The sequence below is a fragment of the Macaca nemestrina genome, chromosome 7 (genome assembly GCF_043159975.1).
Source record: "Macaca nemestrina isolate mMacNem1 chromosome 7, mMacNem.hap1, whole genome shotgun sequence".
Taxonomy (NCBI): domain Eukaryota; kingdom Metazoa; phylum Chordata; class Mammalia; order Primates; family Cercopithecidae; genus Macaca; species Macaca nemestrina.
This window is the reverse complement of record NC_092131.1, coordinates 32330790-32397526: the sequence shown is the minus strand read 5'-3', so window position 1 is coordinate 32397526 and position 66737 is coordinate 32330790. Positions and strand designations below refer to the sequence as shown.

At 43.5% G+C, this 66737-nt stretch overlaps 1 protein-coding gene across 1 annotated transcript; it reads left to right on the top strand.

Annotated features, from left to right (window-relative positions):
* The first annotated feature begins 29312 nt into the window (after positions 1–29312).
* Positions 29313–53508, top strand: LOC105495771 (basic leucine zipper ATF-like transcription factor). The gene is made up of 3 exons (XM_011765507.2): positions 29313–29616; positions 31961–32065; positions 52978–53508. Exons 1-3 carry the CDS (start codon positions 29554–29556, stop codon positions 53185–53187), a joined length of 378 nt encoding a protein of 125 aa, XP_011763809.1. The 5' UTR covers positions 29313–29553; the 3' UTR covers positions 53188–53508.
* Positions 53509–66737: the final 13229 nt, after the last annotated feature.

The window sequence follows — 66737 nt, the reverse complement described above, 5'->3', positions numbered from 1 at the left end:
ATGGTGTGATATCGGGCGAGTTTCAGTTTCCTCATCTGTAAGATGGGACCCTCATAATACCTACCTCACAGAGTGGAGTGAGCCTCAAATGAGATTCTGATTGTAAAGCACTTGGCATGGGGCCTGGCACATAGTAGGTGCTCAATGAATGGTGGCTGCGATTATTGTTTCTGGAAATATCTCTCTGATTCTCATAAGTTCTGCACTATTCGAATTTTTCAACTCTTTACATTATTGTGATAAAGAAAGTTGGAACTATTGTACTTGCTTTAAAAGAAACCTGGTTATAGTGAAATATCTTATATGATTATCCATTAAAGGTTTACATCAGCAGATGTATAGGTGCCCTGTTATTCCACAACTAGGGGAGGCAGTCCCTGTCCATGTGGTCATTTTGGGGGTGGGGATGGGGCAAGGTGGTCTCATTACAGCTGAGACCTTTTCTTTCTTTTTTTTTTTTTTGAGACACAGTCTCGCTCTGTCCCCCAGGCTGGAGTGCAGTGGCAAGATCTCGGCTCACTGCAAGCTCCACCTCCCCGGTTCATGCCATTCTCCGGCTTCAGCCTCCAGAGTAGCTGGGATTACAGGCTCCCACCACAACGCCCGGCTAATTTTTTGTATTTTTAGTAGAGACGGGGTTTCACTGTGTTAGCCAGGATGGTCAGCTGAGACCTTTCCTGGCCTGAGTGGATGGTAGCAGGCCATGCTGATGTCACCTTTCTTCAAAGATGGGGAGATTCCACCACCCCATCTTCCCATCCCCATGATGCCCAAAGGGTCACTGGGAATCTCGGCTCAGTTGTCCTTTCATTGTGTGTCATGGGAGAAGCGACCTTTAGATGTTCGCACAGGTAAATCAACTGTTTTTTTGTGGTGCTGAAGGAAGGTGCTGGACCCTTCCTCTACCGTGCTGCAGAGAAGAGGTGGTGTTGGGGAATATTAAGTGGTGCATCTCTGCAGAGCTAAAAGGCTGAGCTGGAGCATGGGCCACCGGGGCATGTGTGGTTTTGCTGAGCTTCCATTCTCTGGCCAGTGAAATGAAGCCTGTGAACATGGCGGTCATGGAGCTAAGTGATTCTTGGCTTTGGGAAGGAAATTGGCGATGTCACTGGACATTTGCCCCAAAGACTTGTCACATGATGTGAGACCTCTTTGCCTCTGAGTCACATTCTGAGTCACAGGATACAGCCATATTAATGATGGCAGAGGCTGCCATTCACCAAGTACGCCCAAGCCGTAAAGTCATGGAGTCCTCCAAACAGCTGGATGATGTATATACTGGTAATATCTTCATTTTTCAGGTGAGAAAATTAAGGCGCTGAAAGATCAAATAATTTGCCTAAAGGCACATGGTTCGCAAGGGGTGGAGCTGTGAGTCAATTCAGCCGGTCTGATGCTAGCTCCCCCCATCATTTTCGGAGGAGGGAAGTATCATAAAACTGTTGATTTCATTTAACAGAATTTTAAATGAAGTCTATGCGTAGATGAACATAAGAGATAGCTAAAATCTCAATGTGAAAGGATATCCTTTCATAGAGTTTCTGAGTTTCAAGGTCCTTCCAACTGCTGACACTTGACATTTGACACCTTGAGATTTTGTCCACAGAAAGTAGCAACATCATCCTTACACAAAGACCCAACTGCATGAGGTTGTAGTAGAACTGTGTTACAGTCACTGCGCAGTTCCGCGAGTTTCAAAATTAGTTTATTTTCTTTGTGTCAAATTTCAGTGCCATTTTCTTCCTCATCACCTCCTCCCCTCACTTTTTTCCCCTTCTCCTTTTTCTTTTTCCCCTCCCTCTTCCTCTTCTTCCTCTACCTCTTCTTTCCCTTTTCTTCTTCTTTTATAAATTATCAAACTATTTGAAAACACTTAGGACCTCTGCTCATTTATCTTCATACATGAAGGTAACAGAAATTGGCCGACTTCCAGTCCCACAACAACCCTAAGGGTCACCTGATATTATTGATGGGATTTAGTCAACATCATAATTTCAAGTTTGGCAACCATATGGGTACCAGCAATAGAAGCTGCAGGCTTAAATTTTCCAGAGTGGTAGAACTTGTTCCAGAATGCCAGTCAAGATCCCAAATGTAGGTAGAAAAACATAGATGTCACTTGGGTTGTCCAGAGCTGGCAAGTTTCCAAGTGTGCAAAATCACAGGAGGTGGGACATCCTCTGCTTTTGCAAAGCTTATAATACCACAGGAAGCAGCCAGAGAGTCCACTCTAGAACATTCTGCCAATGAGAAGATACTGCAGAGCATGGATAAGTCACCCTTTGAGAGCCCATGCTCCTAACCAATCTGCCATGTTGCATTTTCACCTTAAGCCATGATAAGACCATTGGAAATTAGGAAAGGAATCGTGTTGCCCCAACTTTTCATTCTGAAGAAGTTCTCAGGAGTTGGAGATAACATTTTCATAGACTCTTAAAGTTTTAAGGCTCTGTAAAGGCTTCCCTAGAGTAGATCAAGCATCCTCAGCCTACAGATGAGGCCACTGAGGCTGCACCAAAGGCATCTTCAGGGTCACACAGCTAGTTAGTGGCAAAGCCAGAGCCAGGTCCCTGGTGACTGATTCTCAGTTCCTGGTTCTCTCTGCCACACCACATCATGTCCCTCTCAACACCAAAGCTGGAGTGGTGAGAAAAGGCTTCACGGAGGAGGAGGAGGAGGAATGTGATCTAGGCCTTGAGGGATGGGGTGTGGGTGGGCTCGAAGGAAGGGCCAGGCTCTCTAATGCTGCTTTAGTTTCCTTTGTGACATTCCCAAGGGATTGTTAGCTCCTTCAAGGTAAGTACGTCTCCAACCTTCTGCCCTATTGCAGAGTTCCCGGCATGAGGTGGACACAAAACCCTAACTCTCTTCTCCAGGGAGTGAAACTCCTTGTTTTTAAGACATTTGCCAGAGCATCGGGCCCTGAATAGAAATTCAGCTTCTATTTTTCTGCTTCCTTCTTTACTTCCTACAGATGACACTTTTGAGAGAATGCTCTCAACTACAATCCCTCTGGTCCCTGTCTGTGAGAGCTGTCCAGTGCCCTCTGTAAGAATGGGCGCTGGCAGCCATGTTTGTAAGACCAACTCCTCACCCCCAGTGAGTGACCGAGCACAGGACTAGACTCTTGACTCAAAGTAGACTCATGAGAGCCCCTCTCCCAGTTTGGAATTTTGACTTTGAGGGGCTTCTCAGACTCCTCTGATGGCTTGGACTGAGGCAACGTGGGCTCGAGTTGCTGGGGGGTGTCCATCCTCAGACATGTGGGGAAGGCCCGCGCGCAGAGATGGAGGGAGATGAACAGAAGCAGGGAAGCTGCAGTGATGAGAAACCCTGAGAAGCCAGCCACCCTGGGCCTCTGGAGGGCCCTGCCCAGAGGAGGCCTTCAGCTCTTTTGAAGGCCTCTTTTCCAGTCACAGCAGAAGGACGGTCTGCTGCCTGGAACCTCACCATATTCTGATGTTATCGAGTTTCTGCAGAAGGAGCTCACTCAGCCTGTGCTGTGACAGAGCCACCAGGGGAAGTCCTTGGTTAGGCTTCGTGCTGGAGGAACCACAGTCCTGAGGGGGTGTAGGGGGAGTGTTGTTGAAGGGGAACTTTCTTCTCTTTCTTGAAGAGAGACTCTTGGCCTGGCAGTCACTATTTGGCCTATGCTCCAGAAGGAATGGGAGTCTGAAGAAGATGATCCTTCTTTTCTGAAGCAGGTTTTAATCAGTGGTCTTCATGTCACCACGAATGGAAGAGAAGAGGCCTCCGTGGTAACTTCACCGGCAGGCGTCGTGCTGGGTACCGAGGAGCAGAGGGACTAAGACGATGTTGTCTCCAGTTAGCGAGTGAGATGGACCTGTGAATAGAGTGGCAATGAGATGAAAACGCCATGCTAAGGGAATGCACAGGCAGTGAAGGGCTCCCAAGAACCTCCAACCTGGTGCATCAGAGAACGTTTCCCAGTGGGGATGGCAACTGAGTGCAGGCCTAAGGAACAACTAGGAGTTGGCTAGGCCAGAGGGGCAGGGGACAACCCAGAGGAAGCAGCAAGAATAGAAGAGCACTTTGGGAGGCCGAGGCAGGCGGATCACGAGGTCAGGAGATCAAGACCATCCTGGCTAACACAGTGAAACCCCGTCTCTATTAAAAATACAAAAAATTAGCCGGGTGTGGTAGCGGATGCCTGTGGTCCCAGCTACTCGGGAGGCTGAGGCAGGAGAATGGTGTGAACCAGGGAGGTGGAGTTTGCAGTGAGCCGAGATCGCACCACTGCACTCCAACCTGGGCAACAGAGTGAGACTCCACCTCAAAAAAAAAAAAAAAAAAGAATAGAAGAGCAGAGCTGAGAAAGACAATGGTGGGCGGGAGGTCCTGGACCAGTGACCGGAGCAGCTAAGAGTGAAGAGCAGCGAAGAGTGAAATGTCTCCAGCTTCTGGCTGCAAAGCTTACCAGAAAGAAGAGGGACCATATGAGGGAGTGGGGGCTTTGTCCTGCAGAGCTGCCATCTCCAATCCTCCTGGATTTTCCATTCCATCTGTTAAATTAAAATAATTTTTTAAATTTATAAATGTCATTAGAAATTATTTTGCACAGGGACCCATGGCCTGGGACACACTGCCTTAGCCCACCCCACCCCCTGTGAAATTTTTTAGCATGCCAAAATATTTGTACATATCTGTATATAATATAAATACAGGGCTGGCTGCGGTGGCTCACACTTGTAATCCCAGCACTTTGGGAGCCTGAAGCAGGCAGATCACTTGAGGTCAGGAGTTCGAGACCAGCCTGGCCAAAATAGTGAAACCCCATCTCTACTAAAAATACAGAAATTAGCTGGGCATGATGGTGCACACCCATAATCCCAGCTACTTGGGAGGTTGAGGCATGAGAATCGCTTGAACCCAGGAGGCAGAGATTGCAGTGAGCCGAGATGGCACCACTGCACTCCAGCCTGGACAACAGAGTGAGACTCCATGTCAAAAAAAACAAAGCATATGTATAATTGTTTACAAGGCAATATACATATATTTATTTACAAAATAGATGTTTGTTCTTATACTAACTATTAAATATGATCATAGCTTAATTTCTTTAGTATTACTTTTGGATAAAAATAAGTAGACATAGAAATTCTGAAACAGGCTTTACAGCCCACTGTACATATAAGAGAACTGCTCTATAGATGAGGTTGGGAGCCCCCCAGAGAGCCTGAGGACCATCCCTTTCCTCAGAATCAACGAGATGTGTAACTGTGGCTTGGTTTTTCAAAGCCACTGCTGGTTGCCTCTGTGCTGCGTGATTCAGAGCAAGAAACCTCAGTGGCAGGCCCAGGCTCTGTGTTGCCTTAGACTAAACATCTAGAAGCCCCTGGGCCTGGTGACCCGCAGTCTGAATTTCTGGATGTGCACAACACCATGACCGTGTGCTTTTCTCTTTTTTGTTTAAGTCAACTGGAACCTGGACTTTATGGTTTCAGGGCTGTCAACAGAAAATGTAGAATTCACGTAGCTGTGGTCTTGCTGTGAAACTTTTTGTGAGCTGAGCTTTCTGTCTGGACAATCTGTCCTGAACGCCATACACAGCAGAAAATGGTCGACCTTTGCCTGGGTCCAGAACATCCAGGCCAGCAAATGGTGGAGACGTCATGCTGAGTGGGGGATGTGGAGTTTTTCAACCACATCACAGGAACTTTCCAGGGGCTTGGGGCTCAGCTCTCGGTGTCATTAAGGTAGTTAGAGAATTGACTCTGATGTTGCTCTCTTTGTCTCCAGCTTGAGAGTAGGGACTGCTGGCAGCACTGGGACCTTATTTTGCCCTTGGGGCTGAGCTCTTCACAAAGGAGATGCCTAATGAGGCTTGAGGATGGCATCTCCCTGAGCTTTTTCGGAGGAATCCAGGAGCAGCAGTGACAACTAAATGGTAGCAGCAGTGACACCAACACAGCAGACATTTATGGAGTGGTGACCACGTGCTCAGGGCTAAGCGCTTTCTAGTCATCATCTCATTGAACTCTCTCAACAAAGTGTGTGGCTACTTTTATTACTTCCACTCCACAGATGACGCCCGAGCCTGGGAGAGGCTTACTTAGAATACCACAGTCATTGTAGAGCTGGGGTTGCCAGGAGTCCCGGGCCCCAGGCTCCAGTCGCTCTTCCCACCATAGGAGCTGGCAGGACTGGGCTTTGGAACCTCATCTCCTACCACCGTGTTTTTGGAAGTGTCTATTCTTTTAGGTTCTGCTAACCAAGCCAGGACTAAACCAAAAGGAGAACTCACAAAAGGGTAGCCTTAGGATGTTCACTCAAAACTGCAGGGCATACAATGGTGAATAAGTAAATAGGTTTAAATGGTTTTTAAATTTTAAATTTAAAAAATAAATAAGGCTGGGCATGGTGGCTCACACCTGTAATCCCAGCACTTTGGGAGCCAGAGGCGGGCAGATCACTTGAGGTCAGGAGTTTGAGACCAGCCTGGCCGACATGGTGAAACCCTATCTCTACTAAAAATACAAAAATTGGCCAAGCGTGGTGACATGCGTCTGTAATCCCAGCTACTCAGGAGGCTGAGGCAGGAGAATTGCTTGAACCTGGGAGTTGGAGGCTGCAGAGAACTGAGCTCGTGCCACTGCACTCCAGCCTAAGTGACAGAGCAAGACTCTGTCTCAAAAAAATAAATAAATAAATAAATAAAATTAAAAACAAAAAACTGTAGAGTATTATCTAAGCCTGGTCATTTTATGCTTTCCTGGCAGCACTTTCTGATCAGGAATAAGATGGGAGAGGCCAGATTGAATCAGTTTATCTGTTGGAAGGAGATAAAAGGAGAAAGTTTTTCCAAGCAGTCCCTAAGGGGCAGATTTTTTGTTGTTGCTATTGTTCTTAACTACTATAAAAATGGTTCATGTGTGTGGTAATAAAATTTCAAACAGTTACAAAGGGTACAGAAAACATAAGTTTTCCACATCTATTGGCCTACCCCTAGATTCACTCATTAGAGGTAAACATGTAAAATCAGATCTAGGTTTTGTCCTCCTGTAGTTGTAGACAGAATTCTAAAATATGTTTATACTCCTCTCTCTTAGCTTATCTGCTTTAAACATTATTTGAAGACTCCTCTATACTTTGAATAGTGAGGAATTTAACTCAGTTATATTTCACTCATGCTCCCCCTCCCAATTTTTATTTTTATATTTAGTCTATCGGAATCTTTGTAACTTTAAATAATATACTTACATCTCGATTTCTTGGCCCCTCACCTTTTACAGTACATCTAGCTTACACAGTGTAAGTTCAGGAAAATATATAAGGCAGACTTCCTTCCACCTTGTAATGGACATGGTGGTGTGGTGCGCTGCCCAGAGCCCTTTCAGGACCAAGGCCTCGATTCCCCAACTTTGGGGAGTGCTGGCAGCTAACGGGTCTCAGGTGAGTCCCTCTCCAAGAATTGCTCTTGGCAGAAGGGAGATACCTGGAGATTATGTGAGAGATTATGCCACCTCCCAGAGGGCAGCCCATATCCAGTGACTGGTCAGTATGGGTTATGTGTTATAATGGCCTAGCCAGCCTATTGGCCTTAATGGAGCAACTTCGAAGGGCCATCTACCTCCTCCCAAACTTCTTGCAGCATCGACTGGGGTCTTGTATCTACTCACTCCTCCCCTGCCTGGTCTTGGTTCCTTCAACCTTCACAGGTGATGTTTCTGAGAATACTCTCTAATAACCCCCCTGTACCCAAGTCTTAGAGTTTCAGAGTCTGTTTTCTGGGGAACTTATAAATACCTTCTCTGTATCTCCTATTTCTATTTCTGATTTTGGTCAGCTAAACAATTAATTTAAATTTTTTTACTGTGAAATATTTCAAACATACAAACAAGAAAAGACAATAATAAAATTAAACCAGAAGGAACACCACCATAAATAACATTATGTCATTTTTTATTCTACCATGACTTTATTATATTACTTTACCATAATTTCATCTTCCATGCTTTATTCAAAGATTGTTCCTAAGAATTGAAAACAGAAGACAGCAATTATAATATCTTCATTGTGTATTCTTTAGTGATAATCTAAATAGTGAGGTTCGACCTGCAGACAAGCAAATGTAATCCTATGCTATTCCAACTGAGCCGCCTAAAGGGAACTGTTGCAGGATCAAATGTCAAATGGATTTTTTTTTGCTGTTACAATCTACCATTTGCTTAAAATTGTATTACATTTTGGTTTGCTCCCTTTTCAAATTACAACTTTCTATGTAGATTTTTACTGGAGTCGCCTTTGTTTCATCTTGGTGACAAAATAACATAAACTTTTCCTACTATGATCATGTAGTGTTTTATCAACCATTTTTAAAATGTTTTTGGGAAAAAGCAACTCAAACAAAAAGTTGCCGTAATAGAACAGTGAGTTCTATTCTACAATGAGTTCACCAGTTCTAAATACACACACACATCGCTTCTCAGCCTTTTGGCTGAGATCAAGTGTAAATACACACACACACACACACACCCCACACACTTATATATTTATTTGTAAGCCATTAGAAAATAACTTGTAGAGAACATGACCTATCAGTCTTAAGTACTTCAGCGTACATCTCCTAAAGACAAGGACACAACCAGGATGTCATTATCACACCTGAGGAATTTCACGATGATTTAATAATATCATCTAATATACTATCTATATATAACTTGTAGGTAACATGACACATCACTCTTAAATACTTCAGGGCACATCTAAAACTAATTCGTTCTGGTGAGGCGCGGTGGCTTACACCCGTAATCCTAGCACTTTGGGAGGCTGAGGCTGGCGGGTCACTTGAGGTCAGGAGTTCAAGACCAGCCTGGCCAACGTGGTGAAACCCTGTCTCTACTAAATATATGAAAATTGGCCAGGCGTGGTGGCAGGCACCTATAATCCCAGCTATTTTGGAGGCGGAGGCAGGAGAATTGCTTGAACCCAGGAGGTGGAGGTTGCAGTGAATTGAGATCTCACCACTGTACTCCAGTCCGGGTGACAGAGCGAGACTCTGGCTCAATAAATAAATAAAAATTAAATTAATTAGTTCTGTTTCTAATAGAACTAATTGGCCACATTCAAGGGCTCAATACCCACATGTGGCTAGTGGTTATCATGTTGGATGATGCAACTTGAGGCAGTACCCTGATGCCCACCTTCATTTCCGCTCCACTTTCTATTCCAGTCTTGGCACTTGCACATTATTAATTTTAGCCAAGGCTCTTTCCACCATGGTTTCTCTCTCACAATGGTTCTTTCATTTTCTCTTCCCCAGAAATTATTCAGGCTGTCTCCTGGTCTGCTCACATTTCTCCCTCCCATTATTAAGTGTTGCTATGAATCTGCTCTTCTCTGCATATCTACTCTGTCATCTCAATGGCACGTGAAGCACATGGGCTTAGTCTGTCTCGGATCAGAGATGTGGGGGGATTTTAAGAGTAACCTTTAGATAATAATATAATAGAATTAGAATTAGAAAACCCACTGGTGAGTCTATTTTCTCAGCCCTTAACTGTTTTTTTTTTTTTTTTTTTTTTTTTTTTTGATAGAGTCTCTCTCTATTGTGCAGTGGCAGGATCTCAGCACACTGCAGCCTCTGCCTCCCAGGCTCAAGTGATCCTCCCATTTCAGCCTCCAGAGTAGCTGGGACTACAGGTGCACACCACCACTCCCAGCTAGCTTTTGTTTTTCTTTTCTTTTTTCTTTCTTTTTGGAGACAGAGGGATTTGCCATGTTGCCCAGGCTGGTCTCAAACTCTTGAGATCAACCAATCCACCCGCGTTGGCCTCCCAAAGTGCTGGGATTACAGGCATGAGCCACCATGCCCAGCCAGTTCTTAACTTTTTAGTCCTACCATGTATCTAAATGGATCCAAAAAAGCTATCCCAACCAGTAGAATGAGAGAGGAATAATAACCTTTGTATCCTTCCAGATATATCCTTGAGGATAATAGTGTGCATAGAGAGGCTGTTGTATGCTTTATCCTGCCTACCTCCAGGGTGGCAATAAAAACAAAATGCCCCCTAAATCAATCGACAGCTATTTCAATACCACCAGATTCTGTTTAGAAATACATTGCTCAGATATATTTCATTTACATGAATTCTATGTTCAAAAGGATGGCGGCTCACAGGGAAATCTCATCCTTCCTTTCCTGAGTGGCAGTCAGTAAGGCTACATGGGACTAGCCCCTTATGTTGTCATTAAGATTCCCAAGGTAGTTTATGTCTACCATGGGGGAGACTAGATTGAAGGAATGTTGGAAAGGCTACAGAGGGGAGAATGGACGATGTAGGAACATGTGTGCCCAAACATGGAAACCATATGGAGTTAAGACAAATCACGTTCTATTTGCTGAGGAACCAGATTGATTAAAGACTTTCTTATGACATGAATTGGAAAATTGGACATATGTACACATGAGGCTGATGGAGAAAAAGATGGTTAATCTTGCAAAAGTCTATCAATTTTACTGAGCTATATAAACCCCAACCTGTCCATACTATTGCCATTCCCCTCTAACAGCCACATTCTTAAAATTGCTTGGAGATATTCTAAAATCTGGCCTCCTGTAGGTGTATAACAATTTATGGTCATTTCTATTATTACATTATATGTGTCTTAGTCCATTTTGTGCTGTTATAACAGAATACCTGACACTGGCTAGTTAATAATGAACAGAAATTTACTAGTATATAGTTCTGGAGGCTGGGAAGTCCAAGATCAAGGTGCTGGCATCTTGCCAGAACTTTCTTCCTGTGTCATCATGTAGCAGAAGGTGAAAGGGCAAGAGTACAAGAGAGCAAACTTACTCTCTCAAACCCTTTTTATGAAAGCATTAATCTATTCGTGAGGGCAGAGCCCTCATGACCTAAACCCTTCCCATTAGGCCCCACTTACTCATGCCAATAATGTTGGATTGGGAATTAAGTTTCCAGTACGTGAATTCTGGGGGACACATTCAAACCACAGAAATTGTTTACTAGAGAAAACATGTATACTGTTTGTGTCATTGTTACCATTACGATGTATAATCTGCCAATTAAATACATATGTGTTTTCTTAAGAAAAATGTGAACATGCTAAATACATTGTGTTCTAACTTGCTTTTAAATGTAATACATTTATATTATTTAGTTATTATATAGTATATTAATATATTAAATTATAATAATTTAATATATTATTAAATTCCGTTCATGTGCTAAACTGGATTTTTACTGATTGGCTAAAGAAGGCACATTTCAGCCAGGCATGGTGGTGCATGCCTGTAATCCCAGCACTTTGGGAGGCCAAGATGGGTGGATCTCTTGAGTCCATGAGTTCAAGACCAGCCTGGGCAACATGGTGAAACCCCATCTCTACAAAAAGTTTTTTAAAAAAATTAGCCATGTGTGGTGACATGCTCCTGCAGTTCCAGCTACTCAGGAGGCTGAGGTGGGAAGAACACTTGAGCAGAACTGAGTTGTGATCACGTCACTGCACTCCAGCCTGGGCAATAGAGCAAGACCTTGTCTCAAAAGATAAAAATAAAATAATACACATTTCTAACATTTTTTTAGTCTTCTAGAAATACATCAGAATCTCTAGTCTGCTGATGCCCCTTACTTCCATGATCAGTTTTATCCTGAGTCAATTCCTTACTGCACTTTTTTGCTGTCCTTTCAATGAGAATTGGGAAAGAGTGGGATATTTGGTGGTTCTCTCAGCCAGTCAATGTCAGGAAGCTTGCCTCTTTATATAGCAGCCTTTTTTTGTAATTATCTAATATTTTATTGCATATTGCTTTTTTCTTAGAATAGTAAAAACTAGAAAAGTGAAAGTGCTAATACTAATGATGTGAAATGCAGATCTTTCAACCTTATAACAACTGAGACAAAAAACGGGATTGATTGCATATGCTGAGAGCAGTAAATCTTTACTCATTGGATGTAAGTCAGTTTTCTGGGTATTCCATTGTGAAAGGAAAAATATAAAAATACATAAAGAATAAGATTGAAGTGCTAGGAACATATCAAAGATGTGCCTAAAAACCCAAAATTTATTCAACAATTGAATAAACAAATAAATTACGGTACATTCATTCACTGGAATGTCAACAGTAATCAGATATAATAAACTATGACTATACTCAGTAGAAAAAGGTACAGAGACAACCAATGGAGCAAAGATAATCAATGAAATCAAAAGATGGTTCTTTTACACAATCAAATCCATAAGTAGAAAAATCTATAGAGACAGAGAGTAGATTAGTGGTTGCCTAGGGCTTGAGAGAATGGATAGATGAGATATTTTGGGAGGTGATTGCTAAGGGGTGTAGGGTTTATTTTTGGAGCAATGAAAACATTTTAAAATTGATTGTTGTGATGAATGCATAACTCTACGAATATGCTCAAGGCCATTATATTGTACACTTTAAATGGGTGAATTATATAGTATATGAATTATGCTTTTATTTTTTAAATAAAGTTATTTAAAAATGAAGGCAAGATTAAGACATCCCCAGATAAACAAAAGCTGAGAGAAATCATTACTAGATCTGCCTTGTGAGAGACACTGAAGAGAATCCTTCAGGCTGAAATGAAAGGACACTAGATGGTAACTTGAATCCACAAGAAGAAAAGAGGAGCACCAGTAAAGTTAACTACATGGGTAAATATACAAGACAATGTAAATGTATATTTTGTTTGTAACAATTTTTATTTCCAATCTGACTTAAGAGATAACTGCAAAAAGTAATAACTATAAATACGTGTTGATGGACATATAGTAAATAAAGTAGTAATTTTGTGACAATATTAGCACAAATGAAGAGAAGGAAAATGGAGTTATAAAGAAGCAAAGTTTTGTAATTATTGAAATTAATAATCTACAAATTTAAATTAAAGTTTGTATTCACCAGAACTATGTTATTCTAAACTGTTAATTGTAATCCCCAAGGCAACCAGTAGAAAAAACCTCAAAAAATGTGATAAAAGAAACGGCAAGTTAGCTAAAATAGTACACTAGAAAATATCTATGAGACACAAAAGCAGGCAGTAATGGAGGAATAGAGGCACAAAAAAGACATGACATGTAGAAAACAAGTAGCAAAATGGCTGATATAAATCTTACCCTGTCAGTAATTATATTAAATATAAATAGATTAAATACTCCAATCAAAAGACAGAGAGACTGGCAGAATGGATTGAAAGAAAAAACAACCAAAAGCTGTTTATAAGAAACATTTTAGATTCAAAGACATAAATTGGTTGTATGTAAGAGGATGGAAAAAACATATATGATGCAAACAGTATTTAAAAGAAAGCTGAAGTAGCTATGTTAACATCAGACAAAAATCAACAAATGTTACTACTGCAAAGAAGGACGTTTCACAATAATAAAAGGGTCAATCCATTAAGAAAACTTAACAATTATAAATACATATATGCAACTAACAATAGAGTCCTTAAAATAAATGAAGCAAAACCTCATAGAATTAAAGAGAGAAATAGACAATACACGAATAACAGTTGAGGCCGGGTGCAGTGGTTCATGCCTGTAATCCTAGCACTTAGGGAGGCCGAGTTGGGTGGATCACCTGAGGTCAGGAGCTTGAGACCAGCCTGGCCAACTTGGCAAAACCCCATCTCTACTAAAAATGCAAAAAACTAGCTGGGCCTGGTGGCAGGAGACTGTAATCCCAGCTACTCAGGAGGCTGAGGCAGGAGAATCCCTTGAACCTGGGGGGCGGGGGTTGCAGTGAACCGAGATCGCACCACTTCACTCCAGCCTGGGCGAAAGAGTAAAACTCCATCTCAAAATAATAATAATAATAATAGTTGAAGACTCTAATACCCCACTTTCATTAATAGATGGAATGACAGAAGATCAACAAGGAAATAGAAAACTTGAACCTAAATCAGACATTAATAGAATATTCCACTCAACAACAGCAAAACACACATTCTTCTCAAGTGCGTCATGAAACATTCCCCAGAAGAGACCATATGATAGTCTCAATAAAGTTGTAAGGGTTGAAATCATACAAAGTATGTTCTCCAATCACAGTGGAATAAAATTAGAAATCAATAGAAGAAAATATGTGGGAAATTCAAAAGGATAGGGATATTTTTAAACCACTCCTAAAAAACCAATAGGTCAAAGAAGAAATCACAATGGAAATTAGAAAATACTTTGAAATTAATGAAAACAAAACACAATATACCAAAACTTATGGGGTGAAGCTAAAGAATGGCTCAGAGGGAAATTAATCACTGCATACAACTATGTTAGAAAAGAAGAAAAATCTCAAATCAATAACCTGATCTTCCACCTTAAGAAACTAGAAAAAGATCAAACTAACCCAAGGGAAGCAGAAAGAATGGAATAATAAAGGTAAGACCAGAAGTAAGTGAAATAGAGAAGATAAAAGTAATAGAAAAAAATGAAATAAAAACTTGGTCTTTGAAAAAATTAACAAGTGTGAAAAACCCTTAGCTAGTCTGATAAGAGAAAGAAGATTTGAATTACTAAAATAAAAAATAAAAGAAGGAAAATTACTGTTGACCTTACAGAAATAAAAAGAATTGTAAGTGAATACTATGAAAAGTTGTATGCAAATAAAGTGGATAATCTAGATGAGATAGACAAATTCCTAGAAAGACACAGCTACCAAAACTTAATCAAGAAGAAATAGAAAAGTCTGAATAGACTGAAAATAAATAAAGAGACTGAGTTAGTAATCAAAAAATTGTCACAAGGGAAAGCCTGGAACCAAATAGCTTTGCTAGTGAATGTTATCAAATGTTTAAGGAAGAATTAACATCGCTCCTTCTCAAACTCTTTCACAAAGTAGAAGTGGAGGGAACACTTTTCAATGTGTTCTATGCAGCCAGTATTACTCTGATACCAAAGCTAGAAAATAACACAAGAATACTACAGGCCAATGTCTCTTATGCATATAGATGCAAAATTCTGGACAAATTACTAGTAAATTGAATCCAACAACATATAAAAAGGAACATACATCATGATCAAGTGGGACCTATCTCAGAAAATAAGATTGATTCAACACATAAAAATCAATGTAAATATACCATATTAATACAATAAAGGATAATAATTACAGAATTATTTCAATATACACAGAAAAGGCATTTGACAAAATCTAACTGCTTTTTATTAAAAACCACTTGAAAAACTATGAGTAGAGGGGAAGTTTCCTAACAAAGAACATCTATGAAAAATCCACAACTAGTATCGTGCTTATTAGTGAAAGACTGATCAAAATCTTTCCCAGTAAGACCAAGAACAAGACAAGGATATCCACTCATACACCACTTGTATTTAACATTGTACTAGAAGTCCCAGCCAGGAAAATCAGGCAAGAAAAAGAGATAAAAGGCATCCATGTTGGAAAGAGAAAAGTAAAACTACCTCTATTTACAGATGAGATAATCTTGTATATAGGAAACCCTAAGGAATCCATCCCTCCCAAAAAAATATGTTTTTACTTATTATTATATTCAATATGTATCTATTAGAGCTAAGAAACAAGTTCAACTAGGTTGCAAGATATAAGAGCAATATACAAAAACTACTTATATTGCTGTACACTGGCAATGAATAATACAAAAATGAAATTGAGGAAACAATTCTATTTATAATCAAAACAATTTATATCAAAAAGAATAAAATACTTAGGATGAAATTTAACCGAAGAAGTGCAACCCTTATACATCAAAAGTTGCAAACAAAGAAGACTAAAAAAAAGTGGGAGATATCTCTTGTGCATGGATTGGAAGACTTAATATTGTTAAGAACGCAATGTTTCCCGAATTGCTCTACATAGTTGATGCAACTTGTATCATTTTCCAGCTGTCTTTTTGGCAGAAATTGGCAAGCTGATCTTATACAATTTATAGAGAAATTCAAAGGTTCTGAGTAGCCTAAGCAATCTTGAAAAAGAAGAATAGGCCGGGCGCGGTGGCTCAAGCCTGTAATCCCAGCACTTTGGGAGGCCAAGATGGGCGGATCACAAGGTCAGGAGATCGAGACCATCCTGGCTAACATGGTGAAACCCCGTCTCTACTAAAAATACAAAAAACTAGCCGGGCGAGGTGGTGGGTGCCTGTAGTCCCAGCTACTCCGGAGGCTGAGGCAGGAGAATGGCGTGAACCCGGGAGGCGGAGCTTGCAGTGAGCTGAGACCTGGCCACTGCACTCCAGCCTGGGCGACAGAGCGAGACTCCGTCTCAAAAAAAAAAAAAAAAAAAAAGAAAAAGAAGAATAGCGGCCAGGCGTAGTGGCTCAAGCCTGTAATCCCAGCCCTTTGGGAGGCCGAGTCGGGTGGATCACGAGGTCAGGAGATCGAGACCATCCTGGCTAACACAGTGAAACCCCGTCTCTACTAAAAAATACAAAAAACTAGCTGGGCAAGGTGGCAGGTGCCTGTAGTCCCAGCTACTCGGGAGGCTGAGGCAGGAGAATGGCGTAAACCCGGGAGGCAGAGCTTGTAGTGAGCTGAGATCCGGCCACTGCACTCCAGCCTGGGCGACAGAGTGAGACTCCATCTCAAAAAAAAAAAAAAAAAAAAAAAAAAAAAAGAATAAAGTCAAAAGACTCACACTTCCCAATTTTAAAAATTACTACGAGACAGTGTGGAACCAGCAGAGGTAGAGACATATATATCAATGAGAGAGATTTCAGAGCCCAAAAATAAATCTTCATATTTATAATCCATTGATTTTTGACAAGGGTGACAAAATTACTAATGAGGAAAAAATAGTCCTTTCAATAAGTGGTGCTGGGACAACTGGATATCTACATGCAAAGGAATGAATTTGGACCCCTACCTCACACCATACAAAAATTAACTCAAAATAGATCAAAGACTTAAATGTATAGCATAAAACTATAAAACTCTTAGAAGAAAATGTCGATGTAAATCTTTGTAACCTTGGGTTAAGCAATAGTTCCTTAGATATGACCCCAAAAGAATAAGCAACTAAAGAATAAAAATAGATAACTTGGGCTTCATCAAAATTTAAAATGTTTTACAAATGATATTATCAAGAAAGAAAGTGAAAGATAACCACAGAAAATATTTGCAAATCATATACCTAACAAAGATCTAGTATCAAGAATATATAAACAACTCTTAAAACTCAACATTTAAAAAAATCCATTTTTAAAATGTGCAAAGGATTTGAATAGACCTTTCTCTACATATACCTGAATATATATTATGGGCAATAAGGATATGGAAAGAGTTTCAATATCATTAGTCATTAGGCAAATGCAAATCAAAACCACACTGAGATACAACTTCACAACCACTAGGTGATTATAATAAAAAAGATGAATAACAAGCATTAGTGAGAATGTGGAGAAATTGAAACCCTCAGATATTGCTAGTGGAAATGTAAAACAGGGCAACTGCTGTGGAAAACAGTCTGGTAGTTCCTCAACAGTTAAACATAGAGTGACATATGACCTAAAAGAGTTGAAAACATATGTCCACATAAAAACTTGTACACAAACTTTGTAGTAGCTTCATTTGTAAAAGTCAAAATATGGAAATAAACCAGATGTTCATCAACTGGTGACTGGACACAGTGTAGTATATCTATACAATGGAATGTTATTGGCCCATAGAAAGGAAGGGAGTACTGATACATGCTACAACATGATGAGCCTTAAAAGCATCATGCTAAATAAAAGAAGCCAGTCACAAAAGGACACATATTTTATATATATATATATATATTTTTTGAGACAGAGTCTCGCTCTGTCACCCAGGCTGGAGTGCAATGGCATGATCTCAGCTCACTGCAAGCTCCACCTCCCAGGTTCATGCCATTCTCTGGCCTTAGCCTCCTGAGTAACTGGGACAGGCACCTGCCACCACGCCTGGCTAATTTTTTGTATTTTTAGTAAATACAGGGTTTCAGCATGTTAGCCAGGGAGGTTTTGATCTCCTGACCTCATGATCCGCCTGCCTCGGCCTCCCAAAGTACTGGGATTACAGGCGTGAGCCACCGTGCCTGACCATATTATTCTATTTATATAAAATAGCCAGAATGGGCAAATTCAGAGACAGAAAGTTTATTACTGCTTTTCAAGAGCTGAGGAGGAGAGGAATGGGGAATGATTGCTAACAGGAACAGAGGGGTTTTTTTTAGGGTGATAAAAATATTCTGAAATTAGATAGTGGTACAGGTTTTACAACTCTGTGAAACTCTGTACACTGAATTGTGTACTTTAAAAAGTTAAATTTCATGGTTTGTGAATTATATCTCAATTTTAAAATACACTGAAGAAGTATGAGCAAGTAGAGTGTATCCCAGGAATGCAAGGTTGGTTTAACAATCAAAAATCAGTTACTGTAATTCATCATAATAATGGAATAAAGAAGAAAAACTATAAAATTATATCAGTACACTCAGAAAAGTCCTTTGTTATTTTGTTAAATGACAAAATTCAGTACATATTCAGGATTAAGGCTCCCAACACATTAGAAATAAAATGGAATTTCCTTAACCTGACAAAAGAGCACCTACAAAAAAAACCTACAGCTTACATTATATTTAGTGATAAGAGACTGAATGCTTATCTCTTAAGATCAGGAACAAGGCAAGGATGTGTATTCTCAAAAACCTTCATTCAACATTAAACTCTGCAAAAGGGCAAGTATGTCTGGGTGCAGTAGCTTATACCTGTAATCTCAGCACTTTGGGAGGCCAAGGTGGAGGGTCACTTGAAGCCAGGAGTTCAAGACCAGCCTGGGCAACACAGAGAGACTACATCTTTACAAAACGTTATTTAAAAAATTAGCTAGGCATAGTGGCAGGCACCTGTAGTCCTAGCTACTCTGGAGGCTGAGGTAAGAGGATCACTTGAGCCTGGGAGCTTGAGGCTGCAGTGAGCTATAATTCCACCACTGTGCTCCAGTGCCCGGGGAACACAGTGAGAACTTGTCATACACACCAAAAAAAGAGGCAGATAGGTCAGAAAGGAAAAAGAAAAACTGTCTTTACTCACAAACAACATAATCATCTAAGAAAATCCTAAGGAATCTACATAAAAGCAACTCAAACTAACATAAATATTGCAAGGTTGCAAGAAGTCCCCCCAAAAGTGAAAGCATATGTCCCCCAAGAGACTCGACATGAATATTCACAGTCATTTTATTCAGAACAATCAAAACCCGGAAACAATGCCGTTGTCCAGCAACAGGTGAACAGATAACAAATTGCCCTTGGAGGAGGCATCTTTGGGCCTTGTAGCTGTAGAATCTTTACCCTGTGGAGCAAGAGAGGGTGGAGATGCAGGTGTGGGAAAGGTAGGAGATACTAACTCTGGCCTGGAGATGTCCAGCTGAAGAACAGAGAACACTTGATTGGGAGGTAGAGACTTGAGTTGCACAGCAAAGGAGGAATAAAGGTAACAGGGCTGTGAGATTTGGGAGCAGTAACAGAGAAAGCCTCAGAAGGGAAGGGGTAGAGAGGCACAGAAGCCATGAGAAGGGTGACTTTTGAGGGAAAACTGTAGAAAGAGGATTTTTTTTTTTTTTTTTTTTTTTTTTTTTGAGACAGAGTTTCACTCTTGTTGTCCGGGCTGGAGTACAATGGCGCCATCTCAGCTCACTGAAACCTCTGCCTCCCAGGTTCAAGTGATTCCCCTGCCTCAGTCTCCCTAGCAGCTGGGATTACAGGTGCCAGCTGCCATGCCCGGCTAAATTTTGTATTTTTAATAGAGATGGGGTTTCACCATGTTGGCCAGGTTGGGCTTGAACTCCTGACCTCAGGTGATCCACCCACCTCAGCTTCCTGAAGTGCTGGGATTACAGGCATGAGCCAAGGCACCTGTCCAGAAAAAGAATTTTTATAGAAAGTTGGTATGTGATGTTATTCTCTTTTTTCCTTTTCTTTTCTTTTTTTTTTTTTTTTTTTTTGAGACAGGGTCTCTCTTGTTACCCAGATAAGAGAGAGTGCAGCAGCATGATAACGACTCACTGCAGCCTTCATCTCCCAGGCTCAAGCAATCCTTCCACCTCAGCCTCCAGAGTAACTGGAGTGGTGGTGGTGCACCACCACACCCAGCTATTTTTAAAAAAATTTTCTAGAGGTGGTCTTGAACGCCTAAGCTCAAGTGATCCTCCTGACTCAGCCTCACAAAGTGCTGGGATCATAGGTGTGCACCACCCCAACCGGCCTTATTCTCGTTTTTCAATGTTTCTATTGGATGAGACTCTATACTTGGATAAGTCCAGTTTTATATGGGTTACATAAAATAAATATAACGGCAGTAATAGCTAATAGCTAATATGCTTACTAGGCACTAATCATTGCACTAAGCAATTTAAATATAGTCAATGGTATGAGGTGGCACCATTATATAGATGAGGAAACTGAGGCACAGAGTTTTAAGCGATTGTCCAAGATCACATGGTTATGAAGCGACAGAGCCAGAACATTTGATTTCATATTGAAACCCAAAGCTAAGAAGCTGTTTTCCTGTTCCTGTTTCTTCCTTGACCATGCCTCTCTCTGTATGCTGTCAGGGTTGGGTAAGAAAGGGAAGGATGCTGAAAAGTCATTTGGTTCAGGCCTCACATTTTCAAAGCACTTAACTCCAGTGAGGCCATATATCCAGACTGAGATATTTAGCCGGGCCTGAGAGATGAGGCGATTCACCCAGCTTTTGAGTTACTTCCCATTTCTGGATGCTACCACCTCCAGAGACCCAGGAATTAAATACTCATATAAATTCCATCATTTTCTGGTTGTAGTATCAGTACATTACTTTTAAAACATACCATATTTTTTGTTAATCTTATTTTGATATATCTTCATCTTTAACCTGATGGGAAACTGAAAACTGGAGTGGCCTCTCTTTCAACCTTTGAGACGCCTCACTCCCTTTCCTACTGTCTGAAAGGTGCAGGAGGAGGAGGCCCTGCAGGAAGCAGCTCTGATGCCCACTCTGGCTGCTGCCAGTGGCTGGCTGGATGTGCTTTCAGCATGGCCATACCCACAGGTTGAAGTAGGTCAACAATCGGGGGACTCAGAAGCTGCATGGAGCAAAGTGCATCTATCCGGAAATTTCTGAGCTTCAAGGGAGTTTATAAGGAAGCCACCAGGCCCAGACTGACCAAGAGAACAGGAGCTTTGGATGCAGCATGTTTTTTAACCCAGTGGTTCTCACCTGGGGTGATTGAGCGTCTCCTCCCGTAGGACATCTGGTAATTCTAGAGACTTTTTTAAAATTTTCACAACTGGGGGTTCTACCAGCATCTAGTGGGTGGAGACCAGAGAAGCTGCTAATCTTAAAATGCACAGGATGGCCCGCCGCAACAAAGAATTATCCGCCCAAAATATCAAGAGTGCCACAGTTGAGGAAACGGGTTCTAACCCTCTGGGGCTGGCCTTATGAAGGGCAGCCACACCCCTCCTAAGACGCTTCCTCCAAGGCTGTAAAGCCGGAGAGTGATGGACTGTAGGCCACTCCACCACGGGATTTCCCCTTCATCACCTGGCCACCCACTCTGGCCCCCTTACTGGAGGGCTCCGCCCTCAGGTAAATGTTTTCCCTACTTGTTTGGGAAACTTTGAGAAAAATCCCCTTTAGCCATCTTCTGAGCAGTGAAGATGTACCATATGTGCTTTTTCCACCAAAAAAACATTAAAGCGGCTAGGGGATTTTTATTATTTTAGCTCAAATAACAAAATAGTGGCGGCCAACTCCTTTAAAGGCGACTGTCAGCGGGGCGCTCAGATGGAACTCAGAAAAAAAAGAGAGTGAGTTTAGTATCAGTGGATCAGGGGAGTGGGGATAACCTGGGAATCCTGGTCTGGTGGGGCAGGCGACACAGACACAAGGCCTCCCCCCACCCCCAGCCTCGAGCCCCCTCTGCGCGGGGCCCCTGGGGGCCTGAGGACATTTGCATGTACTCTCAGGAGATTCTCCTTTCTTCTCCCTGGGTTTCATCTTTAATAACTAGATGATGGGCTGTTGGGGAATGCAGGGCCAGCGCTCTAGGAAAGTGAAACTGCCTTGCAGAGGGAAAGCAACGCACTGTGGCCCCGAAAGACCCAGACCGCCAGCGGCCCGGGCAGCCGCCGAGGGCACCGGCTCACACTTCCTGCCTCTCACAAGCTCTTGCTTGGCATGCATTGGTGACTTGAACTGGGGGTTAACCCAAAAAGATCAAGTGCGAGCTCAAGGCGGATGATGAGAACAGATTCCGGGCTGGTTAACCTCAGAAAGCGGGAGTCCGTTGGTGCTAATGAGGCCAAGGGAGCCCGGCTCCTTTCTGCCCCCAGGCAGGTGAGAAAGAAAGAACGGAGACGAAAGAGGGCCCGCTGTGTCTGCCCCTCTTGGCCCGGAAGCCCAGCTCGACCCTGAGGCCACAAACTGCCCCCTACTGGAGAAATGGCTGCAGGATTTCTCCTCCATCAAATCGCTGTGTCAGAGCCAGTTGGGGGCTTTTAAAAGACACCCATGCTCAGGCCCCCACCAGGCCACCTACATTGAAATATCTGAGGCTAAGTCCCAAACTAGAATTTCCTTCCTTCTTTCTGGCCTTGGGAGATTTTGCACCTCCTTCCAGGGAAGGAAGCCTGACTTCTGAAATGATTCTCACGAAAGAGAAGTGCTCCGTTCTGCAGTGAGCCAGACCAGGGGGGCCACACCACGGACTCCCAGGAGGCTTCTGCCTGCGTGGCTCTTCTGCTCTCGTTTCCTTAACGATTGGGCCAGAGCATCTCTGCTCTTGTGAAATATCAGGCAATTAGATTTCGAAGTCTTTGAAGTGGGCAGATTCACCAGGCGTTGGGCTGAAGTTTCTATTTGTCCTGGCACTGGGAATAGCAAAGGAACAGGGGGACTGAACTGGTAAGACTATAGCAGGTTTGTTGCACTTTTAAAAAACTTGTTTTCAAGTACCTTAAGAACCCATTTATGTGCAGTATATCCTGCTACTGATTTTGAACAAGGATGATCCAATAGGCAGTGGTATTAAAACGCTGAAATAGAGGTTGACAAGTAGCTGCTTCCCTAAATCCTTGGAGTTTCCTCCTTTGGCACCACCCCTCTTCCCACCTCCCCAGGATCCAGCAACTAAAAGGTTATTTCCTTGGCACAGCAAGGGGTAGGGGCTGTGCTGAATGGTGGGAACCCATGCTACATGGGTTGTCAGCTGGGTCACCCCTAATTAGAAATCACTTCAGTCTACTCAGAAAGCAGCTTGCTGCAGGACTCTGCCGGCCGTATTTAGTTAAAGCAGTATAAGGTTTTTGTTTTTGTTTTTTAAGTTAAAAACTCATGTTGTGTTGCCTGTGTACCAGAGACTATTCTAAGAACTTTACAAACCTTAACTCATTTGATCCTTGTAACGACCCTATGATATTGGTGATATCCTCCTGTTTTCTAGGTTTGGAAAGAGGCACAGAGAGGTGAAGTCTCTTGCTGATATCTTCTAGACCGCGCTGGCTGCAGGGTCTGTTGCTCCCAACCAGAGGAAATAGAACCATGAAAGAACAAGGTAGGGTTTTCTTTCTTCTGCCAAACTGAGATTCACAAAGTGGACTCTAGCGTTCTTCCTCTCTGCCATTCCCTGCCACCAAATTTACACCTGGGGAAACAGTGGCTCAGAGAGGAAAGGAGACCTTCCTACAATCTGAGAGTCAGTTGGGGGCAAAGCCAGGACCAAAATGCTGCCTCTCAACTCCCCCTCGACCTCATATCAGATTGCTTACATCCAGCTAAATGTCTCCCCAGAAATCAGTTGGGGAATATGATGATTTTAAGTCCATACATTCTTTATTTAATACCCCTCCCTCCAAAAGGTAGAGACTCATTTGCCTCCCCTCAAGTGTGGGCTGTACTCAGTGCCTCCCTTCTACTTTTTTTTTTATTTGTTTTTAAGTTAGGGTCTCGCTCTGTCACCCAGACTGGAGTGCAGTGGCTCAGTCTCAAATCACTGCAACCTCCACCTCCTGGGCTTAAGCGATTCTTCCACCTCAGCTCTGCCCAGCTAATTTTTTGTAGAGACAAGGTCTCACCATGTTGCCCAGGCTGGTCTCGAACTCCTGGACTCAAGCAATCCTCCTGCCTCCGGCCTCCCACGGTGCTAGAATTACAGGCATGAGCCATGCCACCCACCCCTGCCTCCTTTTTAACGAGTAGAGCAAAAATAGAGGACTAGGTCATAAAAGGCACTGCAACTCCTCTCTCTCTCTCTCTCTCTCTCTCTCTCTCTCACTCTCTCTCTCTCTCTTTCTCTTTCTTTCTTTCTCTGTCTCTTGTTGTTCACTCTCCGGGAAGCCAGTTGCCATGTTATGGGGAGGACACTCAGGCAGCCCCGTGGGGAGACTCGTGTGGGGAGGAACTGAGATGTCTCACCAACAGCCGTATGAGGGAGCCATCTTAGAAATGAATCTTCCAGCCTCAATCAAGTCTTCAGATGACCAGAGCCTCAGCTGATAACTTGGCTGCAGCCTCATGAGAGGCCCTGAGCCAGAACCACTCAGCCAAGGTGTTCCTAGATTCCTGCCTCTCAAAAACTGTGTGAGATAAATAGATGCTTATTGTTTAAAGTTGTTTAAGGTAATTCATTGTGTAGCGATAGATAACTAAAACAGGAGGCTCTACATCTACTCTTTTTTTTTTTCTTGGAAACACAGTCTTGCTCTGTCACCCAGGCTGGAGTGCAGTGGGGCAATTTTGGCTCATTGCAACCTCCGCCTCCCTGGTTCAAGCAATTCTCATGCCTCAGCTTCCCAAGTAGCTGGGACTACAGGAGTGCGCCACCAAGCCCAGCTAATTATTTTGTACTTTTAGTAGAGACAGGGTTTCACCATGTTGGCCAGGCTGGTCTCAAAGTGCTGACCTCAAGTGATCTGCTTGCCTCGGCTTCCCAAAGCCCTAGGATTACAGGCGTGAGCCGACGCACCCAGCCTACCTTTACTCTTAAAATATCATAAATGCTCAGAGTCTTTTGAGGAGTCTTTTATCCCAAAGTAATCCAACTATATTTCTTTTAAAAATTTAGGGCAATTCAGGCATTTTAATGCATGTGACCCTACCCCTCCCACATTCTCCCACCCTTCATTATTTCAAACTGGAGAGGTCTTTTGAATTTTTTTCCTGAACATGTTTCTAGAAAGTTTATACCAAGTAAAACAGCTATATCCAAGTTCCTAGTAATTATTACAGCAATTACAAGAGTTCCAAGCATAATAAAGTAATCTAAGGGCAGGATGTTTGGAGGTATGGTTATTTCTTGGCGTTCTTCTAATGAGAGCCTGGAGCTGAGTAGCATCTTGGCAGCTGTTTACTGTTTGAATACGTTAGACTGCTCCCGACTCTGTCACTTGCTAGCTGTGTGACCTTGGGCAAATGATCAAACTCTCTGTGCCTTAATTGCATATAAATTTTAGAATCTAATTATAATACCTGCTCTGTGGAATCCTGGGGAAGACTAAAATGAGAGGTGGTAGAGCATGGTGCTTATGAGCATTGAACCAAATTGCCTGGAGTCCTAGCTCCAGTGACTTTTCTAGCTGTATAATCTTGGGAATGTTACCTAATCTCCTTGTGCCTCAATATTCCACATACATAAAATGAGGTGAGGTGGGGAAATGGTGCCTACCTCCTATGACTGTCATGAGAATTAAATGGACCCAATTCATATACTATTCCTGGTACACAGTAAGTAACATATGGCAAGGATGCTAGGTATAGTTGTGCAGGTTGTTCACTGTTCAAGGGCTCTGACCTGAGAGGTCAAGTGAGGGCTTGCCAGGCCATACACTTAGGTATGAGGTTGCCTCCTAGAGGTGGCACTGTTTTCTAATTTGTACCAGGCCCTATGTGAGCCAGCTGTCAGCATAAGGGTTTGTAGTATCCAGCAGCCACTACCTTAGCACTATCTTTAGGCTTTAGGCTGACGTTCACTGAGCACATGCCGGTTTTATTATAACTATTACTTGGTAGCTTCCTGGAGTTCTCCAGGATAACTTCAGTGGGATGCCTATATCCCAAACCTTGCCATTACCATTCAGATACTATGCTGAAAATCAAATAAAAAATATTAGCAAGGTAAAAAGTTTAAAATCCTGCAGGACAGTATTATATATTGCTTAGGCATAGATACAGATGTGGTTCAAGTATAGAAAAATGCATAAGAATGATAAACCCCACATCTGGATAATGGGTTACCTGGGTTGGGGAGGAAGTGGAATTAGGAAGGAATGAAAGAAGCTTCGGCTCTGTTCATAATTTATTTCTTAAGCTTAATGGTGGCTACATAAGTGTTTATTATTTTTTAATCTTAAATATTTAAAAATAATGTATAATTAGTACTATTAAGTAAGACCCATCTTTCTAGGTAAGAACTAATTTTGCATTTCTCTCCTCATTAGTCTCTGTTAAATATTAAATCAGTACATTGATGGGGAACCAAGCAATCATTCATTCAACAAGTGTTTACTTAGACCACTTGTAGAATTTATAATAACCTGTTGGTTATTTGACTATATTTTTTTCTTTCTGTGAGGGCAGAGTCTCTGTCTTATTCATATTTATGATTTCTGCTCCATAATAGGTGATAAATAAATGTAATTTAAACTGAATGAAACACAAATATGACTATTATTGTCCTGAAAGAGCTTTTAATACACTAGGGGTGAGAGATGAAATAAGATAATGCAGGTCATAAGCGCCATAAATGAAGAGAAAAAGGAATTCGCTGTGCATCCATTCATCTGAAAACCATTTACTAGGCATCTATTAGGCACTGAGCATATGACTATAAACAAGAGAAACACAGACTTAGCTTTTTACGTGGCCCACTTCTCACCACTTTCATCACTGTCTAAGTGGCCTACGCTGCCAGCATCTTTTGTTTGGATGGTTGCAATAATCCAATACTGAAATCCTAACTCATCTCCCTACTTCCACTTTGCTCCCCTATAGTAAAATCTCAACTGTGTCCAGAGAGATGCTCTTAAAACCTAAGTCAGAGCATGTCACTCCTCTGCTTTTCCAACTCCAATGGCTTCTCATCTGTAGGAGATTGCAGAAATTGCCACAATTCTTTAAATTTTTCGTGTCAAGAAATGAAGTCTGTTTCTCAGCTCATTGAGTCTGAGCTGGCCTTGTGACTTTCCTTGGCCAATAGGATGTGGCAGGTTCTGAGTTCTGTGCTAGCTCTGAGCCTGGGTTCCATGGGGCTTCGAATGCTTCTGCTCCTACTCTTGGAATCCTGCCACTGTCAAATAAACATGCTCCAACCAGCCTGTTGGGGGATGAGAGACTATGTGGAGGAGAAATGCCCAAGGCAAGACCAAGCCAGACCAGTCAATTATCAGCCAACCTACCAGCTGTCTGAGGACACATGACAGAGCCTAGCGCCTAGCTGAGATCAGCCTAGCCCAGCCTATCCCCAAAGAACCTTTCAGATGACCCACAGACTCAAGAACTAAATAAATGGCTTGAGTCATCAAAGTTTCTGGTAGTTTGTTGGGTAGTGCACACGATACACTATCGCATTTAGACAAAAAGTCAAACTTCTTTTTATTAACTGTATCCCCAGTACTTAGTGCCTGGCACATCGTAGATGCACCATGAACATTTGTTGAATGTATTAATAAAGGTATAAGTGGTTTTAACATTCTATTGAGGGAAACAGGAAAAAGATAAATCAGTAAACTAATAATATAAGTATAAAATTGGGTAAGTACTATGGGAGAACTGAACAGTAGCTGAGGTAGAGGACAAGAATGAAGGTAGAAGGGAGACCCTCCATGGGCTCACCGTGTCTTTCAGAATGAAAGCTAAAATCCTGATGGTAATCTCTAAGGCCCTCCCTGACTGGGCCATTACCTCACTGACCTCATCTGCTGCCACTTTTGCTGCCTCTGGGATCCAACTACCTGGCCCCCCTGCTGTTTTCCCACTACTCCAAGCACACTTCCACCTCAGGTCCTGGAATGTTCTTCCCTGAGACACTCACCATTCACTCCCTTTCTTCCTTCGAATCTCTGCTCAGGTATCCCCTCTTTGGGCAAGGCCCCTCTGACCACCCAGAATTCCCTAACCTCCAACCCTGCTTTATTTTCCTCCATAGGAAAGGAATTTTGTCTTGCTTAATTTAACCTTAGGACAATATTGTCTTAGCCTAGAAATTCAGCTCGTGGATACAAAAATCCTCTAGGAGCCATAACTTCCTGTCAATCCTAAAATTTGATAAGGCAAATGTTTGGCTTCGAGCCATACTGGGAATAAGGTAAGGCCTTTTGAAAAAGCCACGATGCCCAGGTGAGGGTTGAATTGCTCACTGAGAACTCTACGGATACGCTCATGGCAAAGCTGGGAATACCTACCTACACTTACCCTCTCGGTCATATACTTCAAAGTCTGCCGGGGCATTCTAATCCGTATTGTCATTTGCTTTGTGTCACATTCCTAGGAGGTAGGCAGGGCAGGTTTTACCATCCTCTGTTTACAGATGAAGATAATGAAGGTCACAGAGCTCAACTGGGCCACCCAGGGCCACAGACATATGAAGTGGTAGAACTAGAATTTAAATCTTGGTTGGTCTGCCTCCAAGTGTAGTATTTGTTTAACTTTTTTTTTTTTTTTTTTTTTTTTTTTTTTACTGTTTCTCCATTCTGGGTTCTGACCTGGTGACCTTGAATCATAAAGATGCAGGGCCTGTCTCGAGCTGCTCTGTATGGAAGGCATCTTTTCTCTAAAGAGTGTGAGCTCCCTGCCAAACAGCAGAGGTGCTTCATGGGCTTTCAGAGCAGCCATTCTAGAGCCTCCTTCATTGCTTTCTGATCTCCCACAGCCCTGTGTTTGAGGGTCAGGAAAGGAGAATACCCTTGGATTGTTTTATCTCCTGACCACCCCGAGGCTGGCTGGACTATAAGAGGTGAGGAAAGACAAGATGGGTGAGCAGCTGCTTTCAGCTGAAAACCAGAAAGAAATCCCAGTCTTGTTGTTTTATTTTGGTTTAAAAAGTCGTGTGACAATGGAAACATTTTCCTGGTTGTCCTCTCCTCTCTGCCCATGTTGACAGAAGACGGACTTGCTAATTCTGGCTGGGGTTTTTCCCTGCCTGGGCTGTTTTTCTCTTTTATCTTCATCAATTGAAGAGGGCTGCTGTGTCTTTCAAACTGTCGGAAGGTATCTGTATTTTTTTTTTCTTTCACATAATTCTGTAGGTCTTTTCCCAGATATGTATTTTTCTCTCTAACTTCTAACTTGCTGAAATTTCCGCCCATGTGACTTCCAGCGTGAGTTACCAGAAACCACAAGAGAGAGAGAGAGCGTGCAAGCCCCAAAGCGAGCGACATGTCCCTTTGGGGAGCAGTCCCTCTGCACCCCAGAGTGAGGAGGACGCAGGGGTCGGAGGTGGCTACAGGGCAGGCAGAGGAGGCACCTGTAGGGGGTGGTGGGCTGGTGGCCCAGGAGAAGTCAGGAAGGGAGCCCAGCTGGTGACAAGAGAGCCCAGAGGTGCCTGGGGCTGAGTGTGAGAGCCCGGAAGATTTCAGCCATGCCTCACAGCTCCGACAGCAGTGACTCCAGCTTCAGCCGCTCTCCTCCCCCTGGCAAACAGGTAGAGTCCCCCTTTTCCTCTCTCCTACCTTCTGATTCTCCTGGGGGATGGAAAGAGACCCAGGCTTCCTTGTCCTGCCCAGGGAGCTGGGGATGGAGGAAGTGGCTCGTGGCACGGGCACTCTGTTAGACCTAAGACATGGAATTTGCTACTAAGCTGTGCATATTGGCAGAGATCCTCCTCCTTCCACCTATTCTGCCAAAGTCCGTTTTTCTCTCCATTTTCCAAGGCTGCCTATCACCTCTGCCTCACTGAGGTTGCCACCCTAAAAAGCTTTCTAGAAAGCAAAGAGGGGGATGAACATCAAAGAACACAGAGAAAAGAGTCTACTGTTCTCCAATGCTGTAGAAAAGTGAGAGGAGTTTTCAAGTGGGCTGCTGGCATACAGCTCAAATCCTAGATATGTAGTTTCCCAGGAGACAGCCAATAGGGAAAGAGAGAAAACGGGTCAGGGAAAAGTAAAAAAAAAAAAAAGAATAAGAGGAGGAGGAGGAGGAGGAGGAGGAGGAAGAGGAGGAGGAGGAGGAGAAACCCAGGCTAGCATAGAAGGATCTCTCTGCTGGGGCACAGCCTCTGTTGCTAGCACAGCCAGCAAGGGGCAATGCTAGAGGTCCAGCCAATACCTCTTTCCCTGTGGCTTCTGGACAGGAGCAAGGAAATGAATGAGGAGGTGGCTCTGGAAATTTGTTGGAAGACATTTGCTGGTAGTTCATCTTAGCCCTGGGGAAACCAGAGAGACTGAGATAGGGATGATGGGAGCATTTGGAGTCTAGATTGTGACTTCCAAGTCCAAAGGTTTTAGCTTGAGGATTACCAAAAAAGGAGTGCCCTGCCCATCTCACAGCTTCTAGGGTTTTGTTTTGCACCACACTCTTGACATCCCTTGCTATAGGAAGTCCTCCTCTTTCTCATCCAACATGTATCCGTGGGTTAAAATGTTCTCCACCTTCATCTTTTAAAAACTGCATTCTTTCCTTAGCACAGGTATCCAGGAGGGCTTTCAAAATGCTGAAGCCAAAATAAAAGTATATAAATATCGCATAGGGCATGTATCCTAAGCCTCTAGTAACGGAGCAGCAGGCTGGGATGAGTCTGGATGGAGACCTCTAGAAGGCACAGAATCCAGTCCTCTGCTCAAGATGGTATCAGAGTGGCTCTGACTGCCTGGAAGTTTGTACTCTTCTTAGGAAGGAAATTACTCATGGCTTCCATGGCAACTTGGTGCCCCATCCCCCTTAGAGGAAGAGCACTTCCTTCGTATCTATGCCAATGACCTCCTACCACAATGGCCTGAAAGTATTGGATATGTTGGTGAGCCCAGTACTCAGTAAGCCCAGAGCTTTGCCCTTGGATCTGTGCCCCTCTAGCCTGTGGGGGATGTGAGAGGGAACAGGGCATGAGTTGCCAAGACTCCTACACCTATGCTGCAGCATCTCGGGGGGAACTGGAGCTAACTTCTCTGCCCAGGCACAGGACATGCCCATCTCTGGGTGTAATTAGAGAACACCCAAAGATCCCCTTATCCTACCAAGCACCCATCTACTACCCATCACAGCCAGGTCACCTCCACCTTTAACGTTCTTTTTGGCATTGATGTGCCAGGCATTGTGTTGGGGCCATGGGGAATGTCACAGTGGCTGAGCACAATGGAGGGAAAGAGGAGGCAGATCTCGGATGCGCCTCAGCTCAGGAATGCAGCAGAAGACCACATGGGGTGCAGTGGGGGAAGGGTCTTGGAAAGGCATCGGGCTCAGCACCAGAAGATGTAGCACTCTCAGATGACCGGCAGTCCTTGGGCACACTCTTAGAGCCTCAGTTTCCTCACATATAAAATGGAAATGATGATATCAACTTCACAGCATTAGGGAATTAAACAAGAGCATCTCTGAAAGAACACTTGCACAGAGGTTGGCATACAGTAGGCGCTCAACAAAGTTTGAGAAAAAGAAAACAGCTAAAAGAGCAGCAAGAAGAGGCTAAAGGCCAAAAAGTGAGAGGGCAGGGGTGGAGCAGCCCTACAGAGGAGAGGTGATAAAACACACTTCATCGCCTTAACCTTTTTTTTTTTTTTTTTTGCCAAATACAGCTCTATTAAGGCCTCAAGTTCTCTTGCCTTTTTCCTGTAGCTTTTGGTCCAAAAAGTCAGAGACCTGGGGATGTGTAACCAGGCATGGAGAAGAGCTGTCCTTCAGGTGCAGGCTTTTGGTAAATAGGGGGATGGAGGGGTTGTGCAGAGACGAAGGCATGGAAGGATGGCTGGCCGGATACCATACACCACCAGAGCCTGCTTTCGCTCAGAAGGGAGGAGCAGACCCGTGTAATCCTTTCTGTCTCTGCTTCCCAGGACTCATCTGATGATGTGAGAAGAGTTCAGAGGAGGGAGAAAAATCGTATTGCTGCCCAGAAGAGCCGACAGAGGCAGACACAGAAGGCCGACACCCTGCATCTGGTAAGTGTTCAGATCAGCCTTCATCCTTGTGAGCTTTAGGCTTTGCCCTCCACCATCTGGGAACCCTTGGACCATAGTTTTGATTCTGCTTGCATGGGGTTGTGTATGTGGGGCAGGTTAGTGGAGGGTGAGGGCTGTGGGGTGAGGTGGGGAAGGGAAGCTCTCCTGCGAGTGCTTTAAGAAGGCTCTGTAGGCCGGGCATGGTGGTTCACACCTGTAATCCACTTTGGGAGGCCAAGGTGGGTGGATCACCTAAGGTCAGGAGTTTGAGACCAGCCTGGCCAACATGGTGAAAGCATGTCTCTACTAAAAATACAAAAAATTAGCCAGGTGTGGTGATGCGTGCCTGTAATCCCAGCTACTCGGGAGGCTGAGGCAGGAAAATCACTTGAACAGGCAGAGGTTGCAGTGAGCCGAGATCGCACCATTACACTCAAGCCTGGGTGACAAGGCTGAAACTTCGTCTCAAAAAAAAAACAGAAGGCTCTGTAGCAGGGAATGGGCCAGGAGGCTGAACAGAGAAATGGGCCTTTCCACCCCAGGAGGGCTCAAGGTGTAGGTGAGTTGAGTGTGGGAAGCCCAGAGGCCGAGCTGAAGGCAGAACCACTTGCTCAGGGATGGGGCAGCCAGAGAGTGCTCCATGGTGCTCCATCCTTCATGAGAAGGATGAAGAAAGGAGAAGGCAGAGCTGTACTGGGAAACAATTTAGAAGGTATCAAGTGCTTTGGGGGTGGCCCATTATCTCGCAGTGCAAGGACCACATGTAGTCGCATCCCTTGGCAGACACCCAAATGCCCCTGCATTTGACACAAGGAGGTCCACAGGGCACTGCACTGGATTCCTCTTTTCAGAGCATTATTAAAGTCTTATTTTGAAATTTCTGTCTTTAATGCTACCCCAAGGGGTCTATGAAACATTCTATTTCAGGTGCACTTATCTGGGATGATCACCATCCTAGTTGAGTTGCCTCTAGTTCCAAATTTTTCTAGAGAAAGCGTTGACGTCTGGCTTGAGCAGTCCGGGGCCTTGAGCAGTGCTGGACTGCAGTTCCACCAGTGGCTAGGGCCCTAGATGGTGTTTCTAGGTTCTGGCTGTGCCCCTCATAAAGTACTGCTTTCTCCTCATTGCTCATGCCTTACCACCTTACCTCTCTTCACTCTGCCCCCAGTATGGTTCTTGTTCAACCAACTCTTCACTAGTTCCTTTCTCTCCGTCCCCTCATCCCCTTCCCTAGCAATTCTACCTTCCTACCCTTCCTCCAGAAACATTCCCTTACCTCTAAGAGCCTAGCAATTCCTTTCCATGGAAAAAGTGCAATTGGCACCAAAAATGAATAAGCTTGTATTTATTTGGAAGATTAGCATGATAATCAGCCAGTTAGAATAACTGTGTTAACCGTATCAAGAATAAGTAAGTAAGATGTAGTTTTAGGGGAAAGAATGCATCTTTTAGCTTTGTAAGAAACAGAGCAGACTGCACCAACAGCTCTGATTGGGTGCTTGCGTTTTATTTGAAATGTATTCAGCATACCCTCCATTGCACACTAACATCAAGTTCACAACTATTTGTTAACTTTTTGGAAAGAAAGAATGAACAGAAAGTCTGTACTAACTGTGCTCAACAGTCCGAACGTCAAGTTGTTGGTGGCTCTGCTGTTTGTATGTTCTCCGTGATTTCATTGTGTCCCCACATTCTGGTTTACCATCTTAAGCTTGAACATCTATGATCCTTACCTCTTTCTCTATCAGAGTCTAATTCTGATTCAGTATTCTTTAGAGCAAGCAAACAGACCAATCAAAATTTAAAAGGATAAAATCTTCCTTGTGTACAAGTAGACAGTGTCCTGAGACTGGCAAACTGCTGTAAGCTTTGTAAGTGTGTACTTGTTTTCTTAAGTGGAGAGTGAGTATAGTTCAGCAGCTTGGCAGTCAGAACAGGGATTGAATCCCAGCCCTGCTGCCTATCTGTGTGACAGAGATATTTTTGGCCTCCCTTGGGCTTGGTTTCCTTATCCAGAAAGTGGAAAATGACAGTAACTACCCTACACAGGTCGTGCATTTAAAGAGCCCAACACAATGCCTGTCATTCATAAATACACAAACATTTAAGTATAATAAAGGTAATAATAATTATTATAAGAAGCAAGATAAATAATCACAAATCATACACACATACACATTACATATATAAACATATATCCATTTTATGTATATTTAATCACAGAAGCTAAGGGTTGAAAGGCTTTAAAGTTCAGACATAAGCTTGATGCTTCAGACTTCTCTGCTATACCTCCAGCCAATGGTCCCCTTGTATGTCTGGTCACTTCTAGGGTTAGAGATCTTCCTGTCTTCTAATTTATGAACAGAAGAGTCTTCCCTATGTTAAGCTGCACCCTGGCCTCCCTATAAATTCAACTTACTGGTCTTAATGCAACCCCTTGTGGACATATTAATGGGGTGACACAGATGTGTCTTTGCTGTGGCAAGGCTTTCAACACTGACTCAGCTCTCTCCCTCTCCAAGACAAAGGTCAGAGCCCAAAGAGTCAGCTCATCTAATTTTACAAGTCATGTGACATTAGGATAATCTCTAGAGCTTGAGAGTTCACAGAGCCCCAAGTCATATAATCAGCATATCCATAGCCACACCCCAGCCTCAGTCCCTAGGATGTTCCCATCTTCCCCACATCTGAACACAGATTCCTCCCCCACTGCTTTCTTTTGAACACTACAGCATCGTCTTTACCTTTTGCCTGATGGGTGGGTCACAGCAGAGTTGACGCAGCAAGCCTGCGGACTGCCGCCAATGCAACTTATGTTTCTTGGCTTCAGGTAGAAGCTTTTGGCAGTGTGTTCAATCTGCCACCATCAAATAGGAGGTTTAGCTGTGGTTTGAAATCTTCCTTTCCTCCGAGATGGCAATCACCCATCTTCTCCATCCATTATCCTCTTAATTATGTCTGAGATTCAGGTGAAAAGTCTTCTGGTTTACCACCAGTGTCAGGGTTCAGTGTGTGGTTTGCCCTTGACTCCTATCCATGCTTGGTTCCACATGCTGGGATTGTTCTCTGGCCCTCAGACATGGTCATAGGACTCGCCTACCAGTGCTTTACAGATGAGGGTTTGGGAACTACTGAGAGTACCATATCAAACAAGGACCACATTCCTATTAGGGTTCTAGCTTCGTATACACTGGGATGTTATCTTAGTTTCAACTGCTGTCACTATTATCAACCTTAAAATACTGAAACAATTATCTTGTTCCTCTAGTGAGAGTATGGGATGCTTACTATTCAACATTTCAGTATCTGTCCTATAAATAGCTGGCACCAAGACATTGTACACTGATTGCTTTAAAAATTGACAGAGTAGGGAGAGAGCCTCTTTTTATGATTGTGTTATAAATCCCTGGCCTTGACTATCTCTGACATAAAATGGATCAGGTGATTCCTTTCGTAATTGTGACATCAATGAACAATCTAATTCTGTTTTAATTCTCCTTTCGTTGAGCATCTCACGCAAGCACCCATTGCACTTAGTTCCTTTTCTCCTGCAGACAACTATAGGGTTCATTACATATAGTACAGGCGCTGATTAAAAATGAGAAAGGCATAACTTGACCAGTTAGTTTCTAGAAGATATCAATAGCTAATAAATGGATCTAAGATAATCAGCTGAAAAATTTTTTAAAATAATAAGAGAATGCAGTCAGCTTCTAAAATTAAAACAAATGTAATAACGTTCCTATATGCAAAACATAACCAATTAGGAAATTAATGGAAGGAAAGGTCCCGTTTATAATACCAATGACAGCAACAAATGGAAGGAAGGAATAATTTAACAAAAATTATGAAGAGTATCCTAAATGACTTTTAAAAGATTCAAATAATTGTAAAGATATACCTATGTAAAGTTAGCAATTTTCTTTAAATTAATTGATAAATTTAATGTGATTCCAATAAAAACCCAATAGGGTTTTCTGGGAGTTGGGCAAGAACTGGATTAGCTATTCTAAGTTTCCAGTGAAAAAAAATCATATGACAATTGCCAGGAAAATTCTGAAGAATAAGAGTAATGAAAAAAGATTAACTGACCAACATATTAAAGTGAAACACAAATACAGAAATCAAAACAATGTGGAAAAGACAGAACATTGAACAGGATAGAATATGGAAACAGACCCAAAAACAAATCCAGATTTTAAGACCCAAATACATATTTCAACTCCTAAGACACAAGTATAAATACAAAATGGGCTGGGCACGGTGGCTCACGCCTGTAATCTCAGCACTTTGGGAGGCTGAGGCTGGTGGATCACTTGAAGTCAGGAGTTCAAGGCCAGCCTGGTTAACATGGTGAAACCCTGTCTCTACTAAAAAATTTACAAAAATTAGCTGGGTATAGTGGCAGATGCCTGTAATCCCAGCTGCTCTGGAGGCTGAGACAGGAGAATCACTTGAATTTAGGAGGCAGAGGTTGCCGTGAGCCGAGATAGCACCACTGCACTCCAGCCTGGGTGACAGAGTGAGACTCCATTTCAAAATAAATAAATTAATTAATACAAAATGACCAGGATGGCATTTCAAACCAATAAGAGAAAGCTGAATTATTCAACAGAGTTGAGACAATTGGCTAATCACTTGGGGGGGGAGGGGAAGCTGAATCCTTCATTTCTTATACAACACACACACACACAGATTAAATGTTAAATTTTTTTTAAAAAGGAAGCTAAAGAAACTTGAAAAGACAATTAACCATTAACAATCTATCTTGGAATGAATAATTATTTTCTAAATAAAACTTAAAACCCTGAAGCCGTAAAGGAAAAGATTGATATACATTAATTTTATTAATAAAAAGTAAAAGTTGCTATATAGATCAAAATACTGTATGCAAAATCGAAGGCAAATGACAAACTGAAGAAAAATATCTGTCTAACACATATGACCAAAAAAGGTATGTTTACTTACTATATGAGAGAGCTCTTATGAATAGGAAATGATTAACAACCCAAAAGAAAAATGAACAATGACTATGAATAGGTAATTTACAGAAAAGAGAACTAAGTGGCAAATAAATGTGTGAAAAGATGGTAGACCTTATTTAGTTAGGAAAATACCAATTAAAGCAGCAGTGAGGCTGGCAAAGGTGAAACGTGTTGTTGATACAGTGTTGCCAAGGCAATGAAGAAGCAGGCACCATCACACACAGCTAGTAGTAGAGCCTGCATAACCCCGGCAGGGGGCAATTTGCCCACGTCCATCTAAATTGTAGGTGCACATACCCTGTGACTCAGCAATTTGACATCCAGGGGTGTATTCACAAACAAATCCATAGATCATACAGTTCTGTACATGTAAAGATAATCATTGCTGCATTGTTTCTTATAGGAAAGACTGAATACAAGCTAAAAAAAAAAATTCATCAATAAAGGATTCAAGAAGTCATTGTCCTTTCTGTGGAATATCGTAGAGATGTGAAAATAATGAGTTACATCTGAATGTGCTAATCTGGAAAGATTATCAAGTTTCTGTACTTTTAAGTTAAAAAGGTATAAATATAGTCCATTGTTTGCTCCCATTAGTTTTTTAATTTAATGTTATTTATTTATTTGTTTGTTTGTTTGTTTTTAGAGACAGGGTCTCGCTATGTTGCCCAGGCTGATCTCGAACTCCTGAGCTCAAGCGATCTGCCCACGCTGGCCTCCCAAAGTGTTGGGATTACAGGTGTGAGCCACAGCGCCCAGCCCCTTCTGTGTTTTTAATAAAAAGAAAAAGGTACATATATGCATAAGTATAAATGCAAACATTTTCAAATAGATTATAAAACATTGTTAATGATATTTATTTCTGAAAAGTAGGACTAAAGATCTAAAGGAAGAGGGAGATACTTTGCATTCTTTACCTTTTATACAGTGTGGGATTTTTTATCATGTGCTTTTATCTTTGTAATATAGATATCAAAATTCTCAACATTGATCATTACCACACATGCATTAGGATGATTTCTTTTCTAATTCTGACATCAAATATTTAATAATCTTCCATCATGACATGGAAGAGTATTCAATCTTGACATTATCTTTTGAACATCATACATAAGTATCTCAGCCCTTGGGAGAACCAACTGTCGGTTGGGATTTGAGTGATTCTAAGGTCCACATACTATGTGATAAAAGATGGTGAATCCGTTTCCTTTGTGTAGCCATCCTGGTTGGTTGGTAGTGGCTATCTGGTGCTGTACAGTTGGAAGGATTTCAAGTCAAAGACCAGGATCAATGGAAAAGACAGCTGAGGTTAATTACGAAGCTTTGTTCATGAAAAGGCTAAAATTAGCAGAGTTGCCGGGAGCAGTGGCAAATAGCAGTGTTAGCCCTGAGCGGAGCTGTTGACAAGTCAAATCTGGCCTGGTGGATGGAGCTGAAAGCAAGTGAGAGTAACAGCCAAGTTTGAAAGCTCGAGATTTAGGTACTCTTTTAGAATGAAGTGGGCCAGGTGCTTCCCTGGGGCTGCCTCCTGAAGGAGTCTCACACCTGTTTAAGAAAAAAGAGAGGTTTACAGGTTCCAGGGCTGTGCTTTGTCATACGTGACAGAAAAGTAATGAGTAAAAATTATGCATTAAATGAAACTTTGAGCTAACACGGTGAGAAATACAGTATTTACAATTGGAGGAATATCAAGTAATGGAGGAAAAGATATTAGGGTAGCACTATTGTTCTTGGCCTTCTGAGGAGGCAGAGAAGGATGCTTACGGTCCTATATCACTCCTGAAATTATTTTGCTCTCTCTGGGAGACCATGCCATGAAGTTTGCTGGCACAGATAAGTCACAGGTCAGGAATGTTCAGGCTAGTTCCACCCTTAAAAAGTTCAATGTAGAATCAGTGAACTATTTATGGAAAGAGATGCGACCCTTCTGTCTCCATTGCTATGAAATTCTTTTAAGAAAAAACCATGTTAATTGAACAAATGACTACGTATTAACGACTGTGCTTTAAGTGCTCTCCCTGCAGCATCTCATTTAATCTGCATAAAAGCCGTATTTTATAATTCCTTGTACTAAGTAACTTGACGGAGATGACACAGCTTGGGACTAGGTCTGTCTGACTTCAGAACCCATTTTCCTAACCATTAAGTTTTACTGTCTCTTTATTCAAACTTTGATGCAGATGTATTCATCTTCCCTAACCTATATTTTCCTTGAATCTCTTCATGAATTTATTTTTTTTGTTTTTTAAGCAACAGCCTCCAAAATCTACACTATCCCCCAGCCATCATCAGGCCTGGTCAAGAAAGTAAGGACATGTTTACTTTCAATACAGTATATCAATTGTACAATTGATATCATATATGTCATATATATAATGATATCGATATAGATAGGTACTATATATAGATAGGTATAATTGGCATATCAAATGATACAATATATCAACTGAAACCTTTTCTAACATCTTTCACAGGAATTACCTTTGACACAACAGAGTTTGAAGAAAAAATAATTTACAAAGATGTTTAGTTCATCATCTGTGAATAGTAAATACTTTTTCAATGCTATAAAACTTGACAGGTGGCTTACAATAGAAGATGAAGCATATTATGATATATTCATACAATAAAAAAATTATGCTGGCACTAAAAATGATTATGTAGATCTGTATTTATCAACATAGAGAGATGTCAGTGACATAGCATTAAGTGAAAAAGGCAAATTACAAAGAGCATGCAAAGCATAACCCTTTCATGTAAAATGTGTGGGTTTTGGGCATGGTTGCATGCATAAAGAGGTGTCTGGAAAGATAGTCTCCAAAATGCTAATAGCAGTTATGAGTAGTTGAGTTTGGGTAGTTCATCTTATTCTTGGTACTTTTCTCTCTTTTTTATTATAACGAATAGGTGCCATTTTAAAAATCAGAATTTAAAAAATTAGGCTATTTTAGGGAGGGAAAACACGTCAAGGAATCCACCACCCCTAACTGCTTGTCTTACTGATGACAGGTCAGTGTGGCTACTTTTGGGAGGCATATTGGAAATTGGGAGTCCAGCTCCATGCTGGTCTTAATGCTGTAAAGAATGACTATTTGGGAGGCCGAGGTGGGTGGATCACGAGGTCAGGAGATCAAGACCATGCTGGCCAACACGGTGAAACCCGTCTCTATTAAAATGCAAAAAATTAGCTGGGCGTGGTGGCAGCGCCTATAGTCCCAGCTATGCGGGAGGCTGAGGCAGGAAAAGGGCACGAACCTGGGAGGCGGAGCTTGCAGTGAGCTGAGATCCCGCCATTGCACTCCAGCCTGGGCAACAGAGTGAGACTCCATCTCAAAAAAAAAAAGAATAACTGTCTACATAGAATGATGGTCCTAGGTCACAAACTGACAGCTGCCTGTTCAGCAGACGTCTTGATGGAGCTATTCTCAGCAGCACCCAGACTTCCTTCTCTTGAGCAGAATGGGAGAGTCTCCCCAGAGTGCCCCTGCGCAAGTTTCTCAGAGGTTTTCTTAGTCTCCTCTGTTGAACTCAGTCTAGTCCTCTGCTTCCTAGGAGGAGTGGGTTGGGTCCACAGTACAAAGTCGCCTTCAGACTGTGAGATATCTGTAGAGGGTTCCACCATGGGTTCACATGATGGCTTGTGGAGTGAATAACAATCCTAATAGTCATACTACCTTGTTGATAAAATTTCAGAATTAAGTGGGAACTCAGAGATCTTCTAGGGTGACCTGCCATGTTTCCAATGAGGAAACGGATGACACCCAAGAGCCCAAACCTCTTGCCTTCCCACCAGTCTGCTTTTGTTTCATGCCACTTTGCTGAACAGAGCTTTACTAGGCAGGTGTTTACATAAGGCCTTTTGCTAAGGTGGGCCAAGAAGCAGGTGATTAACCAGAACACTTGAACTGTCCAGGCACTCATCAGCTCCAAAACATACGGCTACACAACAAGAGACCAGAAAAAGAGTGAGTCTAAGCTTGACAGTGGCCGAAGTGGAAATGTTTCTTTGTTTAAAAGAGATTTTAAAGTTGCAATCCAAAATTTAAAAGGGCAGTGGCATATTGGGGAAAACATTTGCATCAAAATAAATAAATGAAGGTTTAATATTTATGCTACAGAAAGAAAATCTTATAAAGCAAAACATCAGGACTCCAACAGACAAGTGGGCAGAGGCTATGAACAGAAAGCTTACATAATATTTTTCCTACCAAAATGAAAATACCCTAATTTCCGATTCTGATTATGAAAACAATACACACTAAGGCAAGGTTTCTCAACCCCAGTGGAATTAACACTTCGAGTTCGATAATTCTTTGTTGTTGGGGGTTGTCCTGTGCCTTGTAAAATATAAAATTTACCCACAAGATGCCAGTAGAACGCCCCCTCATCCTGCTTAGTTTGGCAACCAAAAATATTTCCAGAACTTGCTAAATGTCCCTGAAAAGGCAAAATCAGTCCTAGTTAAGAATGCTACACTAAGGAGACAGACACATGGAAGGTTGTTCTTTCTCCTTAATACCTGACAACTTGTAACATTAACATGAAATTAAGAAGCCTTCATAAAGCCAACTGGCAACAAGTAAATTATTTAAAATTATAACACCTAAATGCCAGTGAGGCTGTAGCAAAATGGACAGAAGCATATGCTACTGGTGACATTGTATATTTGACATGACCCTTTTTCAGTAACACTTCTCAGGATTGGGAAGATTCCTTTGCCTCATTCATCTTGTTCCTAGGAATTTATCCAAGGAAATCATTGAACAGAGACAAAACCCAGTGTGCATCAAGATGTTCATCTCAGCATTATTTTTAATAGTGACAATTTGATAGCAACCAAGATGTCCAACATTAGAAGACCACTTTAAGTAAATTGTGGATCATCAATTTGATGATGTGGTCATTAAAATTTATGTTGACTATGTAGATGTGATAAAGTTATGACAGAAAGCAAAATACAAATTGTATGTGTACTGTGAATGGAATTTTGTAAAAATAAGTATGCATGTTTGTTCAAAAAGATGAGACAGCCAAGTGGGATGGTTCATGCCTGTAATCCCAACATATAGGGAGGCCAAGGCAGGAGGATGACTTGAGACCAAGCTGGGCAACATAGTGAGATCCTGTCTCTATAAAAAAATAAAAATAATTAGCAGGGCATAGTAGCTTGCACCCAGCTACTCTGGAGGCTGAGGTGGGAGGATCGTTTGAGCCCAGGAGGTTGAGGCTGCAGTGAGCGCTGCACTCTGGACTGGGTCATAGAGTGAGACCCCATCTCAAAAAAAAAAAGGACGAGATCGCAATGTGTGTACATGAAAACAGCTGTGTTGAGGGACTAGGATCGTGGGTGTTTTTAACTTTTAAAAAATATTTTTAATGTAGTCATACTGTATTTTTTTATTTTTAAAGAAACAGAAGAAAATGGCCAGAGAGCTGAAGGAACTCTGGAGGACATCAAGTACAAGGACAGGGAGGATATTATTGAGCTCGAATTTGGGGATCAGGTTTTGTTAGGAGACCTTATAATTTATACCCCAAAAAGCAATACTTTGAGAGTGGAAGATGGAACTTGTAAATATTACACCAAGACAACAGGTGTACCAGTAAATGTCTGGTCACCCTAGACAGGGAAACCAAGAAACATGACATGGAGCTCTCATGAAAACTCAGAAGAAGTGAGAAAGTTCAGAGTCAAGCAGAGGCGACTGGGTTCCTATGACCAAAATGTGATTTCCTGCAACTGAGGACCCTGTAACTAAAATAGGGTACTCAGCTGGCATAAGAATATGTCTTATCATTAAGAGAGTAGTGTGACACAGAAAATTATAAAAATCAAAGGCCATATTATCAGTACTAGAGCTGAGATCAGCAGAAGTGATTCATCTACTCAACAAATATTTATCAGCCAGGTACAGTTTGTTCTAGGCACTGAGAATATTGCAGGGACAGGACAGATTGAGTCTCTGATTTCACGAACCTTATAGTCAGTTGGAAGTCAGGCTGGAAAACAAACAAATAAACACACTAATCACATGACGTGTAAAGTGCTTCAAAGAAGATGAAATCATGCAATGTGGAAAGTGACTAAGGGAGGAGATTGGGGCAGCGATCAGGGGAGGCCTTCCTGAAGCCCTGGCGTTTGAGATCAAAGGTGAATCAAAGAGGAGATTGGAAAGATCTGGGAAGAGGGTGATCTCAGCCTAAAGAGCCTTGAGACCAAGCTGCGAGGCCAGGCAAAGGTCAGAAAAGTGCCTGGTAGGGCGGAGACCAAGTTCAAGACCATAAGGGAGTGAGGAGGAGCTCAGTAATAACAGCAATTGTGGGGCTGAGCACAGTGGCCCACACCTGTAATCCCAGCACTTTGGGAGGCCAAGTTGGGTGGATTGTTTGAGGCCAGGAGCTCGAGACCAGCCTGAGCAACATAGCGAAACTCCATCTCTACAAAAAAAATTTTTTTTTAAACATCCAGGCATGCACCTGTTGGTCCCAGCTTCTTAGGGAGGCTGAGGCGGGAGGTTTGCTTGAGTCCAAGAGGTCGAGGTTGCAGCGAGCTGTGATAGCGCCACTGCACTCCAGCATGGGCAACAGGGCAAGATCCTGTCTATAAAATAAAATAAAATAAAATAAAATAAAATAAAATAAAATAAAATAAAATAAAAAAGGCAATTGTGCTGCTAGAAGCAGGAACTGGATGGGGCATGTGGTGGGGACCCAACTAATTCAAACCCTGCCTGGGGGGATTTCTCTGAACCTAAACTCTGATCATAAGGCGAGAATCAAGAGCACCTCACTGGGCTGTTTGACAGTTTAATTGAGAGGGCAAATGTAAGAACAAAGCAATATTGTCTTTTTTTTTTTTTACACTGTTCCTTTGTTTAATGCAGAGAGTCTGGCCTTTTCCTAGAAATAATCGGATATGTTATCCTACATGAACACAGACGTTCTTCTTTCTGGTTGCTTATAAACTCTTTAAGGATATCAATTGTTTCAGGGGGTTGGCCTTTCACAACTGGTCAAGTCTCCTTTGTTGGGTATGAATGGGGAGGGTAAAATTTGAACTACGGAAATGACATGACGAAGTTCTTAAAATGGTTGTAATTCTGCCACTCCCACCCTATTGGTTCAGTTTGGGGAATAAACGGAGGTTTGACTTAGGCCTTTTGAAAAAATGAATCTCTTGGATTCATTTGGAAGTATTCCAGAGTTACAAAGTAGAAGCTGTTAAAGTGTTTGAGTGGTATGTTAATCACTCTCTAGGAGTTCTCATGGATGTCACAAATTTACTCAGTTGACCCTTCTTCATAGGCACATCTCAGATTTTGGAAAATTATTCCAGATTATAAGTTGGCAGTCAAGCAACGTGATTTGATCGAAGACTTACTCTGTGGCAGGCACTGTCCTTGTCACTGAGGACAAAACAGTGAAGACAGTAATAGCTCCTGCCCTCACAGAGCTCAGCAATGTAAAGGGTAAGGAAACAGTTAAAGTTATAATTAATGAAACATGAATAGATCCCTGAGCTCTTGCCTTTCCATTATGTGAATGAACTGTGCTGGACTATTTAGAATTGTTTTCATCAATTTAAGAATATAATAGTAGTGTGCTTAAATGGATATTTTGTTTTAGAAAAATTTTTAAACTAGAAATAGTCTCCCAACTCTTTAAATTTTTAAATATTATACTATCAGTGATAAAATAAATTAAAATATGTAAAAATATAGCACAAATGTAATAAAATCAAATGCTACATAGTTATGTCATATTATTATTTTGAGACAAAGTTTCACTCTTTCCCCAGGCTGGAGTGCAGTGGTGCAATCATGGCTCACTGCAGCCTCCACCTCCCAGGCACAAATGATCCTCCCACCTTGGCCTCCCAAAGAGCTGGGACTACAGATGTGTGCCACTGTGCTTAGCTAACTTTTAAATTTTTTGTAAAGATTGGGTATCACTATGTTGCCCAGGCTGGTCTCAAACTTCTGGGCTCAAATGACCCTTCTGCCAAAGAAGCCTCCCAAAGTGCTAGGATTACAGCAACTGCACCTGGCCTTGTGTTATTTTTAAAAGGAATCCACTATGAATATGATTTGCTGCACATTAGGCTCACTTAGGAAGTATTTTTAAAGTCTTGATGCTTGCAACCACTCCAGAACAATTAAATTGGAACCTCTGGGGGTCTGGCATCCAGGAATCCAGGCTGTTTAAGACTCTCGGGTGCTGGCAGTGTGCACGGCCAGGGTTGAGAATCAGAAGCAGTGCATTTGCAGCCTATCAGGTCTGTACCTGAATGTGTGGAGTGAGTAGAATGTGCGGAGTGAGCAGAATGTGTGGAGTGAGTGTGGGGCAATTATGTGGGTAAGTACCCAGATACTCTGTCAGATACAGTGGCCTGATGGCTTAAAACAAAACAAACTATTCAAACCCTTGCTTTGATGGCAGTTATTATTTGTTTTGTTGTTTGGTTTTGAACATTGATAACCTTGCTAGTGGTAACCTTTGGAACCTAAAGCATCAGTATCAGCCAAGATTGCATGCATTCAGAGACAAGTGATAGACCAGCCATCAAATACAGGAATCAACAAATCATGGCCTACTTTTCATGTAACAAGAAGTTCAAAAGTGGAGAGACCAGGCTAGAGCAAGGAAGAACCAAGCTCCTTCTCTCTGAGCAGCCATCCTCAGTATGAGGCTTTCACTGTCTAGACTGTGAGATGGGTGCCAAGCCTCTGGGCATCAGTCTATGTTAAGGGAAGGAGGCCTTTGTCCTTATGAGCAGGCTGTGCCTCTTTAGTAGGAAAGGAAGCTCTGCCTCCACCTCCTTCCCACCCATCAGGTACTTCTGCTTATGTATCTTTGGTCAGAGTTCTGTCACACAGCTACCCCTAGCTACAAGGTCAGCTGGATTTCTTTTGTTTTTTGTTTTTTGTTTTTAGCAATTCTGTTCCCAGTTTTCCTAGAGGAAGGCAAGGGAGAAGGGGTTTGGGATGGACGCTGAATGAACCAACCTATAGTTATTTAGCATTTGAGGGCAATGAAGTCATAGTCTTGAAAACCAAGGACCAGGCAATAGCCTTTTAACCCTGTGACTAGACAGGACCCTGAGGGCATGGCTGATGTGGCCAAACATCTGTTAATGACAAAGTTGCTTATGGCCCTAGAGTTTCAGCTCTAAGATATGAAAGTGAAGTTTCCTCCAGAATCACACACGTGTATTATTCAGCGCAAAGATCTGTGGTTTGGTGATTCCTCTTCTCCTTTCATAAGGTGAGAGGCAGTAGTTGGGGTGGATTTCCCCAGGAATGGTGGGAGACGTGGGCCTAGATGCTCCCCCCGCTTGGGAAGAGTCATACTTTTCAGTCGGAAGCCTGCTCCAGGAATGGCAGGCTCCACCCTCTGCATGTGACGTACAGGGGCTGGTAACTGAGGGAGCCTGAACATATATCTGGGTGTGAGGGATAAACTTCGAACGCCACTTAAGTGTGGGTGGGAGCCAAAAGGTCACTCTGCCAATAAATGACTCCATGTCCTGTTGAGGAGAAAATACACAGGGACTATTTTCACCTTCTGGAAATTGTGATTAGAAAATGCAAGGAGAAGGTCAAGACACTAAACTGGAGCTGACAGGGAGGAAGCCTCCGCCCTGCTCAGAGTGTCTGGAGAGTCCCGGCCAGAGCCCAGCTAGGAAATGCTAGCGTTGTCCTTGGTCTTCGCTCCTAATGGCTCCCTGTGGGTGAGGGAACTGCCTGGGGATTCCCCATTGTTGAAGCACTCTTTGAGTGACCCCCACCTAAGCCCCTCCAGCGGGGAATTTCCCAGAATGTTCCCACACCCCCAGGAAGTCTCTTCCTTAGCCACCCCCAAGCTGCTTGTGGTTCATGATAGAGGTAGGTGGCATCAGGTGACCCCACAGGTGAGGGATTTGCCTGAGGTGGGAAAAGAGGAAAGATAAAACTGGAAAGCCAACTGGGCTGAGGAGTTATCTCACAGGAGAGAACTGTCAAACAGTATAACGTTTAAACAGACTTTAAAGGCAAGAGAGGAGGGAGGGCACAGACTCTGAAGCCAGAGTGCCTCAATTCAAGCACCAGTGCTGCAACTTCCAAGCTGCATGACCGTGAGCCAGTTACTTAACTTCTCTGTTCCTCAGTTTTTCATCTTCTGTAAAACGGAGATAATATTATCTACCACACAAGTTTGTTGAAAATATCAAATGTAATGATAACCGTAAAATACTTAAAAGAGTGATTGGTACACGGAAGTATTCAATAAAAGTTATTGGCCAGGCATAGGTGGTTCACGCCTGTAATCCCAGAACTTTGGGAGGCTGAGGCGGGCATATCACTTGAGGTCAGAAGTTCAAAACCAGCCTGGCCAACATGGTGAAACCCTGTCTCTACTAGAAATACAAAAAATTAGCTGGGTGTGTTGGCAGGTACCTGTAACCCCAGCTACTCAGAAGACTGAGGTAGTGAGAATTGCTTGAACCAGGGAGGCAGAGGTTGCAGTGAGCTGAGATTGCACCACTGCACTCCCAATCAGGGCAACAGAGATTCTGTCTCAAAAAATAAATACACAAATAAATGTTAGTTAAGTTAAGCTGGGCTATTTTTTTAAAAAAAAAAAATTTGGTTTCTATCCACCTTTCTCATATAAATTGAGCCAGGTTACACCTTAGACCTATTAGATCAGAATCAGGCATCAGGATTGCTAAAGCTCCCCAGGGGACCCCAGTGTGTGGATGGGGTGGAGAATCATTATTTTGGTCCAGTCTTTCTGTTTTAAAGTGAGGCAACTGGAGCTGAATAGGGAAATTGAGTCACTGAGGGTCAGACCCGGGCCCAAGCTCCCTATTCCCATTTGCTGCTGATGGAGCTCACCATGGTCAAGAGTTCAGGACCTGGCTCTGCATCTGGAGGAAGGTCTGGCCTCGAGTCAGCCCTTGTCCAGGGTATCTGGCCAGGTGGCCCCTCTCCATGCAGCCCAAGAGGCAGACGGTCAGCTCTATGATTGGAAGAATGTGAGCGACTCAGGGATCTTGTGTTGTGTTGTGTGTGGGTCACCAAAACTGAGACCCAGCTTTCTCCTGGAAGACCACAGAGCAGCCAAGGCCTTTTTTTTTTTTTTTTTTTTTTTTTTTTGAGATAGAGTCTTGCTCGATTGCCCAGGCTGAACTGCAATGGTGCGATCCTGGCTCACTGCAACCTCCACCTCCCAGGTTCAAGTGATTCTCCTGCTTCAGCCTCCCCAGTTGGTGGGATTACAGGCATGTGCCACCACACTCGGCTAATTTTTGTATTTTTTGTAGAGATAGGGTTTCACCATGCTGATCAGGCTGGTCTTGAACTCCTAACCTCAAGAGATCTGCCCACCTCAGCCTCCCACAGTGCTGGGATTGCAGGCGTGAGCCACTGCACCTGGCCAACTTTCTAGTGTTCTCAGGAGACCTTTGCCCACTCACATCTCCAGTCTCTCGGGGGAAGCAGTCTGTGACAGAAGGAACACAGGGCCCCGAGCCAAGCCCTGCTCTGCCCCTCCCTGGCCAGCAATGAGTCTTTGCATCAAACACTCAAAGTTTCTGAACTTCTGAGAAAACAAGTGTCTTGAGGCGAATCCTACAGCACAGCTGCCACCGGTCTGTGGTCATTTTGGAGGGTATGTGGTGTAGGTTTGTCCCAGGGTCTCAGTTGTCCTCATCTGTAGAGTGGGGATAATAACAGCTGACCTTCCCTATCCCACACAGAGCGTTATTGTGAGGAGTCTGATGGACCTGGATGAATTCTGAATAGGAGAAAGATGGGTACGTGGATGCCCAAATGCAGGCTCACCCCCGCCCCTCTCTGTAGCAGAAGACATGCATATGGGAGAGGCTGCATTTCCTCCCCGCCTCACTGTGCTGTAGGTGTCCAGCCCTCCTTGTTAGGGAATGTCACTGTTGTACCTCTGGATAAACAGCTGCTCCCACGCCATCTTTGCCAGTTGTCCCTTCAGTTGGGTGAGCCCTTTCCAGGGCATGATGCCCCAAGGAGGGCCAGAGTGGACTGGGCAATAGCGGGGACATGGAGGGACAAGGCCCCAGATCAGCCACTTCCTCCTGCAAGGGAAGTCAAACTCTTTCTCTCACAAGTGTCAGGCTGGCTGCACGGTCCCTGGGCTGGCAGGGCGGGTTTCTTGGGGGCCCTGGCAGGAAGCAGTCTTGCTTCCCAAGGTAAAGACGAGTTTCTTATCACTGGCGGTGGTTTTTTGGTTAGAGGCAGCAGGCAGCGGTTACAGACTTTGCCTAGAGCAAGCCAGGGATCTGCAAGCCAGGGAGGGGGAGGCAGATGAGAGAGCTAGAGTGAGCTCAGCAGAGCTTGCTTAGGGAGGAAGGACCCGCTGTCACTTCCCGAAAGCTGGGCCAGCCTCTAGGCGGGGAGAAGGTCAGAGCGGCCCTCCCTTCTACCTCGGGGTTTGCCCAGGCTCTTCAGAGCACAGAATTTACAGTAAATGTTGTCACCAGTGGAAACTCTCAGAGGGGGCGAAGAAAAGGGCTAGAGGAAGGAGCCAGGACTCCCGGCCCCCAGTTCCCGTCTTACCAACACCCCCTAGTCTCATCATGTTGCTTTATCTTACCTTTCGGTAAAGAGGGGATGCCCTCCTTCTGGGATGTGCCAGGAAATACCCAAATGGTAAAATGAATGAGCCAGCCACACCTTGCAGAAGGCAGGGCTGTGAGTCCATCATCGTGTCTCTTGGTAACTCCTCTGCCCCGTTTTAGAGGGGCTTCCTTTGTACTGACCTTGGCACACTTTCTAGCTCAGAGTCCCATTCAAGAAATGCCAGGCTGAGGCTGAGCATGCGTGTGTCTGTCCTTCACAGATGCTGGAACCTGGCTTGATGAGCAAGGCTGTGGTTGGTATATGCTTCTCTGCCATTTAAAAAAGACCACCACCCCCCCCCGGCCAGGATGTGGGGTTTGAGATGATTGACAATATAACCAATTAACCTCGTTAGCTTACAGCTCATGCCCTTGATGGATTCATTAGGGCAAATTTGATTTTATTATTTTATTTTTTGAGAGAGGACCTCACTCCGTCACTGAGGCTGGAGTACAGTAGCACGATCATGGCTCACTGCAGCCTCCAACCCCTGGTGCTCCATGCTAATTTTCTTGTCTTTTTATTTTTGTAGATACTGGGTCTCAATAATGTTGCACAGGCTGGTCTTAAACTGCCGGGCTCTCAGGAAGTAGAGGTTGCAGTGAGCTGAGATCGCACCATTGCACTCCAGCCTGGGAGACACAGCGAGACTGTCTCAAAACATCAAAATAAAAAAACAAAAAACTGCTGGGCTCAAGCGATCCTTTCACCTTGGCCTCCCAAAGTGCTGGGATTATAGGTGTGAGCCACTGCACCCAGCCTATTTAGGGCAAATTTTAAATGTCAAGTTATCTTACATCTGCTCACCACCCACCCTATTTTTGAGTTACCTTCTTCGTGCCAGCAGATGATATCATAAGTCTGTCAGTCAACAAACATCTGAGTTCATATTATGTGTCAGGCATCGAGCCAGGCATTAACAAATAGGCATTTAATAAGTGCTTGAATAATTAAAAGAAATTTAAAATAACATTTAACTAGTGCTTTCCAACTTGCCTGATCATTAGAATGACCTGTGGCACTACTTAAAAATCCAAATTTCCCTCCCTAGTAGTCTAGTGGCTAGGATTTAAAAAATAAAATTATTATTTTTTTTTATTCAGATCTGTGGCCAGGCATGGTGGCTCACGCCTGTAATCCCAGCACTTTGGAAGGCCAAGGTGGGCAGATCCCCTGAGGTCAGGAGTTCCAGACCAGCCTGGCCGACATGGTGAAACCTCGTCTATACTAAATATACAAAAACTAGCCAGGCATGGTGGCCCCTGCCTGCAATCCCAGCAACTCAGGAGACTGAGGCAGGAGAATTGCTTGAACCTGGGAGGCAGAGGTTGCAGTGAGCCAAGATCGCACTACTGCACTCCAACCTGGATGACAGAGTGAGACTCTGTCTCACAAAAAAAAAAAAAAAAAAAAAAAAAAAAATCAGATCTGCAGACTTCACTCCCTGAATACCAAAACCACTGATTCACATTCCTAGATTTTAGGTTGGGCCTGAAATTCTATTCTTAACAAGCCTTCAAATTAATTCTCATGATATGGCAAGGGAAATACTGACCTAACCCAAATAGATCCAGAAAGGTAAGACCTGGTCTCCAAATATCAGGTTGCCTTTTGAACTGAAATGTTTTTTTATTTGCATCTCCAATGACATTTGCCTTTCCTCTGTGGTTACCAATACTTAGCAGAGAAAGTCTGTTTGGTTGAGTCGAATAATATAAATCTTAAAATTATAACGGAATTGCAATCTCCTGGGCTTTCTGAAGATGGGATTCCTTTTCAGTAAATGCTAATTACCAGATTGCAATTGTTGATTAATTAATGATGTGATCAGAAATCAGCACTTCTTAACAGGCATTTTTCTGATTAGCATGTATTTGATGGTTCCCCCAAGCAACAGGGAAAAGAGTGTCCGGGAAAAGAGAGAAGCTCACAGGCTTGGGACACCCCCAGAGTACTGTCGGGCTGCTCTCTGGTAGGCTGGACAGGGTGGAACAGAACTTTGTGGCAGACTTTGACCATTTGGTATTTATTTATTTTATTTTTATTTTTATTTTTGAGATGGAGTCTTGCTCTGTCACCTAGACTGGAGTGCAGTGGCATGATCTCGGCTCACTGCAGCCTCTGCCTCCTGGGTTCCAGCAATTCTCTTGCCTCAGTCTCCTGGGTAGCTGGGATTACAGGCGTGCGCCACCACGCCTGGCTGATTTTTTTTTTTTTTTTTTTTTTTTTTTTTTTTTTTTGTATTTTTAGAGACAGGGTTTCACCATGTTGGCCAGGCTGGTCTCGAACTCCTAATTTCAGGTGATCCCCCTGCCCCCGCCTCCCAAAATGCTAGGATTACAGGCGTGAGCCACCACACCTAGCCCCATTTAGTATTTATAAAGACCCTGAGCATTCTAGAATCTGGGTGCAGTAGACAAGTATCCAGTGACTTTATTTGTAAGATGAAATGCAGACACTGGGAGCTTTTGGAGAACACGTGGCATAACAGAGTGGAAAAGAGTGAAACTGGTGTAAGACGTTCTCACGAACGACTTTCCATTTCCTTAGGCTCTGGCCTGCCAGTTGCTTTCCCTTGCTATATTCCCGCCACCTCCCACGCACAGACACCCTCACAGAGACCCTTGCATGCGTGCACGCAGAGGAGCACACTCACACACCCCTCTATCAGGTTGAACCAAGTGAAATTGCTTTTTTGGGGGCGGGGAGAGATGGAGTCTGGCTGTATTGCCTAGGCTGGAGTGAAGTGGCTGGATCTTGGCTCACTGCAACCTCCGCCTCTCTGGTTCAAGCAATTCTCCTGCTTCAGCCTCCCAAGTAGCTGGGACTACAGGTGCACCGCCACACCCAGCTAATTTCTGTTTTTGTGTTTTAGTAGAGATAGGATTTCACCATGTTGCGAGGCTGGTCTCTAACTCCTGAGCTGAGGCAATCCGACCTCCTCGGCCTCCCAGAGTGCTAGGATTACAGGCGTGAGCCACCGCCCCCGGCCTGAAATTGCTATTCCTATAGGTCACAACAGACAAATAGCAGCAGCTTCACATGGTTCAACCTCATATCTATGTGTACACACGCACACCCACCCATGTGCTTATGTAAATGCGCCCATACTCACCTACAAACATATATACACTTGTGCACACAGTCACACGTGCAGGAAAATTCTCTGGTGCCCTTCTCCATGACTGTGCTAGTGAACAACTAATCTGGCCCCTCCTGCGTCCCTCCGCACCCCACCCGCCTTGCCACCTTCCCCAACATTAACCTCCGGTGCTGATCCCCACCCCTACAGGAGAGCGAAGACCTGGAGAAACAGAACGCGGCTCTGCGCAAGGAGATCAAGCAGCTCACGGAGGAACTGAAGTACTTCACGTCGGTGCTGAACAGCCACGAGCCCCTGTGCTCCGTGCTAGCCGCCAGCACGCCCTCGCCCCCCGAGGTGGTGTACAGCGCCCACGCCTTCCACCAGCCTCATGTCAGCTCCCCACGCTTCCAGCCCTGAGCTTCCGATGCGGGGAGAACAGAGCCTCGGGAGGGGCACAAAGACTGTGGCAGCGCTGCGCCCATCCCGCAGAGGAACCTGTCGACCTGGAGACCCAGAGACAGAGGCCTGGACAAGGAGTGAACACGGGAACTGTCACGACTGGAAGGGCGTAAAGCCTCCCAGCAGTGCCGCAGCGTTTCGGGGGGCGTGTGCTGGACCCCACCACTGTGGGTTGCAGGCCCAATGCAGAAGAGTATCAAGCAAGATGCTCAAGTCCCATGGCACAGAGCAAGGCGGGCAGGGAAGGGTTATTTTTCTAAATAAATGCTTCAAAAGAAACCAGTCTGGCAAGGCAGTTTCTCTCTTTCACCCTGTCCCTTGACACTCTAAATTCTGCGATGTTGGGACCTTCTTTGTTTTTTGGACTCTAGTACCCTCAAAGAGCTCTAGGGACTCCACTAATAGCTCCTCTTTTCCATGGTTTGTTGAAGTACTTGGGAAGCTTTCAATTCCTTCCTCTAAATGTCTCCTTCTTCTTCTTCTTCTTCTCCTTCTCCTCCTCCTCCTCCTCCTCCTCCTCCTCCTCCTCCTCCTCCTCCTCCTCCTCCTCCTCCTCCTTCTTCTTCTTCTTCTTCTTCTTCTTCTTCTTCTTCTTCTTCTTCTTCTTCTTCTTCTTCTTCTTCTTCTTCTTCCTCTTCCTTCTCTTCCTCCTCTTCCTCCTCTTCCCTTCTCCTTCTCCTCCTCCTCCTCCTCCTCCTCCTCCTCCTCCTTCTTCTTCTTGACAGAATTTCTCAGCTCTTGGCTCAGGCTGCAGTGCAGTGGCGCGATCTCCGCTCACTGCAACCTCCGACTCCCAGGTTCAAGAGACCGTCTTGCTTCAGCTTCCCTAGCAGCTGAGACTACAGGCACGCACCATGGCGCCCAGCTAATTTTGTATTTTTAGTAAAGACAAGGTTTCACCATGTTGGCCAGGCTGGTCTCAAACTCTTGACCTGAAGTGATCCACCTGCCTGGGCCTCCAAAGTGCTGGGATTATAGGCATGAGCCACCGTGCCTGGCCTAGGTGTCTTCTGGATTGTCCTTCCGTGCTCCCCTCACTGTGACTTCCTGCCTTCCATTCTTCACTGCTTTCTAGCCCATGAGCGGGTTGTCCCCTAGTCCGGGAGAAGGCCCAGTGCAGGATGGCCTTGCCTGGTGAAGTGGTAAGTCAGGTTGACCTTCTCATCTCCTGCTCATGACTCCACTCACCCAGCCAGCTGGCTCTGCCCAGACAGCTAAGTCTCTGGGTACTGCAACCAGGCCCTGTGCTGGGCTGCCCTTCACATGAAAGGTGATGCCTTCCTAATGCTTTCAAGGGGCAACATGCAGCTTGGGTCCACAGGGACTTCTCTGAGAGTAGTCTACGTGTCCTGCTAAAGACTCCACCTCCCTTAGAAGGCGGTGACACAAAGCACAGGACTTGTCCTGTCCCTGCAGGGCTCCTCAGGCTGCCATTTGAGCGCTTTGAGGGCAACACATGGCTCAGGGAACACAGGGTCATCTTCAGTTTGGCAGAGCCTGAAACCAGCATGCTCCACCCACCTGCTCTTCAGAGATCCCCAGGCCAAGGGCCCACTGACCTGCCTGACACAGCCTTACCCACACCACTGCCCATGAGCAATGGCTGCAGCAGTACCTGGCCACACACAGCCCCTGCTGAGCCAGCTGGAGACAAAAGCAACAGAGATCACTGTGCCAGGCACCCACCTGATTGAGCCCCTTCAGTAGCCACCCTCAGTCTCATCCATTTGTCCTTTAGAGGGACAGCCTCTGCCTGCTGCCTGCCCAGTGGCAGCCCTCATGGGGTGACAGGAGAAGGGAGGAGAAGGCCTGCTTCCCTGTGTCAGTGCCCCCTGAACCCACTGGCCAACCACTCTGGCCGGTTTGAGGCCAAGTTTCAACTCTAGACCTCCCCTGTGCATGTCTCTCCTGCCCCTCTCAGATGATGCCAGCGTTGGGCTATTGTGATTATTAAACGCCGTAGAAGTTTGGAAGAGCTGCATCCCAGCAGGTGGTGGAGTCGAAGACCCTCGGGAGGAGCCCAGCCCAACAGCCTCTGATGGCACATTGCAATCTTCGGGGCTCTTACCAGGGAAACCGGTGCCCATGGATGCCTAGGGTATGGACACTGGGCTGAGCGCCATAATGCAGAGCCTGGGAAGACAGGCCAGAAGACCTTCCCTGAGTGCTGGCATTTCTCCCAGTGCAGAATCTTGCATTGTAACCTTTGGTCTCCCAACAAAACATGGCAAAACGGGCTCCCCTTTCAGTGCAGAGCCTCCATGTGGACTGGGCAGATGTGTCATGAGGAGGAGCTTTCTCAATTTCCTTCAGAAATCAGGTTTTGGTAGCTAATGCTCTGTCTAGCTCTTTCCCACCCCTCTGTTAACGAGAGGAGCAAAGAAGTCAATCTTCACTTCAGACATTGCAGTCGCTAAATAGGATTCATTTTTCTTTCATAAAAATAATAATAATTATTATTATTATTTTTTGAGGCACTGTCTCACTCTGTCGCCTAGGCTGGAGTGCAGTGATGCAATCATGGCTCACTGCAGCCTTGACTACCCAGACTCAAGCCATCCTCCCACCTCAGCTTCCCAAGGTGTTGGGATCACAGGCATGAGCCATTGCGCCCGGCCTTCTTTCGCCATCTAAAGACACAGAACTTTGAGTCCAGCTTTCTTTGCCACTATCTCTGCCAGGGCCTGGCCTCTCGTGGGCAGGCTTTCTTCTGATCAGAGAGTTTTCTTTCCACCCATGCTCTAGCACTGTGATTTTCCCCCAGAAACCCCCACAGAAGGCACATGACCTGTGCCGGCATCTTCTGAATTACATTCAGTGCCAGAACTAGAAAAGCAGAGTTCACGTGCATGGTTCCCATCTCTCAGCAAGGACTTCTCTTCCCCTTTCATTCTCTACTTTCTACTGACCCCAGGCAGTTCCACTTCTCCTTTCTAGTCAGCCTGGTAGAGGTAGCAGACAATTGAACCTGGGGCTAGTGCCAAGGCTGACTTCATGTCCATTCAGGGAAATTGGAGAGGCAGCCATGAATACAAATTTGAACATCTGTAGCTTTAACCTTGGATGTTTCACCAACCAGGCTGTGTCCCAGCCTTCTACTCATGACAGGGATGGCTCCCTCAGGCTGGTGGGCCAGTTGACCCATACTCAAATGCCTTCTACACAGGCAGGCACTGTGAAAGCATGGAATCCACTGGATGTAGGGCAGTTGGGAGTGGTGGAGAATGTGGCAAACTAAGGAGTGAGTGTGCAGTTCTCTCTCATGCTGCCATGCGAGAATTTAGGCCTAGGGTTGCCATATCTTCCAGTTTGTCAAGAAAAGCCAAAATCAGAATTTCTACATGAAACCTCTCAATTCTTTTTTTCTTCCTTTCCCTTTCTTCATCCCTCTCTGCCTATTTTTTTTGTTTGTTTTTTCTTTTTCTTTTTCTTTTTTTTTTTTTTTTGAGCCATAGGGTCTCATTATATTGCCCAGACTGATCTTGAACTCTTGGCCTCAAGTCATCCTCCCATTTCAGCCTCCCAAAATGTTGGGATTACAGGCATGAGCCACCACATCCAACCCATGTGTCTAAATACAAATACTTAAACGTTATAAATCAAGCTTACGAGTTGTTAACAAAACACATTCTCTTATTCTTCCTTGACAAGGATACTTTCATCACAACCTAAAAGGCCAAGTTTTAACTCAGAATTCTTAGACACTTCAAAATTTTATATGAATACAAGGTAGTGAGAAAGAAGCAGCAACCAGACTGCAGCTTGCTGCTTTCTTGCCCTCCCCTGGTTCTTCCTGTACTACAGCAGCCTCCAGTTCGTGCCGGCAGACATACCAGCCTAGAAGACCAGATTCTGTCCACATTCACTCCCACAGGACCCATCCCTTGAGTACAGAGATGCACATACCAGTGGTCTGGTCCACACTTGGGAAGAAGTATCCAGGAAAGAGTCTTCAGCTCCTGGAAGCCAGCCCAGGGCCAGTTACTCAGGAGATTCTGGTGACCTTGAAATGTGGAGCACAGTCTAAAGGGGGGCACAGGGTTCTAGATAGGTGTCTCCTTAGTTCTAAGGACTTTTTGCCCCATCAAAAGGAGGAATGCCAGTGCTGGTCCCTGTATTGTGGGGAGTTCAGAGCAGAGACCTCTTTTGTCCAGGTCTGAGGGTGGCACTGCAGAGACCTGCCCATTTGCAACTCTGATCTAGGTCAGCAATGTCTCCTGGAAAAGCCCAGGCTACAGGAAGGCCCTGTGTAGCAAGAAATGGACACAAGACAGCATTGTCAACATCTGTCACATTGAAATGAGGGTTCCTGGAGAATGTTAGCTTCCCCACCTGCCATCCTCTGCGTTTATCTCTTACTAGCAGTGTCATTCCCTGAGTGAGTGTCAGAGCGAATTACGAGAAAGCCAGATCTTCAGTCCTCAGGATGAGAAGTGTGGGTGGGGAGAGAAAGGGAGGCAAAGTCAACTCAAAGGTCACGAAGTTGCCGTCTGCTGGACCAAAACTTACCAGCAGTTTATTAATACCTCCAGCCGATGTTACAGTTGTGGCTTTACGGGAAAGGAGGTGAGACCACTGGATGCCCCACTTCTCTTGGGGACAGATAGGCTATCTCTATTTCTCTTCCTTCTTCCCCACGGGTTCAAAGCCCCAAAGCTGCTTGGGAATTCCAAGGGGGAAAAAGGGCTAGTGAACTAAGATCAACACCAACATAGTAAAGATTTAATACTCTTTTGTTTCTGTCGGAGGGGACCGGCATTTTAAGAGACACCTTGGAGCTCAAGGCTGTAGTGAGCTATGATTCCATCACTGCACTCCAACCTGGATGACAAAGCGAAACACAAAACACTGTCTGTCTCTAAAACAAAAAAGAGAGACGCCTAGGGGAAGTAACACTTGACCCAAAGGAAAGAGTTTTTGTGGTAGCATTTTAGGCTTTGTAGCAAGTGTGCAGAGGAGACACTTAATGGAATTCTTGCCATGAGAATGACATGTGACTGCCTCGTGTAGGTACCAGAGGAGTGTGGGAGATGGGGATAGGAGGGAAAGAGAGATGTAGTCCTTCTAAAACTCTTGTGGGTTTGTGGGTTTTTTTTTTTTTTTTTTTTGACTGAGTCCTGCTCTGTTGCCCAAGCTGGAGTGCAGTGGTGCGATCTCGGCTCACTGCAACCTCTGCCTCCCGGATTCAAGCAATTCTCCTGTCTCGGCCTCCTGAGTTGCTGGGATTATAGGCATGTGCCACCATGTCCAGATAATTTTTTTTTTTTTTTAATGTAGAGATGGAGTTTCACAATATTGGTTAGGCTGGTCTTCAAAAATCTTGTTTTTTAACCACCCGATATGTGATTTAATTTAATCACTTCCAAGAAGATAAAATAAAAACCTGACCCTGGTTTGAACAATCAACTGGTAGGTAGAGATGAAGAGCCCCCTCTTAGAGGACTTCAATAGGAAAATTTGCACAAACACCTTTGCTATCCAGGAGGTTTCTTTGGCTTCCTCTGGAAGATTCCTGTACACAGATTGCTGAGTTTGTCATTGCACCTAGAAACCAAGGCTGGGAGGGGTAGCTGAGACTGATAATTGCCCTCCCAAAGCTATTCTTCCCTTTTTCCTTACTACAGAACTCTTGTTTTGTCTAAGATGGCAATGTGCCTAGAGAAACGATTGCATTTCCCAGATTCCTTTGATGTTTGGGATGGCCATATGGCACAGTTCTGGCCAAAGAGATATGCAAGAATTTGCTAGGTAAGACTTCTATGGAAAACTCTTTAAAAGGTGTGGCTGTCTCAGTTGGCACATACCTTTCTCCTTCTTTCTGTCTGCAAGGCAGATGTGATGTTAGAGGTGAAGCAACCTCGTACACAAAGGAGGAAGAGATTCTGGATCCCTGGTAATCCTGCAGATGTGTAAAGACGATAGAGCTCTGACTGGCCCACCTCTAGACTTCCTCTAAGTGAAAGTGGAAAAGGGTTTATTTGGTTCATCACCATGAGTTGGGTTTTCTAAGTGCAGCTTAACTCAATTCTGTCTAATGCAGGAGCCGGTGGGATAAACAACCAAATAAGGAATTTAAACAATTCCCCTAGCTCAGTGGTTCCTAACTGGGGGTGATCCTCCCCATTCCCCAAGATATTTGACAACGTCTGGAGATGTTTTTAGTTGTTACAGCTTGGGAGAGAGGTGCTAGTGACAGCTAGTGGGAAGAGGCCAGAAATGCTGTTGCTAAGCATGCTGCAATGCACAGGGCAGCCCCCACAAAGAATAATCCAGCCCAAAACATCAGTAGTCCGGAAGTGGAGCACCCCTGCAGCTGGCCCTAGTGCTTCTAGGGCACCAGCCCATCAGCCCACCAACCTACCCTGACATGCTTGTCAATCCCTCTCTCAGAAACAAACCCTGTGTGTTGACCAGGCTGAAAAAGCCACGTCCTTCACGGTATCTTGCACTTTCCTTTCTCTAAGCCTTTGCTCATGCATCATTTCCTCTGCCTAGAATCTCCCTCTCATCTTTTCAGGTGGGGACCATGACTCTTCTTCTTTTTTTTTTTTTTTTGTTTGAGATGGAGTCTTGCTCTTGTCACCCAGGCTGGAGTGCAGTGATGCAATCTCGGCTCTCGGCTTACTGCAACCTCCACCTCCTGGGTTCAAGTAATTCTCCTGCCTCAGCCTCCTGAGTAGCTGGGACTACAGGCGCCCACCACCATACCCCACTAATTTTTGTATTTTTAGTAGAGATAGGGTTTCACCATGTTGGCCAGGTTGGTCTTGAACTCCTGAACTCAGGTGATCCAGCCGCCTCGGCCTCCCAAAATGCTGGGATTACAGGCGTGAGCCACCACACCCAGCCGACTCTTCAATTTTAATCAGCCTTCCTAGTGATCTTAATATAAGTAGCATGAGAAGTATGACTTTATTATGCCACATTAGTTTCTTGAAATCCTACCCATTTTTCAAAATCCAACTGGAATGTAAGATGACTTTAGATGAGACTTAGAGAAAACTGATTTTACCTTAGTTGGTTCATCTTTGTTTTAATAAGTTTAATGGTTTTCTGTTTATTATAATGATAAACATATTCTTTTACAAATAAATTTAGTTCCACAAAGAGGTGAATTGATTTTTTTTTAAATATGCTAAAAACTGTAGTAGTTTAACAAACACCACTCTAGTTAATATAAACAGTATGTAAATATTTGCTTGTTTCCCACATTGGTGCTTTTTAAAAACTGACGCATAATGGTACATATACATGGGGTACAGAGCATTATTTCCATATATAAAATGTGTAAAGATCAAATCAGGGTAATTAGCATATCCATCATCTTAAAACTTTATCATTGCTTTGTGTTGGGAACATCCAAAATCCACTCTTTTTTTTTTTTTTTTGAGACGGAGTCTCGCTCTGTCGCCCAGGCTGGAGTGCAGTGGCTGGATCTCAGCTCACTGCAAGCTCCGCCTCCCGGGTTTACGCCATTCTCCTGCCTCAGCCTCCCGAGTAGCTGGGACTACAGGCGCCCACCACCTCGCCCGGCTAGTTTTTTGTATTTTTTAGTAGAGACGGGGTTTCACCGTGTTAGCCAGGATGGTGTCGATCTGCTGACCTCGTGATCCGCCCGTCTCAGGATTACAGGCTTGAGCCACCGCGCCCGGCCCCAAAATCCACTCTTCTAGCTATTTGAAAAAATACAGTAAGTTATTGTTAACTGTAGTCACCCGTCAGTGCTAAGACACTAGGACTTATTCCTCTCATTTAGCTGTAATTTGGTGTTCTTTAACCATCCTCTCATTACTTCGCCCTCCTCTCTACCCTGCCTTTCCAGCCTCTAGTAACCACTATTCCACACTCTACTTCTATGAGATCAACTTCTTCAGCTTCTGCATACGAGTGAGAACATGTGGTGTTTACCTTTCTGTGTCTGGCTTATTTCACTTAACATAATGTCCTCCAGGCTCATCTATGTTGCTGCAAAGGACAGGATTTCATTCTTTTTTATGGCTAAATAATATCGCATTGCGTATATGCACCACATTTTATCTGCTCATCTGCTGGTGGATGCTTGGGTTGATTCCATATCTTAGCTATTATGAATAGTGCTTTGCATTGTTGCTTTTTAATGCGCATGGAAAGTAAGGAATATAGGAGTGAAAGAGTTTGGAGGCAAAAGTTCAGACTGTGTTTTTCCTCTGCTCTCACACCACCTTGCAATCAACACATATGACCTCTGTAACCAAATGTGGAGAGTTTTCCCCATACACTAAGCAAGCAATCAGTTCTGCAGCAGACACCAGCCGAGTATCCTCCAATTCAGTTCTGACACCATCTGCCTGGAGATAACATCAGCTCCCACCAGTTGAGGGCTCAATCCCATAAGACGCCAACCAACTTCAGATGCCAGTCATAAGTCCAGGCATCCAGAACTTCTGGCCACTGGCTTCAAGTTAGATTCCCACGACCCTCTCTTTGGATTGGATAAATGTGCTGGAGTGGCTCAAAGAACTCAGAGAAACACTTACATGTACTGGCTTATAAACGATATTGCAAAAGATACAGATGAGATGCATAGGGTGAGGTATGGGGAAGGGGTGCAGAGCTTCCATGCCCTCCTTGGGTATGTCATCCTCCAGGAATCTTCATGTGTTCAGCTATTCAGAAACTCCCCAAACCGTGTCCTCTTGAGACTTTTACAGAGACTTCATTGGAAAGCCATGATTGACAATCATGTAGAAATGCGACTGGACAAAAAGGATCCAATTACATGATCTAGTATTACATCACATGATGTAATACTAACAGGCTAAGTGGAGAAACCCAGCAAGACCTGTCTGTGCAGATTCTTTTTGGCCTCTCTGTGTAGCATTCCTTCCTTCAGGATATGCAGCAGGACTGCTTCTGAAATGAGGGTCTTATGACCACAATCAGAAAAGTGGAGGAAGATTAGAGTTCTGCTTTGCACTAGGGAAAGAAGGGAAAAGTCAAAGAGATAAATTTTGTTTTCTAAGGCCTGCCTCTGAGGACTAAAGTGCCCGACATTATTGGAAAAAAAAAAAAAAAAAAAGACTGTAACAAGGTGTTATATCACAGAGATAAATAAGACCTCTGCGTTATCCAAATCCAAGATTAGCTGTACTCTTCTTTTGCTTAAGAAAATATATATTTAAATTAATAAAGCTTGGCAAATATAGAGTATAGATACTGAAGTTTGGAGGCCTACAAGCATTCATGAAATTTCATCTTTTCATTTTCTCAGTAAAGCATCTGTTTCAATCCATTTGGGTTGTTACAAAAAAAATACCTGAGATTGGGCAATTTATACATAAAAAAGGTTTATTTGGCTCTACGGTTCTGCTGGCTGGAAAAGATTGGGCATCTGGTGAGGGCCTCAGGGTGCTTCCACTTGTGGTGGAGGTGAAGGGGAGCATGTGTGTACAGAGATCACACAGTGCGAGAGGAAGCAAGAAAGAGCAAGATGGGAGGGGCTGGGATCTTTTTAACAACCAGCTCTTGTGGGAACTAATAGAGTGAGAACTCACTCAACCCCCACCCCAGGGAGAACATTAATCTATTCATGAGGGGTCTACCCCATGACCCAAACTCCTCCCATTAGCACCCCACCTCTGACTTTGGGATCAAACTTCAACATGAGGTTTGGTAGGGCAAACATCCAAGCTATACCAGCATCCATGTGTGGAAAGTTAAGAGCATCCTTTTTTTTTTTTTTTTTTTTTTTTGAGACATGGTCTTGTTCTGTCACCCAAGCTAGAGTGCGTGGCTCACTGCAGCCTCAACCTCCTGGGCTCAAGCAATCCTTCCACCTCAACCTCCTGGTAGCTGGGACTATCAGTGAGTGCCACCATGCCCAGCTAATTTTGTGTGTGTGTGTGTGTGTGTGTGTGTGTGTGTTTAAAATAGAGACAGGGTTTCACCATGTTGCTCAGTCTGGTCTTGAACTCCTGGACTCAAATGATCCGCCTGCCTCAGCCTCGCAAAGTGCTGGGATTACAGGTGTGAGTCACCCAGCCAAAAGCATCTTATCTTATTTCTCTATCTTGTGGCATGTGAAGATACTGATACTAAACTTTGCCAATCATCTCGCAACTTGCAGCCATACACATAGGTACCCATTCCTAGAGATCAGCTCTTCATATCTGGGCCATAGGAGCAGTGAAATTAGATTGTGAGTCACATTAGCACCACGTCAATCCTCTCCACCCCAATCTCTATTAGCACATCTTCTCTAAGTGAAGTCAGCATTATTCACATAAAATGTTATCCATTGACTACTGGTGCACAGTGTGATTGGGGTTTATGAGTTACTCAGGGTGATTATATGATGAAGACTCAATCCTTAGTGGGGGCACTGGAGACCTTGCACCCTCTGCCCTCCAGCTTACTTCATATCACCCTCTTTTCCTTTGCACTGGTATCTGTCCCTTTCCCAAATCTCCGTGTGCTCCCTACAGTCCAAGAGCCTTGCTCATTCTGTTCAGCCCTAACCAAAATGCTCTTACCCTTCTATTCATTCCTACCTTTTCTTCAAATATCAGCTTGGAGAAATTTTGCTTGATTCCCAGGCCAGATCAGAACCCCAATTTCAAATAGTTTCATAGCACCACATGCCCTTCCTTTATACCCATTAACACAGACTGAAAATTTACATTTATCTATGTGGTTATTTGGTTAACATTTGTCTCTGTGACTGGACCATCCGTTCTATAATGTCAGGGATTGCCTCTGTTTTGCTCACCTTTGATTCTCAGCCCCTTGCACAGTAGCTAAGAGCCTACCAAAGAGTAGAGATTCAATAAATATTCATTGGCTGACTGAATAAATGGATGGATGGATGGAACACAGTGCCTACCTTCTAGAAATGTAAAATCCAAGCCAATTATTATTCTGACAATGGAATACAAGTGACAAAATAAATATTTGGTCAACATATAAAAAGTAGGAATTGATCAGATATTTTAAGAACAGGAATCAAGGGAAGGGATGTATTCTTGTGAAGATGGTAGAGATTGGGGATAGAGTCCCAGGTGGGGCTGGAGGAGGTTAGGGCAGTGAACTGTGTCTCCTCAGTCACAATGTTATCTAACTTTTAGTCTGTGTCTAGCTGTCACCTATTAGACAGAGGGAAAGACCAGGATCAAAATAAAAGCAAGCCGGAATCCTGCACAAGGCCCTGTAGAAATAGATTTGCCTCGGTCAACCCTCATGAGCCTATTTTCTATTACTCCAAGTCCTGCTTCCATGGTAATGAAAGCTGGTTGGCCTGTCTTGCTGGTGGTTCATGCTTCCACACCCTACAAACACGAACACAACCTATGTGCTGCTATAACTGAATACCACAGACTGAGTAATTTATAAAGAAAGGAAATGTATTTATCACAACTCTGGAGGCTGGACAGTCCAAGAGCATGGCACCAGTATCTGGCCAGGGTCATCCCATGGCAGAAGGATGGAAGGCAGAAGTGAGCACATGAGACAGAGAGGGAAGTAGACGAGACTCAACCTTTTTATCAAGAACCCACTCCTGCAACAACCAACTCATTCCTGTGATACTGGCGTTAATCTATTCATGAGAGTGGAACCCTCATGAGCTAATCACCTCTTAAGGGTCCTGCCTCTCAACACTGTTACAATGGCAATTAAATTTCAATATGAGTTTTGGAGGACACGTTCAAACTGAAGTGGCTCCAACCCCACATTTTCACTTGGCATTGCCCTAGTGGGCACTCTCTGAGGTGACTGTGCCCCTGAAGCAGATTTCTACTTGAGCTTCCAGGTGATCCATGACATCCCTTGAAATCTAAGCAGAGGAAGTCATGCTCTTGCATTTTGCATCCTTGCAGACTTAACACCAAATGTTTGCCATCAAGGCTTACCACCTATTCTTTCTGGAGCACCCAGGCTGCTTGAGCCACAGCGGGAAGGGCTGAGGGGCACTATGCTGAAATTCAAGGAGCAGAGACCTGAGGTGGCTCTGGGCAGTGAGCCTCTGGAGGGAACCTCAGACCCATCCATCTAAACCATTCTGTCCTCTTAGAGTTCTGGGCCTGTGATATGGAGGCAGCCTTGAAGAGATATCTCTAAAATGTCTTTGGGGTTACTCTTTCATTGTTTTGATGAATAGCTCCTGGCTCTTTTCTACCCATAATTAATATCCTTAGCAAACAGTGGCTTGGCCACACCCTTAGTATTCTCCTGAACACATTTTCTCACTCTTTACATGGCCAAACTGCAAATTTTCCAAATCTTTATGCTTTGTTTCCCTTTTAATTCTAAATTGCAACTTTAAGTCATTCATTCATCTCTCATGTCACTACGTGCTGTTAACAGTAGCCATGCAGCAGCCTAAATATTTTGCTGCTTAAATATCTCTTCTACCAGATATCCTGGTTCATTGCTTTTAAGTTCTACATTCCACAACAGGCTTGGACACAATTCTGCCACAGTCTTTGCTATTTTATAACAAGGATGGCCTTTACTCCAGTTTCCAATACCTTGTTTCTCATTTCCATCTGAGACCTCATCAGAATGGCCTTTAGAGTCCAGATTTCCACAAACAATCTAGTCACGAGCACTTAAGTAATCTGTAAGAAGATTCTAACTTTCCGTAGTTCTGGCGTCTTCTTCTGAGTCCTCAACAGAAAGTATCCTTAATGCCTCTTTCATGGCATTATGGGTTTTTCTGGTCCATGGCAGGCTTTTTTCTAGTCTGCTCCTCCCAACTCTTCCAGTCTCTACTCAAAGCCGCTTTCAGGTATTTGTTGTAAATACTGCCCCAGCTCTCAGTACCAATTTTCTGTCTCAGTTCATTTCCTGCTGCTATAACAATACCTGACACTGGGAAATATATACATACTTAGAGACAGAAGGGAATATACATATATGTATATGAGCATACATATATACTCATATATATGTATATGAGCATACATATTTACTCATATATGTATATGAGTATATATATGCACTCATGTACTATGTACTGAGTATATATGTATATGAGTATATATATGTATGCATACACATATATGTATATATATCTATATATGAGCATATAAGTATAAGAATATATATACACTCATATATGTATATATACTCATATGTACATATATACTCATATATGTATATATACTCATATGTACATATATACTCATGTATGTATATATACTCATATGTACATATATACTCATATGTACATATATACTCATATGTACATATATATGCATATATACTCATATACACATATATACTCATATATGCTCATATACGCATATATGCTCATATATACATATATACTCATATAATCATATATACACTCATATATGAGTATACTCATTACTGAGTATATATGTATATGTGTATGTATATATGTATATGAGTATATATATATCTCTCTCCCTCTCTCTCTCTACATACATATGTGTGTGTATATCTGTCTCTACATATATATGTGTGTGTATATATATCTCTCTCTACATATATATCTATATATATATTTA

What these genes read in the sequence shown, in the direction of transcription:
- LOC105495771 (XM_011765507.2), top strand. Translation starts at nt 29,554, where the DNA reads ATGCCTCACAGCTCCGACAGCAGTGACTCCAGCTTCAGCCGCTCTCCT. An exon ending in CTCCTCCCCCTGGCAAACAG is followed by an intron (nt 29,617 to 31,960) that starts GTAGAGTCCCCC and finishes TCTGCTTCCCAG; the next exon opens with GACTCATCTGATGATGTGAG. An exon ending in AGGCCGACACCCTGCATCTG is followed by an intron (nt 32,066 to 52,977) that starts GTAAGTGTTCAG and finishes CCACCCCTACAG; the next exon opens with GAGAGCGAAGACCTGGAGAA.